The sequence below is a fragment of the Manacus vitellinus genome, unplaced genomic scaffold (genome assembly GCF_001715985.3).
Source record: "Manacus vitellinus isolate BGI_N305 unplaced genomic scaffold, ASM171598v3 scaffold_0_pilon, whole genome shotgun sequence".
Taxonomy (NCBI): domain Eukaryota; kingdom Metazoa; phylum Chordata; class Aves; order Passeriformes; family Pipridae; genus Manacus; species Manacus vitellinus.
Window position 1 is genome coordinate 6,308,589 of NW_021938789.1, and position 50,529 is coordinate 6,359,117.

The following is a 50,529-nucleotide window of genomic DNA, read 5'->3' on the forward strand; positions in this document are numbered from 1 at the left end:
GGTTGGAAGTTTTCTGCACAGAAGGGTAGGACTTAACCCATTACCACAATCCATAACCAGCCTCTGAGGGGAGAAGGAGAATATCTGGCACTGCAAAGGCAGGTGTTTGTACAACCCACAAACTTAATGGGACAGGAAAGCTGGCAGCCCTTGTCTTTCTTGCTTTTGCTTCATAGATGCACTATTCTGGAGAAACTTAATTTGATAAATAAAACCAGAAAGAAATCATGCCAGGACAACTACCAGTCCCAAAGAGTGCCCATGCTGTATGAGGACTGTGATATAAGGCACATGCATGTACTCAGTGTATCCATCTTCACTTAAAGACTATGTATGTCTAAGCTGCAAGACAGAATTACTGCCCTGAGCTAGAGAAACTTCAGGCTATAGGATTGAAACACTCCATGGAGATTCACTTTTTAAACAACGATTAAAGATCAATTGAACTAGAAGCAGCATTAGGAGAGATTTATGAATCATCCCTTTATAACTCTAGGAAAGCATCTTCTCTAAAGAGAAAACTGCAAAATCCATTTATTGCAAATCCATTTGCTGGGCTCATCATCTGTCTGCACCACAGGCTACCTTTGGTGAGGAAGTTGGTAAATTCCTACCAGTATGTGCTTTGAACAAAATTTAGCACCAAAAAACCCCGAAACGAAACACCATCAACTTGTTTTGCATTGCATCGTTTGGATTAAATATGTTTTGATCTTGAAGGGTTTCTCATAAAAAAGAGGGTTCTTAGAGTATTCAGACAGTGATATCCATCCTGACCTTCAGATGGCAGCTTTGTCTTTGATTGTAGACAAATTCTTGATCAGAATTTGGTTTGTAGACTACTTCCAAAGCATCTAAGCCCTATTAAAATAACATTTCCATTACCTAATTAATTGTTTGAAGCTATTTTCAGTGAATATTTATTGAAGTTATAGTTTGTCACCTGAGGCAACAGCATGGCTTGTTGTCGTGGAAACATCTCTGCTGTCACCAGCGATGAATAGGGAGGGAGGAACAGGAGAGAAACTACAGAAGAGATGCTTTGTTGAAATGCCTCACTCTTTAAAGTGAAGAAATTATTTCAGATAAAGACAGACCATGCTGAGAATAACACACAGTGATTCCTGGGATATTATGGAGTCTGTGGGCTTGGTTCAAGCCCTTTCTGATTTAGTGTGACACAGCTCCTGCTGTCAAGCACTGCTGTCTCCCGTGGTTAACAGCAACATTTGCAGGTCTCTTTCTGATGCCAAACTTGCTATTATTGCAGAAAAATCCTGCCATCTTCAAAAGTAGAACAAAAACTCTCTAACAACCTGCTGCCATTTTTCTGTTTGATTTGTAAAAGATGAAAAATCAGTATTTCAGGGTTTCCCTTATTGGCCTTTACCTGGTGTGTGATCTTGCCACAACCTTTTTGTGTTCCCCAAATACTTCTTAATCATAGTGCATGGTTATCTCAAGCAAGAGTTGCAGTTAGAATTTCCCTTAAAGCAGCATGGCTTCTGCCTAAGTTTTAATTAAACTCTGCCACGGATTTTCTCTGTTCTTTTATTGTTCAGATAACAGAGAGTTAATAAAAAGGCTAAAGCTATATTAAGCCCTGGTTATTATTATTATTTTTTGCATCTAAGAGATGAAGACACAGGAGAAAATAGGGTTTCCACCATCAGGACCATCAGGACTGTGTGTTGTCACTGCTCATATTACTACAGATTCAGACAATGCAGATTGTTACTGACAGGTTTATTGTATAAGATCTTAGAGACAGGAACCCTCTTAAAATCTGCTGAGCTGCAAAGTAGCCGGACTGCACTTTTTACAACTTTCCCATGTTTCATATGCTGTTCATTTATCATTGTGCAGTATTTTATCACAGGGAAAAATAGATTTTTCCCTCCTCCCTTTTCATATTCTTGAATTGTAGACACACTCCACAGTGATGTCTTTTCTTGAAATTTGTGTAACGTTTCTTGTAACTGGCAGGCAATTGGCTTTACAAATGGTTATCTATTTTTCATAAAAGGTTTTTTTCTATCTGCATTTCCTCTCCGAAAATGAGTAAAACCAGACCCTGATTCTTTTGTTCCTTGGCAATGCCCTCTGGAGACAGCAGCAGAGGGAAGGAAGCGCAGCGTGAGCCTGGAGTGCCATCTCATGGCACAGAAGCAAAGCGCGCAGGTGAGGTCTACCAGAGAGGGGACACCTACCCCCTGCCAAACTGGAGAACAGACGGTTTTCTTGCAAAAAGTACTGAATAGATAAAGGAAACAAGGACAGAGAGGTTCCAGACACAAATGTGCTCTCTCTGGAGGTTAACGAGCCCTGTCTAATTGCCAGGCAGGGCCCTTGTGTGAGGACATGATCTGCTGGACACCCCAGCACTGGATTTTCTGACTTTTTAAAGAGCATATTGAAGAAGTATAACTCATCAACAGTTGGGTGATGTACTGCAATGCTTTTGACATCCAACAACAAACTGCAGATGAGAACAAAATCTCTGCCAATAATTAAGACTGGAAATGTCTTAATTAATGAATTGTTAATTACCTTTGTACATCATTCACTGACGTCTCTGTAAAGCCAAGGCAGATGTCACTAACACTGACTAATCCAGTCTCATAACAAACAAAATGCCAACCAAAATGAAGCTACAAACTTGGCTATGAAATGAAGGGATTTTAAGTGAAGGTTAGTTTTCAGCCCATAAAGAGCACTTTTTCTTAAAACTTAATTTGTTTTTTTCTAGAATGTACACTAACATGTAATTACAGGATTCAAGAACAGGGTTAAGAGAAATATCTACTGTCATAAGAGTGGGAATAAAATCAGATGCAGTGGCAACATCACAGGAACTCAACTGGAAATACAGCAGTTGTAGCATGAGCTGTGGAGCTGCTGCCCTGTGCTTTGGCCAGAGCTACACAGGATCCAAGGGAAGTGTTTTGTGGTGGAAGATAGAGTACACCCCCCAGACTCCAGAGCTGGCACAGCAAGAGCTCACAGTGGGATCTACATCTCCATGTGGAGCAAATTGCCAGAACTCAAACAAAAGCCTTTCTCCCTGGCTGTGGTGCTGTGAGCCTCATGCTGCCTGAGGTAGAACTGGTCTAGAGGCAGAGGCTGCTTTATATTTATCCTTGGAACAGCAATAGATGCGCAATCTAATTCCAACACAGAAATTTTACAAATAGGTGAATTATATCATCACAAAGGTTAAAACCTCTACTTCACACTTACGTTAGGACACAGGATACTAGATTTTAAGATGACAACATTCTGACTACCGTATACCCACACAACTTATGTGCAAATCTACTTTCAGTTGTTCTTTGTAAAGTGTAATCGTTTAAGTTCCCCACCTGTCCAAGTCAAGTGGACTTTGCAGTCTGACCTCATAAGCAGATGCACCTAAAAGCTGCAAAAAATCCTACATGACACTAGTGTCACTGTGAAATAGGAACTTCCCAAGGGCAACCCACCACACCATTCTCTCTGCTTTCATATTATATTTCTTCGATTGCAAAGTGTGTGTTTGTTTTTCAGCCACACTCTTTCTAGCTTCTTTCTGTGTTGTGCATGGACTAAACAGTTTTGGAGGCATGGATGCTTCTATCTCACAAATCTACAACATTTATACTGCTCAAGCAATAAAGGTAAGTACTGAGGGGAGTATAACCTCAGACACTGCAGAACAATCCTAAATTGACACTCCATCTATACTGCGTGTGGAACAAGCCAGGCTGTGTTGGGGAAACTCAAGTCATCTGAGAGTTTCCTCTCCAAATGGCCCCTGAAAAGAAAAACAACCTGATGCACATTATCTAGAGAGTACGAGGAAGATACCAGCACCTTAAAAAAGATGATGTGATTAGAACAAAAGTTGTAACAGAAAAGTTTTGCCAGAATGGAGACCCCTCCACTGCCTGGGACCAGAAATGGCCCATGTAGACCCCCATCTTCTGCACACGGGACAACTAGAGTCAAAGATCTCCAGGTGGTACAATACAGCCCAGCCTGGAAGTCTGTGATCCCCTGGGAAACCCAGCACCACTAAAGCACTTTGCTGGGACATGATATGTCTTTTGATGGCACGGAAGGAGTGGGATTGCTGCTGTGAAGTTGAGTCTCAGTGCTGAAAAGGCATCGTGTACAGCCACAGCGAAGGGACAGCAGCTTCTGCTCCAGACAACAGAGCTCCTGTTGGCAATGGACCCAGGATAAGAGACATCAGCACCCCGTGGCACTGCAGTGGGCACCTCTGCATGTGACTTGGCCTGATTTCTGTTACTGGTGACACACGGGAAAGTTCAAAACTGATGGAATGCAGCCTCCCTTTGTAAATCCATCCCCATCCCAGTGAAGAATCCACAGACCTTTAGGTAGGACTCTTTTCTCTCTTTAATGGGGATCTGCAGAAGTGAGGAAGATGCAGCAGGCTGTAAATGTGTTGGGGCAGAGGATCCAGCCAGATGCAGCACAGGGCATGTTTCTGCTGCAGCTTGTGTGAAGTGAAGCGAGCCATCTTCAGTCAGGTAGTGCCACCAGTCTCCAGGTCTGCACCCACCTACAACCTAGGGCAGGCCACCAATGTCTTTGCTGCCAAGTCATGAATTATTGGTATTGTCACTGCCCTGGGAGCAGATCTTCATTTTTTTTGAGTTTGAAGATACTCAAAAGTATCTTCAAAGTTTGTGGCCCACTGTATGCACACAACTGTAGGAAAACCTGCTTGTCCTTCGGGAGTAGTGAGAACGTGTCAGGAGTTTCACTGCTTTATTTTCCTTTTGCAGTGTGAGATAGTGAAGGAGAAATTCATCCCAACCAACAGGTCACCTGGGAAACGGGGAGAGGGGAATTAGGACTAAAGGAGACTACCAGATGGCAGAGACTGGGGAGAGACAGCTAACAGAGGAAATAACCCAACTAACCCAGCACTCAAATCAGACTGTGCAGTAAACACATCACTTCTTGCACAAATGAAAATTTTTGTTGCACGAAAATGCTGAAATGATTGCTGTGAAGCAGCAATCTTACAGAAGTTCTTCCTGTAGCTGTCAGTGGGCAGATATATATCCTGTTTATTTCCTTCTATACTCAAGTAAAAAATTTTGTAAAAGAAGGCTAAAAGCAGTGTTTCTATGTTCCTGTTCTGCTTCAGAACTTGAAGTTAAAGCTTATTAGAGGTGACAAAAACACAAGTTTTCTCGGTGCTAAACATCCCTTCTGAAGGGGAAGGTGACTCAGCTTTTCTAGATTAGGCTATGATTTATAGGAGGAGTTGCAGGATATTAAGGATTTTTTTTTTTTTGGCTGGAATAAAAGCTAATTAAATCTTTTGAGTAATAATATGAAAATAAATGAACCATCTCAATGCATATAAACAGTGATGGGATTTGGTTGTTTGGTTTCCAGGTACCTTATGTTCATGCAGCATTTGCTTGTGTGTAGGTGCTAGAGCAGGTACATATCTCTTTACAAGTTGTAGCTAATTTTTGCTGCATGGATTAATATTTTTCTAACTCAATGATATAGTAGCTGGTTTTCCTTCACATTAATCTGCTGTATTACAAAAAAATTGCAAAAATTTTTCAATTTATAATGACTATTTTATGGTGCTTAACAGAAGACCAGTTAGCTCCAAGAAATAAACCCATATTTAATTACTACAGGTATACCAATTTCTTTCTCTGGAAAAACAGGGCAAAACTCTTTGCATTTTTGCCTACTGCAAGATGCTGTTAGTCATTACAGAGTGGGTTCCTAAGTTATTCAGAATTTCTATATGTGTTTTGTTGTTTTTCTGTGCTTATGGAAGAATGTACTAGTTAGGAGAACAAGCAGTACTTTTTCATGCTACTCTGAAGATGAAATTCAAATAATGAATACTTATTCTAAATTCTGTATATTCTAAATGCTAAAGCTGAGCTTACAGAGGAACAGCTGAACCTAATTTGGATGTGTCAACAGCCATGTAATATCCTCCTCTTCCTCTTTAGTTAATGAATACTAATTCAAAAGATTGAATTATCAGCCTAGAGAAAGGGCACCCATCTTTGGAAGTGTTGATAATTCAGTATATCTTCAAAACTGAGTAAGAAAATAATAAACAATTAACTGCAGCTGCTACATTCTGGTGTCTCCCCAACCTAGAAAACGGACTGGTTTGGAATACAGAGCTGTAGCAGGAGCAGAACAAAGTTATTTTGTGCTCTGTTTGCTTGCAAGATGTGAACTGGATGGAGGTACCCTTTGCAAAAACACCTCGCCTGGAACTGCAAGTTCAATTTTGTGCATCAAGAACTAGCATTAAAGGGCATTATTTAAAGGTCTTTAAGTCAAATTTACCTGTTCTGTCCCTTTTGGCTACACTGAAGAGCTGAAAATGTACAGAAAATGACCTCCAATGTGCCAGCATTCAAAACTTTCCACCTCAGTTGGAAAGAAGCGCCTGACAAATTCAAGTGTCCCCATCAACCCCTCACTAGGGGCACATGAATTATTTTTCCCTGCATCTAGCTAAATCAGGGTTTGGCTTTGTGTTTGTTTGGGTTTTTTTTTCCATGTAAGTGCATAAAGGAGAATTATATAACTTTCAATCTGACCGATATTGATATGAATATTCCCCCTTCCAAGGAACAGTTATATGCAAATATCCTCTACCTATTTCCTCAGAAAAAGCTGAAATACAAGTCTCAGAGTTGTTATTATGGTAGAGATGGGAACTGATGTCTCCTCTTAAAAAGCAACTCTTTCCAAAAAAAATCAATAAAGAACTCTCCTTCTTCTTGCACAACTTCCCACATTTGACTTCAGTCACTTTGGTCTTTTAGAATATGTAACAACTCCTTCAAAATGCACCACAGTAAGTCAGTAAATTGACATCCTTGCATGGAATAAAAGCTAAAAGGAGAAATGTTATCATTAGTTCTGAATACCAGGACTGTTGCCTCTTTTTCTCCTGACAAACATATGAAGTTTCACAATTGTGTCTATGAAAGGAAAAAAAAAGTTAAAAAATAATGTTTTGTCTTTTAATTTCAGAGCTAGGAAGAATGGTGGGCATTAAAAAAAAGCCCATGGATATTCTAACAAAAGGAGGTTCAAAAGGGCTAAGTTTGGCCTATTTTCAGCCAAAATGGGACTAGGCAAGTGAAAATACATCAAAATTTACATTTACTTGCTGCCTTACTCCTTTTCCCCAGATGGAAACAGAAAAGGTTGACAAGATTTCAAAACTACAATGAAACACCCTGAGGACATGATTCTACTTCACAGTAATTTCTGATGGGCTGAAGCATGACTACAGGGCTTTGGATGGTGAAGGTTTCTGCTACAGGAACTGGGCAGCAGGTTTGTTGGTGCCTTTGGCTTCTTCCCAACTGCAGCCCTGGGAGATGTTCAAGAGGGTGCTCATAGCTGGAGTGCTGCCAAATGCCTCCCTGTCCCCAAAAGTTTCCCCTTCTCTATTGTGTTTTCACTGATAAACCTTCTCCCCAGTCCCAGTGATGGCTGATATGGAAAGGCAGAAAAGAATCTAAAGCAGGATCAGTGGAGTAGTCACAGATCAATGGTGTGATGTATCTGTGACCTACAGCTATACAGTGCTCAGTAAAGGTCACAAGGCACAACAAAAGCAGGGGGAAGCAGTGTGTGTAGACTTCACAGCTACAAAAACTTCACCTGCCATACCAGATTTTACTGATGGCTTTAAAAATGTCAATTACAACTTCAAGTATCTCACACCAGAACATTTTAAACATTCTAAATTATAGTTTTCAGTGAAAGCTGCTATCAGCACAACACAAACAACTGCTCACAACGCCAAAGCATAATGAACAAATGTTGAAGCCATTTAATTCAAGTTGGTATTTTATGTTTATTTGCACAATAAAAATCATTAAACAAACATTCTATTTCAGTTTCCACAGTAGACTTTTAGGTACAGTTTCAGTTGCTTTGGCTTGTCCATTACTGGTACCATCCCAACACCAGCCTTACTCTCTGGTGTTTGCCTTTCACACACCAGCATGGATTATACCTTAGTGTAACTATCATAACCAGTCAGAACAAATAGAAACTTTTGTACACCACATTTAATGCAAAATAGCTTGAGGACTTTTTAAAACCTTGCTGGGGTGTGAAATGTTGTGCCCTTTCAAAAAACAAGTCACTATCTTCTGGACAAATAGTGAAACAGTGATTTCTGTACGCAGATATCACCACCAGGTACTGACTCTAAGATCACTTTTTTCTAGAAAACACCAAATAAATACAAGCAATAAATGCAACATAAGCTGTTGTCAGCAACTTATTCTAAATCATACCTGTGAAAATACAAATGGGCACATTGTGAATACTTAAAGAGTAAAGTGCTTTTAACATTGAGAAAGTGAATGCATCTAGTGTCGTACCACAGGCAAATATATATCCCTTTTGGACAAAACAGTCTCCATGCAATTAGTCAGCAGCAATCCCCTGCATTCATTTACGATATTAAACTAGTATATATTACTTCAGTCATACAGGGTTTAAAGTCAGGATACAGTGTGTACACTTACAGAACTCAAGCAATGCTCTGCCTTAGCATACATTTTGAGCATTGCTACAGCAGGGTGGATTTTTGTTGGTTTTTTTACCTTTTAAGACGCCAAACCTTTGGTAGTGTAAATGCAGTAAATGTACACTAAAGATACCACTGAACCAATATGAGAGCTCATTATACAGCTGACAGGAATGGGAAGAAGAAAAAATCAAAAGCAAATTTAATGGCTTTATGCACTGTGCTCCTCCAGTCATGCTCTATTTTCACATGCCTCCCTGCAGGTAAGAGTTTAGACATGCAATTCAAGCAAGTGATTGCTTTCAGTTCAAAGACAGGCCATTTACTGCCAAGACGACCCTCTAGAATTGTGCTGAATTCAATTATACTCCCTTGCCTCAAGTTCAACAACACTTTTTTAAACTCATTGCTTGCCTTCAGGACAATATCTTTGGTTATATCATCCTCCTCTATAGGCTTGGTTCCGTTTTTGCTACTGAAAGGCATGCCCACAGTTATTTCAAATTTGTACCGATCAAACATTTTCATGTGGCACTTATGCTTTGTCAAATATTTCAGGCGACACAATTCCTCCTCCTCCAGTGTAACATTTTTGGGATCACAAAGAGGGTAAGTTTCACCGTACAAGCATCTCATCCAATCGCCAATAAAAAATGGAAGCATATTTATTGCAGATTCTGCACTGTTGTCGATCTCTGTCACGCGCACGTATTTGAACCGCCCAGTCCACGTCACTCTGTGTCCTTCCAGGTGACTGCATAAAATCTGGGTACGTGCCATGTTAGTCTCCTTCCAGGCCCGGGGTCCGCAGAGGAAAGCATACTGATTCCACGTCAAGGTGGAGTTGTAAACTTTCATCCCCTCCGATCGGTACACATAGAACCAACAGAACAACACCACAGCTGTGATCCACACCAGAATGAGCTTCACAATCGAGCTTCGAGTGAGCGATTTAACCACGTCAACTACAGAGAAGTTAACCTTTGTCCACCACCGAAGGAGCAAAGGAACAGTACACAGAACCAGGGTCACTACAATTTTCATGAGCTCCAGAGACAAAAACCACTTAATGAAGTGGATAAGACACATCAATGCAATGCCAACACCCAGCACTGGAAGCGCAAAGAGAAACAGAAAATAACCAATTGATGCACGAACGAGCCCGATGCCAGAGGACTCCCGCAGAATGACCACGGAGAGCTCACACCACATAAAGCAGACCAGATATGGGACCAGGTAGCAGTAGGTGCCTTTAAAATTCCGTAGTTGTGCCATTCTAAAGAAAAGATAGAACAAGTACAAAAACAGAAGGCATGGGATGCTTACATTTATCACAAAGAAATGGCCTACAGGAACAGTAAAGAAGGTTTTACCTAAGAATTTCAAGTAGCCAAAATTCCCAGGTAACACCTGCAATAGGGATAAGCAACCTGCAGCCATCTCAGTCATTAATGCCCTCCGTGTGTAAGGTTCTGCACTTGTGCTTAAACTCATGTAACTTGTCACTGTGAAGAACACTGAGATAGTTGCTAACTCTGAGCATGGTATACAGTCTTTGCTTGCTATAGGGAAGGAAAAAATGACAAAGAATACTGACAGTAAAAAATAGATGTATGGCTCTAAGTGATTCCATCCAAAGTTCACCTCAGCTTGCTCGACATCTAGGTTTGGTTCAAAGCGAAGCAGTAAGTCAGTCAAAGCACGGAAGTTTTCCCAAGCCTTACTGTCCTGAAAAACTTTCAGTGTGCAAATCACCATAGAAATGAAGGACAAATAGAATATGACTAATGGAATAATGAAGGCAAAAAAATCAATTGTCAGATTACTGATGATGAAGAAGAAGATGAGAGCATTGATATGGTGTGTTGGAACAATGGTAGACAGCCAATGCATTCCTGCCTTTGAGGCAATATCTATAAGGTATTCTTTAATTTCCATAATGGCATGAAGTGGGTATTTTACAACCTGGAAAGAGAAAAAGAAGCATTTTATTAATGAGCAGTTTTGTATTTTTACATCCCAGATATTCTTAGCTGAAACAGTAGCAACCAGTTGTTTAACCTCAGCTGACATGAAAAGATTTATATTTCAGACTAATGTTGCCAATAAAATAAGATTACTCTGTCTGAGATTATTAGCTCTATTTTGATTAATTCAGTCAGAAGAAGCTCAGAGGCGATTTTGATTTCAAGAAAGATGTATTTCATTACCTTTGACACATATAATTAAATGGCTTCCTAGTCAAATATTCTGCTCCACTAGCTTCATACTGAAGATAAACTACATGGCTGCAGTCCTGCACAATCTTAAGTCATTATTTGAGCTGAGTGCTGTAGCTTTAAAGGATGTAACTCTGCCACATTGTGCAAGGATTATGCTATACATTCTATGCATACAGGAAGTAGTGCCTATGATTCATATGGAACTACAGCAAGTCTTTACAGCTGTGGTTTGTCTTTAAACAATTCTTCCCAAGCATCTAGGGATGCAGCTGTCAAAATCTCATTTGGAAGCAGCAGCAATATGTTTAACTAATTACTGCACATTTAGTGATTCTTATAACTCCAAACTGTAACTTGTTACTGTAGAGGATCTTAAAATTCTACCTATTTTATGTGGCATTTTCCAACACAGTCGCCAGACAACAGAGGAACTGCTGGATTGAATCCATTCCCTATGACCAACAACACACTTTATACAGGATCAATTAAAAGGTACGTGATTTTTCAAACACGCATTCAGATACTTCATATTAGATGATGCTATCAATCCTCCTTCCCCCATAAAATGACAGTTTTTGTGTTTTCCCAGATCCTACACTTTAATACTAATCAGTTCAAGGGAAAGGCCAAGAATGCCCCAGTAAATATCTGTGCACTGTGATGAACTGGGACAACACACACAATTACTTGAGTGGAAGCTTATTTATTTGTGAAGGTATCCCTGTTCTTCATAAATGCATATCTTTCAGAACATGAGCTATTCCAAAGCTTGGAAAGATAAACATCTCACTCCCTCTTTTTCCCCTACCATATGATAATGGACAACAACACTACAATGAAAACTCTCAGGTCATCAGCCAGAAACCCCCTACCTTGCTTAAAATTTATACCAGTATTGAAGGCATGTACCTTTATTTTCCCTTCTCCTTTCACTACCTAGAGAAGTATCAGTGTAGGAACTAACAGCAAGTTCCACCATTCTTGAATTCCTTCATAATAGAACCTTTTCACACCTCAAGGCTATGGGTAATTTTTCTCACCTGTTTGCTCCTGTTTAAATAAGAAAGATATGAAACATATAATAACATCTATAATAAAAATATGGCAGCAATGACAGGTACATGTAAATCCTCACTGAGGTGTAATGAAGGTTGATTGTCCTCTTACAGGGAAAACCATTATCTCTTTCCTTTAAATATATGACTCATATATATGAAACTCTAAATATATATATATGAAGTCAAGTCCAAAAATAAATTACAGCAATAATTCTTGTCCTGATTGATATAGACCAAACACCAGTATTGAGAGAGAAGTGCAAGTCACCTCGGTCTTGTCTGGGATGTATAAGTTAAATGCTCCTCAACATAATGTGTTCAGTATTGCCTTTTTACCTTCAGTCGCAGGGGTAACTCTTCAGGACTCTTCCCTGCCAGTTCATCATCTTCCTCTTCCTGCATAATCAGGTTAGATGGGATGATTCCCTTTGCATACTTCTTGGTAATTTCAACAAAGTCATCCAAAGCAATAAATTTTTTAGCTAAAAAGATAAAATGAAAATAGTTTCACCACAACATTGTATTAATTATGAATTGGAATATTAATTTTCTTTCCTGCCAGACTCTTCAAAAACTGAACTACTGATAACACAGGTTTATCTTGCAACTTGTTCTGAGGTCTCTGCTGAAAACAACAAGCTGCTTGTGCCAGCAATATATGACTACATCTTGTCAGACCACCAGGTAAGTTTATTATAAAGTTAAGTAGAAGAACAGAGTGAGTGAATGTAGCTTATGTGCAAATATTCCACAGGAAAAAAGACTGCTGGACTAGGTCACACAGTTTTAAATCATAAACTATTATATCTGTTTGAGAGAAATCTTTAACAGCCACACTGAAAAGAAAGAATTGTACAGGAACAGTAATGAATTATCTGTACATTATCAACTGAAAAACTGACTACTAATTTGTCATTTAACAGTCATTTTTCTGATTTCAGAAGTTACAGACATATAATTATGGGAACTACACAATTATTCATATCTACAAGACTAAACGTGGATTACTTACAGAGTGTTAATTGAATATGCTATGTGACTATACAAAGGGCCTTCCCCAAACTGTACCAACTGTGATCTAAAACAGAGAGCCAGCAACAAAACAGACTTTGCTCAGTTGACACAGAGACAAAATTTATCACTGCCCTGGAAGATCCTTATCCACTCCAGTGAGTAGAAGGGAGGCATGAGGTTACTTCTGAAAACTCTAGGGAAGCTGCAAGACTGAAGATGATTTACACACTGGCTCAGACTATTTGCACAGCCAGTTCCTCACATTAGCATGGATTAGCTAGTTTCTATGGCAGACAAGCTTGATGCAGTTTGTAAAGGAGGATAATTAACAGCAACTTTTCTTCCATACACTAAAGCAAATGACTTTGCTGTATATGTGAAAGAATTGAATGACAAAAATCCGTAACGTGCCTCCTACATAGTAAGTTTAGTTAGTCAGCTGATACTAAGAAATGAAAGCTGGCCTGCTCAATACTAGTTTGAGATTTTAAAGAGACAGAAAATTTAACTGCTTCATTAAATTTAAAATCAGAGGATTAGTGGATTTGAGCCTATCAATTTTTTAATTTAAAAACCACTACATTCATAGAAACTACATAGAAATATCCTAGTATTTAATATTGAAAACACTGTAGATACAGAACAAAATAAAGTATTTGTCCCGAGATACATATTACAGGAAAAGGAGTTTTACAAGAGTTCAACAGAAAACCAGCAATTTACAAACTGTTTTTTGCTTTAATCTCACAACATGGATACTGCCTTTTGCTTGGACTTCTACCTCTCCCTCCTCCTTGCATGAACCCTTATGCCCCACAAAATACCATGTGGCATGCCTCCCAAGAAACCAGAAAGGATTCATTTTCGCTAACTCTTCTTACCATTCACAGACTGTAAGGCAACATTGCTTGCACCAAGAAGGCTGTGAGACTCTTTAGCTGTCTTGGTGGGGTTTCAAGCCTAATACGAAATGTGTCATCTGAATTTATTAGGACATACCATACATTGCTAAGATAGTCCTATCGGTACAGAATCAGCAAGGAGACATGGTTAGAACCTCACAAAAATACCTTAGTGGCACTTTTAAAGGACTACAGGACATCCTGAGAAGGAAGGAGTTATTAACTTACTATGTATAGATGGCCTATCAAATGCAATGACATGTACCCTCTCAGGCATGCAACAACTGCCCATTGACAATGTTAGCTCTAATTTTCTGATTATACCTCCATTAAGGATAACCTAGATCAGATATCTGCAAACACATATCTGGCTTAAAGATTATCTTCCAAGTATTGTCAATGTCTTAAAACTGAAGGAAGAATCTCCTGCTGGCAAGATAAATGGAGAAACTCAGCGAATTAGAGAAGTAAATGCTGGAGAGTAGCAGCTGTCTTGTTCCTCCATGAAAAGATAAAAGCTCTCTAGAGAAGAGGCAACAGCTTAACTCTTACTTTAAGTGTTTGATGAAAAATTTTCATTTTTAAATGTTATTAGTATTTTGTCACCCAAGTGTCTCTTGAATTGATATAAAAAGCACGTGTTGTAGATTCTACTTTATTATTCATAGATTTTCCTTCAATGTGGTTATGACAAATTCCCCTGCCTCCTCCATCCACCACAGAAAAAGAAAAATATTCACATCAATTTCTGCCTACGCTTACATGTAGGTTCTGTCCTACATGTAAGATAACTGTCCCGTTATTTTATCTACCATTTAAGTCTTTAAAAAAATCATATCTGCCAGTTCCTTTTGTGATACTCTCTGAATTACTGAAGAATCCAGAACAAAATGATTTGCACACTAGCAGCATAGGCCAGTTCAGCTAAGGACTGGAAAGAACGACCAATGCAATACAGCTCTAATGAACCCAAATACATCTGCATTATGACACAGAGACTGGACGATGAAACTCAACAGTCTTATCCTTGAAGGACTATTTCTAGCTTTCCAGAAATGGCAGACAAGTCACAAGAACATCTGACAATACTCTCACAGAAGGTTTGATACGACCAGAGGTTTGCTCTCCAGATTATTATTTCTCCCATCACCTACTCCCTTATTCATACACAACACATGGTCCTCCTCTTTTACTTCTGTGAAAGTTAACATAAGACTGAAATATTCCACTCTTAGAAATGTTATTTTCAGAAGTCACCTGTGTAATGAACACAATCCTTAAAGGTAAAGGCCAAACTGACCTAAGAAATGTAAATCTAATCTTCCAAGGAGTTTAAACCTGCAAACCCCCAGATTTGGCTCACTAATCCATGTACCACTTCAGTCACACGTATTCTCAGCTACAGATGTATTAGTAAATAACATGCTTTGTGACATTTAAAAGTGCTCTTCAAGAATTGATGTAGATTGCACATGAACTATTTCATATGACCTACTGCATTTCAAGAAACTGAGGTTTTCCCAACAGTGATTAATTGAGCCTTATGTTAGATACTGTTCTTGAAAAACTACATGTGCTGTATTGTTGATAATTCATTTTCTTAATATAACAATTTAACTTACTTCCTGAAAGCCCAACAATAACACATTAGTATTCCTCAGTTAAGTGAGCTTAAGGAGAACTTTATTTCAATTCTAATCCCCCACCCCACCATACCTTACAAAACTCACAGATTTGGGTCTACAAATCTGACCCTGTCTGTGTTGAGTGGTTTAATTCTTCCTAGTACATGAACTAAGCTGCTCCTAAATTATGAAAGAAATCTCTTGGTGCATCTTTCCTATATCACTTATTGAACAAATATGAAAAGACAAATATTAATTATAAGGAAAGGGCAAACAGAAGCAAGACAAATAGAATGAGGGATCTGTCTGCATTAAGTGGTTGCATAGTTAACTCCATCATTGTAATCATAAAGCTTACTGCAGTTTAGAACTAAAAAAAATATTGAAAGTGCAAAATCTTTTTTGCTGAATGGACCTTTAAGTGCTGAAAGGGCAAGAATATAAAAGTAACAAATGACATGCAAACTCCTCTTAGCAGTTGACTATAATGGTGATGTCTTCTGTGAGTTCACATGCAGATCAGTTATTTACCTTGCACATATAAGAAATGGACACTACCAGTTAATGGCAATCCAAACGTTCTACACATATGTATATAAAATATATACATATATATGTATAGAATATATATTCTTACTCTGGCAGCACAAAATTGTTTAGCAAAACTGAACAGAAACCAAAACCACTGGCAAAGATTGAAAGCAGCAGCATGCACTCACATTCACTGTTCACCAATCGCTCCAACATTCTTCTCTGCTTCTGCACGGACTTTGGGACTGGGCCAGGCTGCTTCTCACCATCTGGTTCAATAACAGAAGTTTAGGGAAAGTCAAAGCAGTCAAAGTGATCAAACAGTACCTGCAATATCTGGGGAATGGTACATCCTCAAGAGTCGGGAAAAGACAGACTTGCATATAAACAGGTAAGAAGTGGCTATACAGTTTTCTGTGTTCCTGTTACTGTATTAGAAAAGGAAACAGGACTGACATAGCTAACATGGAGTGCTGTGATGGCAGAGTGAGCCAGGTGTCTTGAGGACTGGGTTGGTAAAACTGAAACATCTAATAAGGTATCATCAGGATGATGATAGGAAGAAAAGAAAATCAAATACAGTAAAGCCATAAAATACCTATTTGCCTAGGACAGTGAGTGTTAAATGAAGATATTTTAAATATTTGGTCACTTGAGTGAGTGCTTAACTGAATCACAACCTACAACAAGATTGGTAGGCCCTTACGAAATAACTTCATTGGTCCAGAGAGCATTGTTATTTAAAGATGGTTACATTTTCTTAAGTAGATAATACATTTACTATTATCTCATGCCTAATTGTTTATAAAGCCCTTTAGGTTCTAGCTGTATTCTGCCCGTAAGTCTGTATTTTATGAATACCATAAATCAGTTCATAAACAAACCTCCATCGTCAACTTGCCCAACATTTTCCAGTAGTTCAGAAACTGCTAATTGCTTCTTCTTTTTTGGGTTTAATTTCCAATACATGACTAAGGCAGCTTTTCGCACAGCTCTCTCCAAGTCAGTCTCAGATGATAACTTTTTTACTTCTTCCTCATTCTCAGTGGTTATGCCTCAAGAAAAGAAAAAAATACATTACACACTATTATCCCACATCCATGCAGAAACGATAGATTTGCTCACAATTTATTTTTCTCAGTTGAGTCTGAAACTTCTCAAGTTTCAGTCACATTTTGACCATCTAAGTAAATTACTCAAATGCCCTTCTCTGCCCATTGCTTATCAAAATCTAAACACACTGCTTAAGTTTAAACTGTGCTTCAAAGACTGTGCAAGACATGCATTATAATTATGTCTTGCTTCACTTCTGAAGTACAGCGGATCAGGCAAAAGGTAGTGTAGATGCCCATGGGTGACATGTAAAGGTCAGCAAGAACTGAAGGTGGTGTGTGGTTATATATGACCTTCACAGTAAAAGAAAAGAAGCTTCAGTGAAAGATGAGGAGGGAAAGAACAAGTGTGGATTTCATAAAGGAATTCAAGCAAAAAAATTAATAAAAATGCTTTAATAAGCAGTATCAGTAATTAATGCTTTTTAAATTCCCAATTGGAACAGGTTGCTAGCAATTACTCACATAATTTTGCCCTGATAATTTCCATCACATTTTAACCCCTCTTTTCAGAGTTAAAATGAATGTAGTATGATTTCAGATAAAGTGGGAAGTGCAAGCAGAAAGCCTCAGAGAACCCATACCTCTTCTGTCTGCCAGGCACCTACGCAACAGTTTGACAGCTTCTCTTCGACCTTGCTTAGCAGCAAGGATGAACCAGTCAACTGCACTACAATTGTTAAGTTCTTCATCCTCCTCTTCTGCTAATCTCAAGTAGTGTTTCCCCACCTAGAATAAACAGAAAACAAAATTCCTTCAATTACTGCAATATACTCTCTCTCTCTCTGCATCTCTCTCTCCCCTCCCAACCCCCAGCACTCAGCTAAAATAAATTCTCTCTGAACAAAAGGTCACATTTGCTCCTAGCACTAAAGAACATAGCTGTAAGTTGATCTTCTGCATGGAAAGATCTGAAAGAACTGGAAGCAAGAAGGAATTGCAACACATTTGGCCAGGTCAACGAATTAGTTGCAGTTGGTCTTCAGGTATCTAGCAGGATCAGGTAAACCTCCTCATGTTAAAAGTTTTCTTGAATTCTTTTCCTCCTATGATGAATGACCAGACAACACTGCTGGCCTCATTTGAGAAACAGAAAAAAGTAAGTGTAATATGGCACATTCTGAAATTCAGAGGAAGTTATTGACAAGGCCTTGACACAAAAGCAGGCTTCAAGCAGTGCTGTCCCTGACTCATAGCAGTTTGCCAAAGCAAATTCATGATTACTTAGTGAATGGAATAAAACTAATACTGCTTAGGCATCAAATAAATTCAGTGAAATATCATATAAAAAATCTTCCTATTCAGGATTACAGAAATTACCAAGCAGCTGCCTATATTACTATTTTACAGATAAGAAAAAACCACCACCTTTTTTCTTCCTTCTAAAGACTGAAATAGATGATAATAGACTAGCAAATATATTTATGCAATAGTATGAAACACTTCTGCCTATTACAACACAAGGCAACAAAACATTAAATGGCAGAAAATGACCAAAACTGCTGGACATTTTATTGGCATACCTGGAGAAACTGGGAAATGTTTTTGCTTAGCTCACTGCACTTCCTCTCTCCCTAATGTTACTTGAGCTACATTTTAGGAGCAATTAATGCAATACCTTAACAGTCTAGCTCCCTAAGTCCACTGTATTATCTGCTGAAAAAAACCCCTGTTTGACAGTTTCTCTGAAACCATTAAAGGTGACTAAAGAAATACTGTTAAAAGGTAAATAATTCACATTATTCTTATATAGACTAAATGCACTGATATAATCAAAAAGGTCTTTTTTCTTCCAGTAAAGTTTATGTCTCCAGCCTTTTAAATTGTTTCATACACTTAAGTCAGTGCTCCAACAACTTCTACACGGACAGTTACTGGGTAGACATCAGTGATTAAACCCATGGCACATACAATGAAGCTACCCCAAATCATACAAAAATAATAAGAAAAATGGACTAAGTAATCCAAAAGTCAGAACTAAACACTGATTGCAAAGTCACGCCAGAATTCAACAGGAAGTGCACCAATATAGTGGCACAACAAGGAAAGAGTGTGTAAGATTTTAAAAAAAAAAAAATAATAATTTCAGCAATTGCCTGGTAATTTCTCACCCAACTGCAGATATACCTTCAGCTATTTATTTCGGAAAGGAATTGCTTAAACAAGTTACATGGTAAATAACATCCATCTGAGAAGAACATGTTTCTTGAGCATGTTTATAGCCATTAAGATTTTGAGCAAAGCTTCAAGGGTAGCAGCATTTAATGATGCAGCTCTTAAGTTTTGGACATAGACACTCGTATTACAACATCAGCTAGCAGACCCTGAGACTAGTCATACCCCACAAGGCTACTGCACCGGCAAAATGATAGCATATCACCTGTTTTATGACAGAATCAGGTTTTTTGCATTGTCTATGCCTTTAATAGCAAAGCTCCTACATCAAACCACACGAAAATAGCTGCAAAGCTCTGGCTTGCAGCAGTCAAAGGAGAAAGAACTGATGGAAAAAGGTGTTAACCTTAGATTTGTCATTTAAGCAATCTGGGATTCTCTTTCCCATGAACAAAAACTGTGAAATGAAGTCATAGCTGGTAATGGCTTAGCACACATCCTCATACTGTACTTCTCAAAGGCTGCTCCCATCTCTGGCTTTGCTGAGGTGGTTATCTCAAGCAGTCCCAATGCAGACACCCTCTGATTAAAGACACAGAGCTGCCTTTTCTCCATTACAGAATTCCAGCTGTGGGTGTTTCATTTACATAACTACCGTATAGTTATTTCTGAATGAAAAAACCTACAAAATGTTACAGTAATACATGTTGACAGCCACTCAGAGTGCATGTATTTCCATAGTCATGGAAGACTTATTTTTGAATAAACACACAGTAATAACTACAAGTCAATAAACTGACTGATTTCCCATGTTTGACTTTGTGATTATTAGCAAACAGCACAACAGTGGCATCTCAACCTCTCATTCATACTCCTACAATGGTAAGAAACAAAAATAGATTTTTTTTCTGATTCTAAAGGAACATATTCAGCAACAGAGAAGAAATATATCTCTTTTTAGTGTTTTAAAAACTAAAAGTTAATTCCCTCTCCAAAAGTCACATAAAACGTGACTGCATAGAAATGAAATGACTGTATTTTGGGTTCCATTTCAGTCAGTCAATTCATTCTGAGTGCACACTGAAGCAAAATTGTATGCTGTATCCCTTTATGATAAGAATCCTATTATTGTGTGGGAACAGAAAATGTACAGTTATGGAGCTAAAGGAAGGGAGTGAAAATGGAATGAATTGAGAAGAAGAAAAAAATTATTATTTATATACATACATATGCATCATAGGCTTAGAGTACATAAGTATTTCTGAGTGTTCTTACTCAATTGGAAGTTATATCCAGAAAGAATATTTATAGAGTTTGCTTTCTTTTGTGTGGAGAAATAGAGCCAAAACATGGGTTTTACAGCAGTGATTCCCTCAGTGATAATGTTTCCCCCTCCACAAAGCCACCAGCTGTTTCACAGTGAGGAATTTGTTACTGTCTCAGGTTACAACTCCAAGGTCAGTCTGCCCCTCAAACAAGTTGAGATGGAATGCGAAGCAAGCTTGGCATGCCATATCTTTTATACCACGTTTAAAATATTTTTTTCCTAATTTTTTCCCATCCCAACCTTTGATTTTCATTTGCAAAAAGAGTTGTGATCCTTGGGGAAAAATCCAAACCACCAATGAGCATGTAGGAGACTGTAACTTTTCAGCATCAAAGCTGAAGCTGGAAAAGAATGCTCAAGTAAAACACTAACCAAGTTAAACACAAACTAAAACCCTTCTAAACAATTTTAAGCTATTTATACTAGACCAATACACCAGATGATGGAATGCAGTGGAAAACTCGTAAAATTTTCCTAAAACCTAAGGGATACCTGAAGTGCTAACAAACACAGGGACAGAATTGCTACTATTAATTCAATTTTATCTGCCATTAAACAACTAAACATAGCTAATTTCAATAAACAAGGAGGGGCTTCTTCTCTAAAATATCTTAATTCAAGAGAGAAATGATATCTGAACAAAACACCAACCAACCTCTGTCCCTGCTAAAGCAACTCGATGGCAGGTGCTTCCTGCATGTTTCTTCCACAGAGTCCAGCCTAAGAGCCCTGGTATCTTTGTACATAGTGCAGTGCTGAACCACCACCATTTAACAGTCCCTATTCCACAAGTAACTGACACGTTTCTTTCAAAAAAAAAAACCCCAAAAGCCAAAATGAAAAACAACAATACAAAAAAACAAACTGAAAAGCAAAAGCAGTTCTGCACCTTCTCCGTGCTCTCTGCCCGCCCTCCCCATTTTTCATCTGTTCTAAAGGCTTGCTCAGGAGATGGACCTGAAGCCAGTCACAGTCCTGAGCAAGCAGCATTTCTCAAGGCAGAGAAATCATCTGGCATCACCTTCTTTGGATACTTTAAGAACAAAACAGACATGGTTCAACTGAAGAAGAGATAACAGTTCTACAGCAGGCAGTGCTATTTTTGGACTTAAGAGCAAACAAGACTGGACAAAGAACATATAAAATTACCTCTGTCTGTGCTTTTGGTTCTCCAGCTTTTGCCCTCTCAAGCAGTTCTTCAAAGAGCACTTCAGGTTCTTCCTTCATGCCCTCTATAAATTAATTTGATAAAGAAAATTGTTTAGTACCAATAGCTTAAAGCATTTTAAAAATCATTGCTATATGTGGTTGAAGAATTAAAGGATCATACCTAAAAAATCCAACACAAGTGTTTTGCAAGAACAGTGGAAATTAACTTATTACAGTATTCACACTCCATCTCAGCATTGTACTTCAGCATATTTACTCGTTATTTGGTACCTGCCACAGGATGATACATACAGTTTACAGTTTCTCATTTACTTCCACAAAATTCCTTTCTCAATAGAATATTCATTAAAATAAATGAGCACACACAGAACATGTAATACAGATCAGCTTTTGTACTTAACTATTCTTAATAGCACTTCAGTCTTTCACCTGTCAGTCTCTTTATTTAGTACTGAAACCTTTCCTAGAGTCTTGAAAAATTAAAAGACCTTTAAAACATGTCCAGTATATTTGAAAGCTCAGCTCCTCAGTCTCTGGAGCATAGAGAGACTAACAGTGATTATATCCTCTAAATCTCACCATTTTTTTGTCTGGTTCCACACTCCACCTGATTTTTTTTTTCTCCTTTCCCATCTACTGTACCCATATAGACTTAAATAATTCTTTTCTTCAAAAGCATCATATTGCTTCACCAGTCAATCATAAAGAAAAAGTCTTGAAAGTTTTATCTGACATCCAGTGTTTGTAAAGAACTCCATGCTGCATGCTACTTGATGAATGAAGAATAGATTTAGTGGAAAAGCTGACAAAGGTCACAACTACTACTTTTTTTTTTACGAGATGACTTTTTATGAGATGGCCTGATTTGGGCAGCAGCAATGCCAGAAGCTGGTAAGCAGCCCTGCCAGCTGAGGTGCCATTCAGTATCAGCTCTTTTTCAGCAGCTGGGAGGAAGGAAGAAATAAACCCCATTCCAAATAGTCTCCTGAAGAGAGACTCCAGGGCTACTTACATTCTTTAACATCCCTAGTACTGGGACTATTTTCAAACAAGAACAGGCTACAAGCCAACGCTTTCATTAAATGGATGTATTTTAACAGGAGCAAACCATAAGTAAGACTTCCTTCTTCACCATGCTACAGTTTTGTCTGACAAGCTCCACTTGGATAAGTACTAATGCCAGATTATAACATGTTGTCTGACTAAACAAGGCACACAATGAAAAGCAATTTTCATTTAGTACTTGGTCTTTTCAGAAAGCTGCAAAAATATTATTGTAAAATAGGCAAACAGCATCCCAAAGCAAAATTAACCACTTAATCTCCTTGTCCTGATATATAACCAATAGGATTGAACTCTAACCAAGTCAGAAGCCTGTTTTCCAGATGGCACCACTCACACCAGCAGACATCATACAGGGGCTCTCTGCTAACAATAAGCAAGAAGTTAGAGGGAAGAGCATACTGTTTGAAAGAAGCATAATATTCATCCGCTTACCCCACCCAAATGAAACAAGCTGGGCAAGGCAGTACTTTTCTGTTTCTTCCGGTGCTTTCATATTCATTAGCCCCTTCAACACTACTGTTTTAGAAATGCATTTTTTTCTGTTCAGGGTTTTCTGCATGTTGAGAATACCACAAATATTTCAGTGATACTCTGGATAATATAGGAGGCACCATTAGCTAATTAGGTGGAATTTACACACACAAGAAAAAAACCAAATTATAAAGAGCAGTTTGCTAAACTGATAAAAATGCTTATAAGAAAGGCAGTAGTCTGGCAGCTTACAAGGCAAAGTGTCTTCCTTTCTCTCCTGCTCCACTTGCCACACATAAGAGCATGGCACAATGGATCCCTTCCAGCTCTTCTTGCTCAGATAAATGCATTAGATAGGAACACTTTTACAATAGAAAGCTGAAGAAACAAAACAGGAATGTTTTACACCATCAGGATATAGTTACTTTATTGCAATTACATTGCAGATTAACATGTAAATAATGGTCTTTGAGAAGATGGGGGAAAAAAGAAAAATTAAAACCATGCAGCCTTATGAACCACCACCTTCAATGAGGAAAAAAAAGTGGTGTTATTGCAGCAAACTCATTGAAATGTTTTTTTTTACCAGAGCTGACTGCCAGGGGAAAGAAACACTTTCTGCTGTTAGTTTCAACCTACTGCCCAATTCCTCCCATCCAGTTATCAATTCTATGTACTTTCACATGTGATCTATGAATATAAATAAAAGCTAGTTAATTAAAAATATGTCTGTGGGCTGGTTCTGTAGTTGTAGGGCAAGGGCAGAAGAACAGGTTGTGGAGTGTTGTGTAGATCAAATTCAGAATATCTTTGTACCATTTCTACTAACTGGCAATGTTTTTGCTTTGCTTGAAAGAAAGATGATAAGTAAACAGGTAAAGCATGAATGACTAGTTTCATGGCTGCCATATCCTTTTACTTTCTCACTGAAGTATATAGGTCAGTCTCTGAAAGTTAAAGGTCCAAAACACAGTTAAAGTGTGTTCTGGAAAAAGGATGGACAATACGCACTTTCTTTCAATTCAGCCCAACTCTAGAACAAACACTACATAAGAGCATATGCACCCACCATAAAAATACCATAAAAAGTGGGGATCTATAACTTATCACCTTTGTTCTTAAGAATGTTTTTAGTCAGAAAATACCTTGATGTGTATTCCTCCCACATGAGTACTGTAATGGAAATGCTGTCAGTAGAAGCTTTTATTTTCCAGTTTTGCTAAAAACTCATGTCTTTTTCATGTCAAATTCTACTCTGTTAATATAAAAATTTCCAGAAGACAGGAACATTCATCTTGCAATACTTCATGTATCTTTTATGACAATTAAAATAGATTTCACTAGCTGTTTTGTGTCAGGGGCATTTATATAAGCCAATGAAGTCTATCAGTTATTCAAGGTTCGCAAGCACCGCAGTAATTCAAATGAAAGCAGGCAAGTGAAAGCACTCGAGTTTTAGGTGGCATGTAGCATTTATGTGAGAAACAAATTAAGACAGAACAGGGGTGTGGAAGGGTGGTTAGTACTAAATATTGGCTGTAGTTCCTACTCTGCCACCAAGACCTTATGTAAACCTTATTTCATCATCAGACTGCTCTATAGTACAGTTCCCAATATAGTTAATTCTACCTTCCCAGAGACAGGTCATACAACACAAATTAGTCAGTGGATATTGGAACAATAGCATCATTACTAATTTTTTTCTTTTTTATTCTGTGTCATTAAGTCTTAAGCTTAAAATATAAAATGACATGATATACTTTAATTTTCTCAGTCCTACTCAAAAAAAAAAAGGAAAAAACTTTATTTGTGATCTGCAAAGAATGAAGCAGATGTATCTGAGTTTGCTGTGTTTATGTTATCAAACTACACAAAGCACTTAAACCTCTAAGTGCCTACAGAAATATCCACTTCTTATATTCGGGCTTTTCATTTAACAAGTTGAAGCTGCCATTTAAACCCCATTTTATTAAGGCATTTATTAAAAAAGACTCAGTACAATGAAACTGTATGCATTTCACAGTCAAACACAGCATTCAGAATAAGAGTAAGCTAAAACCTACTGTTATTAACTGACAGATTTCAAAGGTACTAGAAACACATTACTAGAGTAATTTCTGTTTACTAGTAAAAACTATGTTTTACAACTCCAGGAAAAGTACTCAGAATATGGAAGTCTAAACACAGCTGTTTATGTAAGCAGATTGTAAACAGGCTGATGAAAACTGAAGACAACCATTTACTTTCTGAAACTTTACACATTACTTGGCACTTTGGCTACATGAAGTAGAATTCCAGCTTTGTTGCTATAGTCTCAAATGAAAATTTAGCATTCATTTTGGCATAGGCAGCCTTTTTACTGTTTGTTAGCTTTTGACCAGAAATAGGAAATGTTGCTGAAGGAAACGTTTCAGTTTTTTAAAGAATGCTATGTCAGAATGCAATTATTGTCCCCTACCTCTAAAATTGAGCCATTAAATTGATAAAAAGGCAGTTAATCCACAGTAGTCCAAGTGAGATTACAACATACCAATGCTCAGAATTTTTAAGTCACAAAAGAAAGATGCCATCACAGATTAAATAACACATATAAGCCTCATCTTTGGACTGTACCAAAGACTAAAACCCCACAAACTCTTTGACGTACATACAAGGTTTTGACGAATGGACTTACACAATCTAGGTAAGAAATCTTTTCAATGCCAAAGATTTTACAGACAAACAAGCAGGCATGCTGTAACTAATAGTGTAAAGGATTCTTATGAAAAAGGTAACAAGAATATTGAACTTGAAAAAGCCTATCACATTCTCCAGTATTAACACTGAGCAACTTCTGTGAGCCTTCACAAACTGTAACACTCCCATGTTAGTTCAGGCAGGCGAGAAGAAAAAGGTGGATGGCATCCAGAGGAAGAAAAACTGTATTTTGTGTTCTCACGACCTTTATTTTAGAAGCTCAGTACATAACATATGTGGGTTTTCTACTCAGAAGAAGTCACAGATGTCAGGCGTCTCTCTGAGCTTCATGTTATTAACTGACAAGAATAATTCAGATGTTTGATAGAGCAGTAGGGAACAAGCTTTCATCCACAGATATTTGAACCAGCTAAATTACTGGGGTGGGAGCAGGGAGGGAAGAATGTGTTCTTTGACATTAGATCTTCTCCCACACATGAACAAATTCTCCATATACCTTGAAGAGTACTGATGTCTGAACTGAACTTTGTCACATTGCACAGCACTGTACTTACTTGAAGCTTCAGGCATACATCATTTTACTGCCTTAGCAAGGCTTTACTGTAATTGAAGCTGAAAGAGAGTTCTGTCTGAACCACAAGGAAAATTACTTGCTTTTACTGTGAGAGGATACTAGTTAGCATAACCTATGTTCGCTGCTAAACTCCACTCCTCCCACCATGCTCCACAAGGTAAGATGAAAAAATGAATGTGTAGGTAGAGACAGACATGACACAGAAAAGACAGATATAGAATTATTTGTATTTGAAAAAGCCTCTTTCATGACTTTCATTATGATGAACTTGAAGCTGGATTTTTATTTCATCTTTTTTTATGTCTAGATATTTCCATAAAAACATGCCTCTGAAGTGCAACATGCAAAGCGTATCTCATACTTAATATTAATAAAAGCGCTGAAGATAGGGTCTAACTGTTCTACAATCATTAAACTTAGAACTATAAATGCACTCTGTGCCACTCTGTGCCATGGAAAAAAATTAAAATGTAGCTATCTAACACAGCACTGGATTAGCCTGAAAAAGAAACAGACAGTAACAGATCAAAACCAAGTTATAAATCCCGAAACAAAGGAATTTAGGGTGAAGCACAGAAAGGACCCTCATCACCTTAAACATTACCATAAATATCTCCAATTAATCAACTTGTTGAAAGCCAGTCACTTTTTAATACTAATTTTTCATCCTCCATCATCCTCAGTTTGCCTTTAAGGGCCCTGAAATGTGTTCCATTCCCTGGCTTTCAATGCCTACAGTAGAAACAAGCTAAAATTAACCAAAAGAGAAAAAGCATCATTTGGCTTCCTAAAAACTAAGCATTCAGCTGCTAAACTGAACCCACCTGCAAAAACTCTGTATATGCAGACTACTTTGAAGCACTGCCATCTTTCGGCTTTGGATGACTGAATGGGATTCTCAAACCACTGTTGTAAGTGAATTGTGTCTCCTATACCTCAGCTTTCATCAGACTTGTTCTCTACTCCTCCATTATTTACCTTTCTCATTACCTCCATTATTGCTAGAGTACAGTCAAAAACTGTTATAGCTTCTTACAAAGTCAGCAGAGGCTTTACTATACTGTCCAAAACTATGATAGGACTGTATTGTAATCACCTGGTCTTTTTGTGGTACAAAAAAACCCAACAAACAAAATATGACTTAAACATCAAAAATAACAGCCTGTTGCAAATGTGGAGTTAACTTATGTTAGAAAAGTGAATTTCCTTTAAGAATTTCACAAATTAAATATACTAGCTATAGAAAATAATTTTATGGTGAATTTTCAGTAATAGTTCCTTTGTTAGTATGGAGAAAATTTTAAAATATTAGGTAGGAAGTGGGCAACAAGAATGCATGCACATACAAAGTAAATAATTGCTTTTCAAGCAATAAATAATCAAGAAAAGGTAGAAAAATGAATCTTACAGGGGTGCCTGCCCATGGATACCAACCAAAACAGACAGAGAATACATTTTGTGCAAAATCTCCCTACTTCTTTGGGAGTCACATCTTACACAACACCTCCAGTCCCTTTTGGAAGTGTATGGTCATAATTTTCATGCAGTGCTACAAAGGATTTTATGCAGGAAAAGTTTTTTCTGTAAGTACAAATCTGCTAAGTTAATAAAATTCAACAAATCCAACAATTTCAGAGAACAGCACCAGCTTTTTATTAGAGATTTTGTTTTTACTATGACACAAGCTTTCTAGAATCTCAGACACCCTTAGGACTAAGGGCATATACATGCTAGTGACAAAATAAAAATCATTCCATTTGTTAGGAGATGCTATGTAACCTTATCTCCAAAGATGTCTGATTTCTTTCACTCAGGAAAAACAGATTCATCCATGGGTAGAATGTGGTGGCAGTACATAATCAATGTACTTTTGTAAAAAGCTGATCTGTACATTTTGTAACAATAAATGAAGGTTCTAATAGCTTTTGTGTGTCACTTGATTGCACTGTAGCTTTCAGTGTTCAGCAGAGCCAGTCTGAGGCTCTAGAAAAATCCTCCTACTCCCTTTTCACAAGCTCCAAAAGTTCAGCGGTATTGTGTGTAGTAAGTATGTAGGAGTAAAATTTCTGGAAAGACTGACATTCCACTTGATTTGAAAAACGGTTTTATTAACTTTAGATGCTTAGCTGCTCTTCCTTGAGTGCTGAATTCTTTCCTCCATTCAGAAGCCTCCCGTGTTCTTACCTCAGCTGCAAAGTAAGGGCTTGGTACAATTAACAGTGCACTGCATGTTTTTCTTGTACCTTCATAACCTTCATAGTTAGATCTTAAGATGGTACTAGGTGTCCCAAGAACAATTAGAAGTATTTATATGAGCATACTTTGGCATGCATTCTATTCTTAAAGGTGATAACAGGGATGGGAGAGAAGCGAATAATATTTGTTTACAAAGGTGTTGAAGTCTGGGACTCAACTCTGCTTTCTCTGGGAGGAGCAACACATTTGTAGATACAGTAATACTCTTAGTCACACCACAATTGCAAGTCATCAAATAGCATTAAATTGAAATGGGAACAACTTCTGCACCCCCACAAAATGAAGGTAAATTGTCAGGAGAGCAATAAAAAAAAAAAAGCGTGTAGGTGGAAGACTAAGAGTGATGATATTATAGACTATAAATTTTAAAAGTGGAGAAAAAAGTTATTTTTTTCTAGCATATCTATTATTGTACAATGATCTTTTAGAGCCATTAAAATAATTTTACACACAACTAATGAGACAGTCCTGCTGTCTTTTCTACGCATGCATCTCTGACTAAATCCTTTATGGATGAGCTGGGATAAATCTAACATGTCCCAGAAATGAAGAGTTACAAATAAATTAGCTGTTTTGTCATTTCTCAATTGATAATCATCATTATTAACCCTCTCCAGCCAAAAAAAAAAAAAAATCAACCTACAGAAAAGCAATGGAAGAAAGAGTTGAGACCACAAACCTCACCAAGCCCACATATTTTTGTAGGTGCAGACCTAAAGTTATCATGACAACCTGCACAATGCACATGAAATTTCAGCAATTCTGCAGTTTGAGCAGTTCACCACAGAGCCACTCCAGCAGTTCACTAGCTTACCATCAAAACAGAGCGGCCCTTCAAAAAGGCCCATTGCAACTCTTTAGCAAATCCACAGTGTCTTAAGTAAGCACTTGTAATTAACTAACTTTGCAAAGGATTCCTTTTATCTCCCAGTTTCCAGTCTCCTAACTTTTGCAACAAAGTGGGCCTGCTGCTGCTGCAAGGGGCTCTCCAGCAGCACAACTAAGTCTCTCCTTGATTCCTGTAGTGTCACAGGGATTTGCTGTGGTTTTATTTGAAGATGAACGTACAGGTATTAGGTACTTCCAATGTTTTCCTCCAAAGCCATTGCAAAACATGTCCAGAAGTTAGCAGTGCTGGCTGCTGCTGAGTGCAGATATGTTGTATTAGAGAATTGGTTCAGATAAGGAATGTCTTTTTAACTTTTCAACAGTTCCCATTTAACACATTTTGTTTGCACAGCGGAACACGAATATTGGATTCCTTTCGAAGGAAACTTATTTGAAAGGTTGTATTCCAACCACTAGATTAAATTTATAAATGTGTACTAGAAACCTTGAATCCTTAATACCAAACAATTTATAGAGCCACTCCCATTTCGTTACATACTTTAAAAATTTGAGCATAGCTCTTCCTCTTCTACCCTTCAACTGCTCATTTCTATCCTTCCAACACCCTAGGACTATGCTGGAAAAAAACTCATTTTATTATCAAACAGATTAGGAAAACTATCCACCTGAAAAATAATGGGTAAAGATTGAGCTAGGGCACTTTTCTTAATCTGGTTCATTGTGTGAATGTGAAAAATTGTTAGCAGTAACAGTATCTTTGTTATCAGCAGAAAAAAAGCCATTTCTGTAAATAGTGAAAGAGGCAAAGATGGAGAATCTTTCTTCAAATAAATGGGTGTCCAATCCTACTCCTACATATGCTACAACCACCAGCATGCTATTGACAACAATAGCAGCAGACTGAAAAAGCCAATTTCCATTGTTCTGCAGCAACTATGATGATGTCTCAAAATTTTATCAAAAACACAGTCATTAACTTTTTTTGGATAGAATCCTTTCTCCCCCACAGCAATGCCTGGCAAATGAGCTTTCCAGGAGCCTTAGTAATTACAGGTAAAGTTTGAAGGGGCATTAATAAACTGACAGTCAAATTGTTAAGTAATTAATACTTCAAGATATAATATGCCCCTTCAAACAATCAAAGGTTTTTCTGAGATTTCTTCAAGCTTTGCACAAACATTTCACTTTGCCTCAAGAGTTAGTCTACAATAGCAAACTGCCAGAAAGTGAAGACACAGAACTGCTACAACAGAGCTCTGAAGCAAAGCTTTTCTGTAACCTGAAGTGGAAGAGACTAACACTCAGAAAATATTTGTAAATTAGAGAGGTTCCCTATTTGTTAGCTATCATTTAGCAATGTGTTGGAGATGCACTGTTGTAAATTGTTATAATGTACCATAAACTGTTTAAAAGACCATTTTTTTACTATTCATAAATTCTAAGTCACTCAAATAATAAAGTAATTCTCTTGCAAGAGATATTTAAAACCTCATAACCTAAGTACATGCAGAACTCTGTATAAACAAAACAAAACCAAAATTAGTTCCTTAACCAACATAACGTTTCTTCAAGTACTCCAACTTAGCTTTGCAATTCCTCCTCTCCAACCTTATTGGCTAGCAATTGTGCATGAATGATGTAAAAACCACATAAAATCTGTTTTATCCACATAGAAAAGAAAGCTATCACCCTCACAGTGCCCCCAGTTTCTCTGTCCTAGTGTGACCTCTTTTACCTGCTGACTGGCAGACAGTCAATTTTTAAGAAAGACACTTTACATGCTGGAACGTCCTTAAGCATTACAAGAAATGGTAGCTCCTCCAGATAACCTGCAGCACAATAAATGTTCCTCTGGGGTGAGAGTTAGTCCAGTTCAAGCTACCATTGTGACTGACTGGAAGCAGTTACTTAAATCCTGACATCCCAGGCAAGTATTTGATTGCCACTGTATTGTGAGAAGTTTCTCTCAACTCTGTTTTCCTTTCATCTGAATCAAAAGTAAAACATCCCCTGGGCCAATAAATCTACTTTCTAGCTCAGCAATACAGAGCACTTACCTAGAGTGTGGATTCAGGCATCTCTTTCAAAAACCATTACATTAATAGCAGCAGCACTACAGATACCCACATGCTAACTAAGCCACCATGTTGAAGGTGCTTTTTCCCTCTCTGTCCTGTGTACAAGTGGAGGAAATGGTTCCACCAGCAAGAATGATGTTTCTAAGCCTACTTGGAGAATTTGGTGTTGGGACCTCGAGAGCTCTCATCTGAGCTCTGTCTTTTCGCACTGCCTTAGGGCTGTATCTGAAGGAAGAAGATGCAGAGTGGATGAAACACAGATGCCAGAAAGGGGTATTGCACTTGAGAGACATAAAAATGTCTTTGGAGATTTGAGTTTTAGCCTGTTTTGACAGACTTCACAAGTAAGCAGACACTGATCTTCCTTGCTATACACAAACTCTCCTGTAATTTGCTTACATGGACACTGATGACTCAATGGTTTTAAAATTTCAGGAGCTCTAATTAGTAGTGTATATGCTTTGCTCACTAATAAACTTCCTGTCCATGAATATCCTTGAAAGAGCAACAACTGTTTTTTCTCATTTGTTTGTAAACATGAGAGCTGACGTATCCACATTCATTCCATTCCCTACAAATACACAAAACTCAATAACATATGTAGGCAGAATGCAACAGTTTTGGGTAGAAATATGAACACTCTTCTTTTTTAACTCTGCAAAACCAGTTATCTATAAATTATCCTAACAACTGAATATTTTTTCATTAAATTCAGATTTGATTCGCTCAATAAATTCTCAAACCACTGTTACCTTGTTAAAGGAATTATATGAGGAATAACATAAACACTATCCAATGATTCATGGCTAGGCTTCGCGAACGAAGATTTGGGAAAGCTCTATCCAATGATACATTAGCAGAATATAGACTGAAGGATTGCTAAGAAAAAACCTGTAGTATAGGAGTTTGACCCCAAGAAAGTACCTGAGCAGATGAGGATATGTGAGTGCTTAAGTGCTTTACTGAATCAGAGCCAGGGCACTCATTAATTTGCTGGATTATGCTGCAAGATATGGATAATGCTACAGGAATAGATGATGGGTGTTTCCAGGAAACAAATTACTTAACATTCACTTTGAGTCTATGGCCTTAAAACACAATGGGTATAAGTAAAGGCTGGAAGAAAATGCACAGATCAGAAATGCAGATACTTTGGCAGGAATATTACAAGAATTAGTAGAATGGTTGAGGTTGGAAGGAACCTCTGGAGGTCACCTGTTCCAACCCCTCTACTCATGCAGGGCCAACTACAGCTGGTTGCCCAGGACCACACGGCCTTTGAGTATCTCTAAGGATGGACACTCTCTGACCTTCCCAGCCAACCTTTTGAGGGTGCCAGTGCTTGGTCACCCTCAAAAAGCAAAAAAGTTCCCTCTGATGTTCGGAGAGAACCTCCAGTGTTTCAGTTTGTGCCCAGTGCCTCTGATCCTGTCCCTGGGCACCACTGGAAAGATCCTGGCTTCATCTTCTTTGCACCCCTCCTTCAAGTATTTACGTACATTGACAGAACCCCCCTGAGCCTTCTCCTTCTCCAAGCTCAACAGCCCCAGCTTTCTCAGCTTTCTCTCACAGCAGAGACGCTCCAGCCCCTTCATCGTCTCTGTGGCCCTTTGTTGGACTCACTCCATGTCTCTCTTGTACTGGGAAGCCCAGAGGTGGACACAGCACTCCAGGTGTGGCCTCACCAGTGCTGAGTGGAGGGGAAGGATCTCCCTCCACCTGTGGGGCAATGTTTTGACTACTGCAGCCCAGGATACCAGTAACCTCTTTAGGGGAAGGGCACATGGGCATGCGGTAGAAAGGCCTGAGATAAAACTGCCTTTTGAGATAATTGAGATGTACACTGTACATCTCCCAATCTCTAACAGAAATCATAGCTGATTTATTAAAAATTAAATTACTTCTATTACAAATTTAAGTTTATAAAATTTTGTCCAAGATACTAAAGTCATCAGTAAAGAGGAGTGTTCTACATATTTGATAATGTTTATTGAGATGGCTTTTTGTATATCAGTGTGCTGGTCTTTTCAGTCCTCCTTTACATCACTCAGAGTTAGTCATGATCATAGTGACTATTCAAAATAACTGACTTCTTAATCTTCCAAGAAAGAAATCAGCAGAGCCCTTCTCAGAACATCTGGTCTAGTGCATATTTCCTTTGATACAATTAAACCACAACATGCCATGGCTAAGAACCAAATCCTTTGCTCTCCCTAGACCTATCAGCGATTGGAATGTTATTTATTGGTAAAAGCTCTAGTGATTCCAAGGAATACTTTCTCTGTCAGTCATATTCTGAAAATTGCTGAAGTGCCAGTTTTCTGTTTGAGATATCGCTTTCTGTCATATTGTTTTTTATATGCACATACATCTCTGTGAATTTGTATTTCTATTTGCACTTCTTTCTGACGTCCTACTAAAATCCCCATTTTTAAGTCCTGATGACCAGTGCTGCTCTAGGTGGAAAGAAAAATTCTCTAATTCCTTTCTTTTAAAAAAGTTTTCAATTCTAAAAACTGTTAGCATTATGCCAAATGGCATAACTCTAAAATAACCATAGAAGAAAATACTGTATTACATGTTACTGAAGACATGTTCATCTAAATCCACTAAATCTTGGTTGTTAGAGACTCCAGCATGACACAATGGCAACGGTAGCTCATTCTCCTGCATTAAATACTTGCATACATTAATACACGGATGGAAAGTGCAATGACAGTGGCAACAGGCACCAATAATATTTTAATGGGAAGAGATTTAAAGCAATCAGGAATGAGTCACAACTGAAATGGAGAAATATATCAATGGTCAAAAGTCCTCTTTTATAGGGGAACAAATAAGAACATCTCTAAAACAAAACTGCATAGGTAGAGATCATTAGTAGACACACAGGCCTGTGAAGAGAATTAGGATAAAAATCAGTATTATGTTAGAAGTCCAGTATTTGTGTAGAATAAGGAAATCTCCAAATTAGCCAGAAAAAACCACGTGACAGCAGCTAAGTGCAAAACACCGCTAAAATGCTTGTATTAATTTTCAGAATCTTGCACGAATGTGGGCACCAGTAACAGAAACCTATCTACTGCTCTTTCAAATCACATTATAACTAAGCCCAAGATAACATTATACCACATTCACATTATAGTTGCTATTCTTTCCCTGTTGAAGTATATTAAGAAACTGGAGAATGAAGAATGAAAGAAAATATACCTGTTGGCACTGATTCTAAATTAATAATAACTTAATTAATGTTAGAAGTGTCAGGTCTCTCTAATTTCTCAATTCTTTTACAAGTGGGCTAGATGAAAAAATTGGTAATGAACACTGAGGAATCTTAGAAATTGAGGTATCTAAAAAAATAATTTCCTCTATCTGGAACATGCTTTTTAGTAGCAAAGAACCCAGAAGGTTCCAACAGTCAATTCTGAATTAGATGCACACAATAGATGTGCTAACACAGCCACAATATTGGCCTGAACTATGCGCAGAGCTCAGCTGCATCTGATTCATGCCACATAGATATTCACACATTTAATAATTTTAAACTCTTGGATAGCCTTATTACCTTCAACAGAGTGACTCATATATGTCAGTCTAAGGACAGGCACATAAGCAGTTTCACAATCAAAAGTCAAATTTTAAAGAAAGTTAAAGAGCAGTAATTTTTCTAGACCTTGAACACAAGACTGTCTTGCTCAAGTGTTAAATTACAAACAGAATTTAAAACTGGAACTCAGTAGCTGAATACAGGAGCCAGATATTTTTTGTTTTACATTTTGTAGGAGACATTTCTCTTATCCCATCAGTTTCCACAATCTTTTAAACTCAATGGTTGCACAGTGAGGGGGAAAATAAAAAATCATCATTCTGCCTTTCACACTGTATGATGATTGTAAACCCAAGTTCTTATCTGACGGCTAATATTAACTTCAAATCTGGTTTCATATATCAGCTTGTTATTCCCTCAGTCTACATTACAGTAGTATCTATGTATCCACATTAGAATTCATATTAAAGCTATAGTTAGTATGCAATCTAGCCAAATAAAGAATTAAATTGAAATTATGATAGTGTTATGATAAATTTAATTTAATTCTTCCTGCCAATTTTTCAAACAAACTGTTTTCCTATTGCTCTGTACACATATGAAAAAGTGGATAGGAAAATTTGAAAATATGCACAAAGTAAACTGCAGAAGAAAAGTTTCTTCCACAAGAACAGGTTAAAAGAAATTGGAGAAATTTATGTTCCTACTTTAGTGTCTCTTTAAACAGAGTTTAGAATACACATACACCAAATAATCTCCCAGTGTTTAACATAAGCCAATTTAGCATAAAAATTGCTTTCATACTTACCATTTTTTTCAGTTTTCTCTCTGTTACGGGAATAGCCAGGAACTGAAGAAGTTGCAGAATCTTCTGAAGAGGTGTGCTCCCTGTGGTCCACAGGAGCAGCGTTTAGCTGGGACCTTCCAAGATGCTGCTGGGGGTGAGAGGGACTTGAAGCAGGATCAGGAGTTGAATTCATTTTAGCTGCCAAAGAAGAGAATAATGACTAATTATCAGACAGTAGGGTCACAACGTAAAACCAAAGTAAAAACTTAAAATCTGAACGTATTTGTATAATTTAGTTGAACAACAAGCCTAAAAAAGGTCAAGAAGGGAGATAGCAACTTCAAGATTAATTTATACATTCCTGAGTAATTCCAAGCTTGGGCAGCTATTGTTGAATAAGACTGACCATATATACAGCATTGTGCCAGAATAGGGACTCCCTTTTTTCCTAACTAAATAAGAACTGATTTTCAAATGTAAATAAACACTAAAATTAATTAATCAATCCTGTAAACGCTGTATATAAATAACTTCTTTGAATCTAATGTTCTACTTACACATGCAAGAAATAAAGACTAGCCCCTAACTTTTTACGGACACATCTATAATAATAGAAAAATTCACTTTAGATCAAAGGCCTGGTTAACTGCCATCACCTAATCAGGTGACAGAGAAAGACAACAAATATTAGAAAGCAAAGGAGGAGGAGATGTAGAACTCTGCATGGAAAATGAGAAGGCGGACACCACCAAGGCTGCTCTTTATAGACATTTCCAATTGAAATACACATGGACCAAAATAAGCTTACCAAAATAAGCTTACTTTATTTACTATATCCATTTTTTTAAAAAATTGTATTTACATGCCACACTAAGGCAGGGAGGGAAAGGCCTTATGGCTCCTTACAAGAGAAGGCCTTTTAACTGTAAGCCCTCTCCTAAAGAATGAGGGGATCTCAGTTCATTAGTAAAAAGTTCCTTAAATAAGTAAACTTTAATAAAAGTACTCACTGAAAGTTTAGCTTTTACAAGACAGAAGTGGCAAGATATGCACATACTATTACAGTGTAACTTTAATGAAAGTACTCACTGAAAGTTTAGCTTTTACAAGACAGAAGTGGCAAGATATGCACATACTACTACACTTGCTGCTTAAGAGCAACTTCCCTGAAGTCAAGCAACTTTCAAGGAGCACTGTAGAAGGTATGTGCCTGCAAACTATAGTTTTTAATTCCGGATAAATACAGAATTAATTCACAGTGCTGACCTGAAGATGTCCCTGTAAAGATGAAAGTAGTATAGCCAAAACCAAAGATACTACATAGCCAACAACTTTTTCCACTTAAAGAACACTAAAATCACGACGGGATGCTAAAAGTACCAGCAATGTTACAATTCCAAAACATATTTTTTGTGATTTGACAACTTAGTTGCCAAAATTAAGCTTCCCTAAAGCAGAATATATTTCACTGATACAAGTAAATGCATTTCTGTATTATGTTTCTACATTAAGTTATAAATAAACCAAGACAGTTCAGTTCAACCTTCAAACAGTCCTCGGAAAACACAGAGATTAAAATACCTTCCCAGTAAACCAGCACGGGTATTTTTAACCATTATACAATCACAAAAGTTACTTTGCCTCCAGTTTTAAACTTGACCTTAGCGCTTTGTCAGAGGGGCAGCCAGGGCAGCCAGGCCGCGGCCGCAGCGCGGGGGATGCGCGGCACGGGCGGGTCCGGCTCCAGCCCCTTCCCGAACAGGCACCGGGCGGCACCGGCACTTCTCCGGCACAGGGCGGGGAGCAGGAGCTCCCCTCGGCATCAGCCAGCCCGCAAAAACACTCCCGTCCCAACAGCCACGCCGCACCTATCCTACGAAGGGCACCACCAACTTTCCCTCCCGCGCCAGCAGAAACCAGCCCTTAAGATCTGATTTGAGGATTTCCTCTAAAAGTCTGGGAATGGGAGACAGGGCAAGGCTTTAGGGAGCCCGGGTTTGTTCAGAAGCCGGCGGGCGCTGCAGGGGGAGCCGGGACGCTCCGCTCCGGCAGTGACTCCGGCACCCCGGGGACGGGCGGAGTTCGCTCGCCTCGCTCCCGCCAGTCCGGGAGTGCCCGGCACGTCGCCGTCCCGAAGGGTGCCATGGGGCACGGAGGTCCCGCCCCAGAGCTTAACCGAGCCCGACAGGCAAAGTCAGCAGCGCGAACTCCCCCGATGCTCCCCTACGCCTCCGGAGGCGGCCGGGCACCAACTGCGGCACCGCCAGGGCCCTGTAGCCTCAGGGCGGCCCCGGCCCGGCATCGGGCCCCGGCCCGGCCCCCGGTCCGGTCCCTCCCTGCCCTCCCCGCCGCGCCGTGTTGAGGGGGCGGCGCGCGCTGCACTCACCGCCGCGCGTCCGGGAGGGCTCTGGGGAGGTCGCCGGGCCCCGGGCGGGCGCTGGTGAGGGAAGAGGCGGAGGCCGCGCGCAGGGGCCGGCAGCGGTCTCTGGAGGGCGGGGTGAGCTGCGCGGGCCTCTCCTCGCGCGGCGCACCGGCAAAGAACGGCTCCGGCCGGCCTGGGGGAACGAAGGGGTGTCACGGAGGCGGGCCGGGACGGCGGGGCAGCTGCACAATGGCAGCGCGGAAGCGGGCCGGTGCCGACGCGCGGGGAGCGCGGCAGCTGAGCGGTCGGGGCGGCACAGCCCTGCTCGGGAAGGGCCGGCGCTGCTGAGGGGCCGGTGCGGGCGGACAGGGAGCGGCGGGGCTGGTGCCCTTGCAGCCGGGTGGGATGAACCGGAGCTTCCCCCTAAGGCAGTGTTCCTCCGTGGAGAGCAACAGGAGCGAAGGGAAGGAGGGAAAGGGCGGTAACCGAGAAACTAATTCCTCTAAGTTACTACTACATACACCAGCATTTCTGCCACATACATGGAAAGCTCCTTGGCTGGAAGCAAACTCTGAGCTTACCTGTAAGTGTTGCTGTTGTATTGATAGTAATCTTACTACTTTTTGGAAATAATACATTACTTTTTATTTTCCAACTACTTAAATAAGTCAAGGTCTCTACATGGGACTTTGAATACCTTTTAATTAAAAAAAAAACCCACAGTCAACCTATAAATTCAAAATAGGAGTTACTCAGTTGGTTTTCACAAGTTCCAAGTTTGCAGCAGATCATGGAGAGCTCTGATGTGTTTCATTTTTTTAAATGTCAGATCCTACTTCTTGATGTTGCTGCATGTTGGAGTTGTTTTTAATCCCCAAATAAAAATGTGGCCCCCAGTGTCCTCATTATTTCCTTGTCTTGGAAGTCATAAGAAAATTCTTATTTTTACCTGAAGTAAGTTTAAACAAACATGAAGCTTGTGTTTACTTTAAATTAAACTAAAATTTGCAAAAAACCCACCGCATTTACTTTTAAGAAGATCATTTGCAGTCTGAGTGTAATATGGTTTCATTAGGAACATGCAATGCCTGCCTTGTGCTATCTATTGTTACTTTGGGCTGACAGTATGACAACTCTGATATGACAAACTGCTGCTGCAATCTGCTCCCCCTTCTATTCACATTTCCGTCAAGATATTATTTTATACAATTGATTTGATATTTAGGGGGTATACTTAACAGATGTAACATGCTTTGGAACAGGTGGAAATGGGGGTGGTAGCTGGAAAAGTAAGTAACAAGGGAGTATAAAATAAAGCCTCCTCTGCTGCTTGTGCCTGCAACTTTCCAACTGAAGGCACAGTCACGCATGGCATAAGTCATTCCAGAGGAGCTCAGCTCAAGGATGAATCTGCCACACTGACTCCTAACCTGCTTAATGGTGAGGCTTGATAAAAAATACATTCTGTGTGATCCTACACTGAAGACGCAAATTAGTGCCATTGCTGAATTTGATCAGGTCCTTACTTAAGGACCTTAAGTTTAAACCTTTGCAGTAAATGAATTGTCACATACACCTTATATACTCATTTACATCTTATATAAATACAGATTATGTTACTGAGAGTAAATAGAACTCAGACACGATGACAGCTTCCATTATCAACTCCACTGGTTTCACTTTGGCTTTACTTTATCACAAGTAATGAGTTCCCATTTGGTATTATCACAGTTGCAAATTGTTGCAATTACAGAGAAAAAACATAGAAGTACTGTAATAACTTGGCACAGCACCTTTTTAAATTTCAGATATGACTCATAGTATTAGTAGAATGGTTGAGGTTGGAAGGGACTTCCTGAGGTCAGCTGCTGTTCCCCCCTGCTCATGCAGGACCACCTGGTTGCCCAGGACTCTTAGAGTACCTCTAAGGATGGAGACTCCATCACCTCTCCAGTGCCAGTGCTCAGTCACCCTCCCAGAAAAAAGTGCATTTCCTAATTTTGAGAGGGAACCCTCTGTGTTCCAGTTTGTGCCCATTGCCTCTGGTCCTGTCACTGGACACCACTAGAAAGATCCTGGTTCCATCCCCTTTGCATTCTCCCTTTGGGTATGTAAGTACATTGATAGATAGCCCTGTGCCTTCTCCTCTCCAGGCTGAACAGTCCCAGCTCTTTCAGCCTTTCCTCATAGGAGAGATATTCCAGCTGCAGGAGAGATGCTCCAACTCCTTCATCATCTTAGAGGTCCTCTGTTGGACTGACTCAGTATCTCCATGTCTCTTATACTGGGGAATCCAGAACTGGACACTTGCTTAACTGCGTGAGGTTCCTGTCAACCCAAATTAAAAAAAAGATTAATGCAACAAGAACAAAATAAAAAAGGTTGGAGTTAGCTAGTTTCTTTTTATATTACAAAATCAATAAAACTTTCACAAATATTTTTAAAGTTTTCAAAGTGATGTTTGATTTTAGCTGATTTCTGTAAACATTGTTTACTCACGAGATGATGAAATGCAGTAGAAATGACTGTGTGAACATCTGAGATGCAGTACTGAGATATAGGCTGAAATTAACTGCTTTTCTGTATAATCATAAATTAGTTCTAGAAATATCCTTGGGGTATCTAATGATCTGATCAACTCATATGTTGCCTCTGTTAAACAGCATGTAATATAAACTGACATTTTCACATTCTGTTGTGAAGTTTGTATTTCAGCATCTAGGCATGTGTTTAGTATTGAAATGTTTAAGAAAAGTGTCTTTTGATTTATAACAGCAAAGGATCATGCTAAGCAATATTTATTTAAATACAAGATTTTGTTATCAAATCAATCAATTCAAACTGATTTACCTATCATTACTGAAATTCAATCACACTTATAGCGTTGCTGGATACAAGTAGTTTCTTGTCAATCCAGAGGAAAAACTATTTAATCAAACTGTTCCTAGATGAAGAGAGAAAGCAGTGATCATCCAAGAAAACAGACCTGCATGAAGCATGATTCATTCCAATGAATAGCCTTCAGCTCCTTATGTTTGTCATACCACCTCTGAATAGGAGTCCATTTCTTTAGTACATTCAGAAACAGATTTGGTTACTCTGGACATTTTTGGAATACATTAATCCCAGCAGAAATCTTGTCAGCAGTGCTCTGGTAAGAGAAAGAAGAGCTGAAAAATTCACAGAGAAATGCCATGTGCACCCTCAGTAGTTATGAAAGGAAGTACATTATGAAAATGAAAATATCTGAGTGATGCTAAGTAACCTGTACTAAAAGCTGTCTCGAAGATCCTGTCTTTTTTTTTGCCACACCTTACTAATTAGGACAAGAGCTGTTATTTTAAAATAATAGGTTTTGTTGTTTACTCTGTTACACCCATTTTTAACAGTATAATTTAATTGATGGAAGCATTACATCACCATAATATTAGTGCAATAAAAGCTTCAATATCCTTCATGAGCAGCTGGGTACTATTGTTTCATTAGACTAAGGGCCAACCTGAAAACAGAATTTTTTTTTATTTTATTTTATATTTTTAAGGCAATGTGTAATCAAAAGTGGGAGGTATTTTCTGTCAGAAAGAGCACAATATGTAAGCATGCTGAAACAAGGGACATAGAATCTGGAGAATCAACAGTATGATGTGAGCAGCTAAGATGTTAGTGTCATTTGGGATGGACATGTGGTAGAAAGAATTAATAAAAGATGAGCATGGGAGGAAATGGAAAGAAAATCATAAGAAAGTGGGCACGAAAAGCAGGTAAAAATAGGAATTGAGTTTTGTGAAGATGGTGATGAAGACTCTTCTTCCCAGAACGGCATATTAAATACGCCTCTGTCACCTTAGGGTTGGAGCAGCCGTTGCATAAGTACCTGTTTTCATGTGCTAAGATGTGTAGGGTAATGTGACCATCATTCCCTGTCCTGCTTTTTTAACCTCTCTTTTTTCCACTGTCCCCGTGCCAAATACTTTTTGGGTGGCAGCACAAAAGTATTGTTCATCATCACTGCTTTATATAAAAAGCATCATTATCATTCTCCCATCAGCTTTCTCAGCTGTGACAACAGGGTCAACATTTTCCTTTTCGTGAATACCTATGCTATAGGAAGCTATAGGTGACTTACATAGCATCAGATCTTCAGTTTTGCCCTTATTGCTCAGCCATGTTTTTAATCATGGACATGCACTGTGAAAGAGGAGAAATTTTCTAAAAATGGTCACAGATACAGCCATATTCACACAGGTGATAAGTAAGGCTGTGAAGGTCTGACACAACAGCTATTGGGAGGTAAGCCCTGGGCTGGATGCATTCCCTGGAACAAGAAACTCCTCTTCCACTTCCTTAGATGCTCTAGATTTGTTCTATTCACAACTTCACTCTGAGACAGCTAGTGATTTCATTGCTAATCTACAATACAACGAGACTTGGCTCTCTTAACTCTGAAAGCAGCACCTGAATCAAATTGTACTTGTACCGTTCTGCTACAGTCAAGAGAAAATGGGGCAGTTTCCCTAGAGGGAAGGAATAGTACCTTAATGTTTATACACAAAAACCCAGCAACAAGTATCAACAAATCTGGAACTCTTCTCTTGAATCAGTTTGTTGCCAGAGATTAAATTTGATGTAAAATTAAACTGGACTTATTTAAGAACTTAGGATTTCTTGATAGGAATAACTTCTTACTCTACAGTTTGTAAACAGTTTGTCAGTAAATGCAGGTGCATTAAGAAGTACCATGGTCTCCCTCAAGCAACATATTTAACACAGATGGATTTGCATCAACCTTTCAAATTAAAAAGTATGCCACAAATTCCATCAGTAAATTGATCTATGTGTGTTCTTGCCTTTGCAAGTGGAGCTTCATCTTTTGCTCACAGTGACCTCTAGTGTGAATGGATGAGACAATTCAGTGCAATTCAAGGCAGTGCATGAAGAACTTGGTGTGTGTTCATACTAATACCTGGGTAAGGGGACACATATGTGTGCCATCTGTTTGACTGCATGACACACTGCTTAAAGCATGCAAAAAGTGAACAGGAAACCATAAAGCTAAAAACATTCCCTCAGCCATAGCAAATAAAGAATTTGGAGATCTGTCATTTCTGTGTAATTTTGGTCAGATTTTTCTTTACCAAAACCTCCATGCATAGTTCAGGTAATTTTCAGGCTCCCAAGTGCAAGAGATTGCTTTTACTTTCCGAAGCCTTGCACTCGACTTTGTGTGAGAGATACAAATCAGAAGGCAGTGATGCAAGAATTTCTACAAGAACTGCTGTAAAATGTACAGATTCTCCAAACACTGCCCTCAGTATAGTTATGAATTAACCTCATTATATTACATACATTTTCTTCAACCAAGTATACTGGAGTGACTGTTTCCCTTCTCTCTTCTGCAGAGCAATTTGAATGAACTGGGGGGGGAAAAGGCTCTAAAGCAAATATTTTTCTTTTGGTTTCTCCAAAATTGCAGAAGAAGAAAGTGAACCAGATCATTATAGAAAGTAAGTTAGCAAGAAATATTCCTGATAGTTGGCAGTGTTAAAGTGCAATTTGGTTTAGCCCTGGAATTAGCTAATTCAATCCCTGACTACTAAGAATTAAAGCTATAAACACCTTCTCACATTTCAGCAGGAAATAATCTCAGGCTCACTTTGGACAAATAGAAATGACTATTCCTTTTTCAGACAAGTTCACATGGCTTGAAATACAAGGTGTCAATAATTTGCAAAAAACATTACAATTTTTTTTCCTATAAACTACCTTCTGTCCTTTCCAAGATTCCATCTGCTACACAACAGTGAACATAGACATGTTGTTCTCCAATCACAAAACATTACATATAAATTTCTGCCTGAAAAACTGCCTTGCTATATCTCAGTTTCAGGCATGTTTAACGTAAAAGAGTTCTGTAATAGAGATTGTGCAAAATTTAATTAAGGTTTTAAAAATCTATGAAACTGTCACATTGAAAATTTAATTTCTGACAAGAAATATATGCTATTAGTCATGTCAGATCAAATTCTGTCATATTGTGGCTTTCAGGGTTTTAATCAGGAAGCAGGACTTGTCATGGTAACCGTTGCATAGCGTTCCATGTCCAGGTAAGGTGAATTCTCTTTGCAAACTCATAGAGTCTTAGAATCATAGAATGCCCTGGCTTGGAAGGGACCTTAAAGATCATCTAGTTTCAACACCCCTGCCATGGGCAGGGATGCCGCCCACTACAGCAGGTTGCTCAGGGACCCATCCAGCCTGGCCTTGGAACACTTCCAGAGATGGGACATCCACAACTTCTCTGGGCAACCTGTTCAGTGCCTTGCCAACCTCTGAGTAAAGAACTTCTTCCTAGCATGTAACTTAAATGTCCTCTCTGTAGTTTAAAACCATTCCCCCTTGTCCTATCACTACTGGCTCACATAGAAACTTTCTCTCCATGTTTTTCATAATCTTTCTCTTGATACTGGAAGGTTGCTGTAAGGTGTACACAGAACCTTCTTCAGACTGAGCAACCCCAATTCTCAGCCTGTCTGCATGGAGGAGGTGCTCCAGCCCTCTTTGTGGCCTTCACTGGTCTTGCTCTAACAGGTCCACGTTTTTCTTGTGCTGGGACCTCAGAGCTGGACACAGTGCTCCAGGAAGAGTATCACGAGGGCAGAGTAGAAGAGGGAAGAATTCCTTGGCCTGCTGGCTGTGCCTCTTTTGATGCAGCCCCGGATGCAGTTGGCCTTCTGGGATGCAAGCCCATACTGCTGGGGCATGTCCAGATTTTGGTCCACCAGAATCTCCAAGTCCTTATCTGAAGGGCTTTCCTCAATGAATTCTTCTCCCAGTCTGGACTCATGTCTGGGATTGCCCTGACCCTGGCTTAGCACCTTGCACTTGGATTGTTGAAACTCATGAGATTCCCATGGTCCCACTTTTTGAGGTTGTCCATGTTCCTCTGGATGGCAACCCCTCCTTCTGTTGTGTCAACAGCCCCGCTCAGGTTGGTGTCATCTGCAAACTTGCTGAGGGTGCATTCAATCCCACTCTCTAGGTCATTGATATTCAAGAGCACTGGTCCGACTCATTTCGAAATATGGCAAAACAGGGTACCTTTTTCTTTTCAGAAAGTAAAACTGCTTCCCAGACAGCCAGAGCTATGGCAGAGGGAGTAGAGTGAAAGAACAATGCAACAGAAAGATGCAGGAAGTCTGCTGTAAGCAAGGATCTGTAGAAAATATATGCGTTTAATGAGCTTAATTAACACCAACATAATTCAGAAAGTTGCATTTGCTCACAAGGGAGCTGTTCAGGTCCACAAGTGAAGAAGGAAGGGAAGGTCCCTGAATGCAGCCAGAGGAAGGCAGCAAAGTCCGTGAGAGGGCTGGAAGGCATGTGCTGTGAGGAGCAGCTGAGGGCACTGGGTCTGCGTCATTTAAAGCAAAGAAGGCTGAGGGGTGACCTCATTGCTCTCTCCACAGCTGTTCAGCTCCATCCTAAAACACTTGTTCTGACATCAATCAAATTGATAAGATTTCAAGTAGACCTCTGATGTAGTGCATTTACATATGCAAATGATTCTAGTGGACATGCTCTATAAATTGCTTATAGACAGGTAAATTCCTGAATAGCAGATGTCAGAATGTTGTGATCAGTGGGACATAGTCTAGTTGGAGACCTGTCACTAGTGGTGTCCCCCAAGGGTCCATATGGGGTATAGTATTTTTTAACTTATTCATCAGTGGCTTGGATTAAGGGGCAGATGCCTCAGCAAGTTTGCTGAGGACACAAACCTGGGAGGAGTGGCTGATACCCCAGAGTGCTGTGCAGCCCTTCAGAAGGATCTCGACAGAGGGATGGGCACACTGCTTCACATCTGAACACCTCTGCACACAACAGGCAATGGGAGCTTTGTCTACAGCTTAACAGCAGGGACATGGCACAACACCCTCCTGTCCTTTCCAGTGCCCCTCTGGCACTGGTGCCTGGGCTCCCCTCACTCATGAGCCCACCTCTGCATCACCCCACTGCTGCAGCCCAGAGCAGGACTGTACCCTCTCCTTCCCACATCACTCCCACTCCAGGCAGTGCCTTTCTCCTTTTCGCCATCCAACACACACTGGACACAAGAAGTAAAGGCTCAGGCCTTTTTTCCAAAATTTTTTTTCTCCCCAAATCAGTGACTGCAGCATGATGAAAAGAACAAGTGCTTCTGATTGATCACACTGATAGTTTTATTTCCACCTGTTAAAAGAAGAGGGAACCAGCAGAGTCTAGCACAGGGGATACAATTAAATATAGAAAAAGGTTGAACTATATATAACAAGACACATTTACACACAAAAAAAGTCTTTGTATCACCTATCAGTTATTGCCAATGTGAAACATCACTGGAACTCAAATACATTATATTTGATGGGATAAAATCAAAACTGTGATGAAATGGCAAATTGCCCATTAAATCTTCAGAACACTGAAAACACGACATTTTCCCCCAAAATCCAGCTGAGTCTGTCCTGAGAAAGGACTTATATATAAATATGCTTATATATAAATGGGATGATATTGGCTGTGAGTTTCTTCTGACGATTTATTTCAAAGCTTTTCATGCAAGCACACTGACAGAAATGTGAAAAGAAAGGAAAATGTTAAAGTATTATTAAATGGAGAATTTCAGAATTGTTATCTGCAAATTTCACATTATTCATTGTCAATTACATAAAAAAATAAAGAGAAAGGGTTCAGTCAATTTAAAATGCAAATTTAAACCTCTGTTCATTAGACTCTTATCTTCCCAAGACCTTTTACATACAATTTTTCTACTACATATTTCGTATATACATACATATATATATATATATATATATGCATGCTTGTTCAGATTTTAGGTATGCATGTCAGTACTCCAATCCTGTTGATTAACATCAAAAGCACTGGAACTTACTAACTTTAACAGTGCCTCTACCCGACATTAAAAAGAGTTCAAGGACAAGTTGCAGCTCTTTAATAATGCTGTTTTGTCTTAGCAAATGCAATCATCTATTTGTTCTCGTGATGCCAGATGTAGTTAGACTGTATTCTCACAGGATGGTGCTGGTCAGCTTGAACTATTTCAACATTGCCACAATCTGCTCTGTAATTAGTGCATGGCACACACAAGGCTCCCACCAGGTGGCAATAATAGTCTTCATTCTTTAAAGCATTTGCTATTATTTTAGATGGTATAGATGTATGTTATGTACTAAGTAGAAGGAAAAAATTGGGGTTTATAATATGGTGATAGAAAATTATTTTCCTGAACTCTCAAGGTACAAACATTTTCCAAAAGTCATTTGTAACTAGGAACAGACAACAGCATGCAGGGCAATAGCCACTGTTGGGTTCTTAACAGCTCTTTCAATATAAATACATGTAGCACATTCCAGTTGGTTCCTGAGAAACTGAAATTGTTTAAATTTGCCTTTTGATGGAATTGCAGAGAGCAGAGAGTGTGAAATGCTAGTTTACTAGTCGGAGCTTAAACCTCACAAAAGTCTCACAATTTTAGCTCAAATTTAGACCGATCGATTTCACACCTTCAGCTACAAAATAAACGCTCTTTCTAGATTTAGTCCAAATGTATTTCTGTAAGTGTTGTGCAACTGTTATATTCCTATCCTGTATTTCTATTCCTGTCCTGTATTTCTGAAAGAGAAAAACCCTGTACAAGTGCACTGTATGACTCCTATTTGCCAGAAGCGGTGGAATTGCTGTCCCTCATTTTTCAAATGCTCTGCACATGGTCAGCAGTCTTTGTACAACACAGTACAAACGTGCCCCACCTGCAGAGCTGTGCATCTGCTTAGGCCAGCAGTACAAGTTCCACACACTCAGGATTTCCCAATTTTTTGAAGCCAACATAGAGTTACTGGTCTAACAGCATCTGTAAAGTCCTTGACCAGTGAGAAAAATCCTCAAATTTCTCCTAGAAAAGTTTCCAGCAAGGAATAGGGCATGTCTGAGGAAACCAAAAGATGTAACAATTGTGGAATCTCAAAACTAGTTGCATGGTAATTGACTTTTCAGTGTCTTGTCAGGCACAAACAGGCAATGTTCTTAGTTGTTTACTTGAGTTCCCTAACTGTGAGAAGTTGTAAATGCCCAAAATGGTCCTCAAAAGAGAAGAGGACATCATCTAATAAGTCAAGCAGACAATCCTAAGGAAAGAGGTGAAGACAAACACTACAAACTTTCTCACACAGAGGAAATCATTTAGAAAAAATGCTTGTTTCTGTTCATACAGTTCAACACACTGTCATTTTTTAGAACTGAGGTCATCTTGTGCACTTCACAGGCACTCTTTTTGTATGTTTTAGTCAGCAGAACTCTATATGCCAGCAATATAACCATCATTTAACAATTTCTAAAAATCCTATACAAGTAAACTACTTTTTCCTGCTCCCTCGTGTAGAGGTATGTACATGCATCAAATTTCATAAATATTTCCAAACCATTTTGCTGTAACCTAAGAAACCAGAATCCTTTCTTTTACATTCTCAATTCTCAACCTATTGCAACTTGTGTGATCACATGGAGTGCACTTTTTGTCCCAAATGCTTGCACTTGGCATGAAGAAAATCATGTAGGAAAAGCTGATATCAACATAGGCATTATTTTTCTACTGTAGCTATATAGAATATCAGATAACATTGGTTGAAATAGGGATATTGCATTTGGTTCAGATTAAGGAAAATGTAAGGTAAATGTACAAGTTATTGCCTTGAGGTAATAGGTTATGAACATGACAGCTGGTTTTATCTTGGTATATAATGAAGCACCCATAAATCTGAAAAATTTTGTTTATATGAAGTTTCAGACCTCTTTGAACACAAATAGGTATGGCTGCAAAAGTGTCTCTTGAAAGAGAACCTGAGTTACATTTTCCTTTCTTTCTCAGTTCACTTTAAACAACACAAGTCTAAACCATTATTTGATGACTGTCATTGTCTCTGCTGCTCCTTCCTCCTCAGGAGTAGGACTCCTCACACTCTTCCCCTGCTCCAGCCTGGGCTTCCTCCCAGAGGAGGCATTCCTCCATGCAGTTCTCTAACATGAGTCCTTGCATGGGCTGTACTTCTTCACAAACCGCTTCAGCATGGGTCCCTCCCATGGGGGCAATTCTTTGGGAACAGGCTGCTCCAGTGTGGATCCCCTGTGGAGCCACAGGTCATAATTCTTTTATATAATTGCTACCTTTTAACCAGCTAAAAATGGCTATTTGTGAAATTACTCTATTTTTTCCAACTCCCACCTGTTAAGCTGTTGTTGTTTGAGCCAGCAGGCTAAAATCTGCCTGACCTATATTTGTTCACAATGTTTATTTACAAGACTCTTTGTCTGAAATTATTACTGAATCCTTGTTTTCTTTACACAGCCCTAACTTAAGCCAGATAAACACAATACTGGAAAAACTTCAACATCTTGAGAAGGACATGTAGCATTCATCTAGATTCTTAGCCAGTCACATGTCAGACTGACTCCCTGTATGCACACTGCAATGAACACAGCAGGGGTGCACTGCCATCCTCAATATGCCACCTCTCAGGTTCCAGAACGTTTTGCAGATGTATGGCAGTATTTATCTCTTTCCCAAAGTCTTGCAATATTTTTCCTCTTCAAAGAACTTTCTTGTACAACATTTTGTTGTTCATTTCAAATCAAAACACATAGAAAACTAACATTTGGGGGGAGGGGAAGAATGCTAAGGTGACAACCCTGTAAAAGAGTTATGAATATTTTTAAAATTTATTTCACCAGAAATGGTACTTCTTGATCAAAATAAGTTCAAGCACTATTTGGTGGGATGAGAAATCCAACAAGAGAAGCCCACAGGAAAAGCTGAGAGGAAGTTGGGTAGACTTTCTGTCTCAGTTTGAAGAGACTGGAATGTTTGTTAAAGAGGATGAGTTATGAGACAGACCAAGCTCCTCTCTCTCAGCAGTTGTAAATTCAAAAATTAAGGGGTTTTAATCGAGGAAGTGCGGAAGAAAAGAAGAAAATAACAACCCTTTATTAAAAGATATATGTATATCAGCAAGAACAGTAACAGGACATAAAAACAGCTAAACAATAGTCCTGTACCCAGAAGTTCCCTTCAAACACAAGAAAAAGTCTGAATACTTCTCTGTCTTTGGCGCAGTTCTAATCGTGGCCTGCAGGGGGCGCTGTTGGATCACTGGA

General features: G+C 38.9%; 1 protein-coding gene across 2 annotated transcripts; it reads right to left on the bottom strand.

Moving 5' to 3' along the window:
• Positions 1-7,859: 7,859 nt before the first annotated feature.
• Positions 7,860-38,212, bottom strand: WFS1 (wolframin ER transmembrane glycoprotein). 2 transcript variants are annotated; one of them, XM_018089172.3, is made up of 8 exons: positions 38,140-38,212; positions 35,985-36,161; positions 21,619-21,701; positions 17,612-17,756; positions 16,800-16,970; positions 16,104-16,184; positions 12,180-12,325; positions 7,860-10,528 (listed from the first exon to the last, which is right to left on the bottom strand). In XM_018089172.3, exons 2-8 carry the CDS (start codon positions 36,154-36,156, stop codon positions 8,720-8,722), a joined length of 2,607 nt encoding a protein of 868 aa, XP_017944661.1. In that variant the 5' UTR covers positions 36,157-36,161; positions 38,140-38,212; the 3' UTR covers positions 7,860-8,719. The 2 variants fall into 2 exon arrangements, with proteins under 2 accessions (XP_017944661.1, XP_017944668.1); XM_018089179.3 differs by lacking the exon at positions 38,140-38,212 and adding an exon at positions 37,624-37,639.
• Positions 38,213-50,529: the final 12,317 nt, after the last annotated feature.

Excerpts from the sequence above, each read along its gene's own strand:
- WFS1 (XM_018089172.3), bottom strand. The coding sequence starts at position 36,156 with ATGAATTCAACTCCTGATCCTGCTTCAAGTCCCTCTCACCCCCAGCAG. Across the intron at positions 17,757-21,618 it reads AACCAAAAGCACAGACAGAG|GTGGGGAAACACTACTTGAG; the intron begins GTAATTTTATAT and ends TGTTTATTCTAG. Across the intron at positions 12,326-16,103 it reads GCGATTGGTGAACAGTGAAT|CTAAAAAATTTATTGCTTTG; the intron begins GTGAGTGCATGC and ends TTATCTTTTTAG.